The sequence below is a fragment of the Nicotiana tabacum genome, chromosome 23 (genome assembly GCF_000715075.1).
Source record: "Nicotiana tabacum cultivar K326 chromosome 23, ASM71507v2, whole genome shotgun sequence".
NCBI classification, from domain to species: Eukaryota; Viridiplantae; Streptophyta; class Magnoliopsida; order Solanales; family Solanaceae; genus Nicotiana; species Nicotiana tabacum.
The window spans coordinates 82,981,386-83,053,474 of NC_134102.1; the positions used below are offsets into that span (position 1 = coordinate 82,981,386).

The window sequence follows — 72,089 nt, forward strand, 5'->3', positions numbered from 1 at the left end:
AAATACAACGATAAATTGCGGCAGTACAGGAGAAACTAAAAGAGACGGAAGAAGAAAAAAATAGGTTGAAAGAGAAATTTATGTGGTTGAAGGAGAGAATAATGGGCGATAGTGACTAAACAAACACATGTATGTGTTGAGTGTAATATTTTATCTTTATGTTTTTCGTGTCATGTATTTTCATTAGTTGTACCGAATTTAAATTATGTTACGTTGCTATGTTTGTATTTTTGTTGTAGTATTAAAATAACAAAGAACCCGAGAAATAAAAATATAATGCGCATATAATGTAAACAATAAAAATTGTTGCTATTATTTACTGAATGTCATATGTACATAAAATCAAAAAAAGTCAATGTGTCCCATATCTTGTATGCTTTAAAGCAGTCGTTGGCCTGAGGCGTATCCCATCCCGCCCGGCTACACTATCAGGATCATCCTCATCACGTCGCCTCTTTATCGGAGGATGCGCTGCAGCATGATCATCAATAGGGCTGGCAGGCTCGGTAGAAGGGGTCGTCGGTCCAGCAGTAACCTACAGAATAATAAGATATTTTAGTATATGAAATATATATTAGTAATGTACGTTTTAAGTCACAAAAATTTAAATTGTCTTACCATTGTCTCGGCGGGATCCTGAATATAATCATTCGTCTTAGCCATGTTAGTATCGCACAAAGTGGCCTCCGTGACGGGCGAGGATGATGCCTTAAAAAAAGCTTTAGAATTTATGACTAATCAATGAGATAAAAATAAATATAAATAATAGTAATACAAACAAACTTGCAACTTTGAAAGATCCTCAGCATCCCTCGATGATGAGCCATAACTCAGTCGGCGCCCACTATCCACATCTCATGTCGGACGATCATCAGCAACCGTCGATGGCTCTGGAGGACCAGGAAAATACTGATCTCACTCATGTCGCGTAATGGCCTTGCCCGCGATCAACAATGGAGCTGACAGGGTCACCTACGAAGTCCCTAGAGTAAGGTGAAGGCTGAATGGCGGCATATCACTAGGAGCATGGTCTGGCTCATGGTGGTCACCCGGCTGATCAACTCCAACATCCTCAACAGGTGCCTCAACGCCCCTTGCTGGGGACCACCTCCTTGCCGACTCCCACGACCTCGTGGGACACCCCTACCTCTCTGGGCACGCCTGCCACATCGACCACGTTCCGGCTCCACTGCTGGCCCACAATGGTACTGCTCTGGCACAACATAATCAGCCTCGTATCCTAAGCGCTCATCATCTCGGGCTCGCCTCAATGTCCGAGAAGCCAGATCTGTAACTTGTCGGCCATACTCGTGCAAAGCGGCTGCTCCCTCGCCGGTATGCTGCTGCATCTGCAGTCCCAACTGGTGGAACAGATGTAGGCCAATAGCCTGCACAACATGTAAAATATAAATTACGGAATGCTAGGTTAACGTTATAAGTAAGTATATCAAATAACATACCAGTGCCTCATGCCTCCAGGCATATGGAACGTACCTACCGCCAGCGCGATGAACGGGATTCCTGACGAAGAGTCGGGTAACGCTGCAGTACCAGCCCATATACTCATGCCCACCATCCATCCGGTCAGGTGAAGAGGGGGCGGAATCAGGTCATGTCGTTGGTCCCAAGTATTGATCTGCGCCTCTAGCCATGCCACATATGTCTGGTCCACCCTAGAACGATCATCCCACTAGTAATGTGTTATATGCCCAGCGGGCGGTAGAGGTATAAGCTGCAGTCGACCAAACTAGCGAAGGACTCGCTCGGTGGCATGATGCTCGACAATATCGAGACACATAAATATGACGGAAGAGCTCCACATAATTTGGTCGGTCGAGCAATAATCGGGCGAACCAGCTATTAGCTCGTCGTTGTATGGCCTCCAAATGAACTATTAAGTAAAAGCAGGAACCGTGAGTATACACAACACATTTAAAGCCAGGCCAAGTAAAATTAAGTATATATTTATCTGTGCGCCCTCCAGCAAATCCAACAAATCCCTGCAATAGGGGAGATTATGTCGAGCCTCGTACTCGCGTCCATATCCTCGCCTTTCAACCCACCTCCTAGGTAAAGGGAGAAACAGAGGTGGTGCATCCGGAGCGAAGGGTGGTAGAGGTGGCTGCAATTGCAGGAACCGCTCCCAGGCCGTGATAGTGGCCTCACCAATGGGAAAATAGAATGTGTGTGTCTCCGGTCGCCACCGCTCTATCAAAGTCGTGATCAACGACCAATCCAGCTGCAGCTGGGGATGGAGATGGTGGCCCCTAAAAAAGTCCCACATATCGTCTACTCTTCTGGCGCGGAACGTCTGGGCCAATAATTTTCCCTCCCATATATAGGAAGACCTATGCTCGGCCTGTAGCAACAGTAGCTCTAGCGAGGCAGGTCCGGGATGCAAGGGCGGAACCTACATGACGACTACTGTAAATTGAACAATATTAATTATATTTTTTTTTTCATTGCTTAAATATATTGCAATACCTTTAATATTAAATTTTATTCGATATTTTTACTATATTGTTAATTAAGTTGATACATTTTCAATATTAAAATTTTATATTTTATATGTTAGTTTTATTATTTTATATGTTTGTTTGTTACTCACCTATTTTTGACTATAACAAAATTAAATAATTAATTTTCATAACTATACAGGATTTAATTATTAAATATTCACATTTTGGTTCCGGACTCAATATTTGAGGCCCAGTAGCACCAAAGTATCCTAAATTCTTGTGTTCACGATGAGAAAATTTCCCGAATTTATCACTCAACGGGTCTATTATTTTATATGTTAGTTTATTATTTTATATGCTAGTTTTATTATTTTATATGTTTGTTTGTTACTCGCTTATTTTTGACAATAATAAAATTAAATAATTAATTTTCAAAACTATACAGGATTTAATTATTAAATATTCATATAACAATACTTAGTTTGACAAATATTGTTGTTTTCTCATGTTATTTTCTTACATTTGTTGACTAGAATTGGAGAGAGTTTGTATTTGAACTATCAGCTTTTTTGACGTATTTTTGGGTTTAAGAGATACTTAAATGATTAATTTCAATAACTACAAGGATACTACGCTAAAGGGCACTACATTTTACTATGCTAAAAGGGTACTACATTACAAATACGAGCACTACATTAGGCCACAAGATACCACTACAGAGAACTAAAGTAACAATTTATCTATTTTACTAGTCTTTTAGAAAATAAATAATCTAAACCGGATAAAAATAACAAATAAATTTAATCACAAAACAATCACGTAAATACATATACTATAGTAAAAAGTGACTAATTAATATTTTTTTAACAACTAATAATAATTTCTCTATTTTACTAATTTTTTTAGCACACTAATACTATAGTCCGGATAAAAAATAACAAATTAGTTAAATCACAAAACAATCACAAAATAACATAGAGCACATTAAAAACAACTAATATGCATTTTTTATACGAGTTTTAACAAAAACTAAGTCGAAATACCTCGATTTAAAGTTTTTGGAAAGTTGAAGATTTGGTGATTTGGAGCCGAAACGAGCAACTCACTACGAGATAACGCCTTAGCTAGGACGTGGGACCGAGAATCTATACTTTTTGTGAGACCGGTGGGCTACACTCGAGCTTTTTTTCGTAAACAATGGGGGGACCGTTGTTTGTATTTGTTTAATGCGGGGGGGAGGGGGACGAGACTGGTTTGGTGTGGAAGGGGACTGGACGGCTTTTTATGTGGGTATAGCGCCTTATATTAAGACACTATAGTGTGAAAGGGGACTGGACGGCTTTTTATGTGGGTATAGCGCCTTATATTAAGACGCTATACTATAGTGTCTTAATATAAGGCGCTATACCTTCCCGCTCTTTTAAGGTTCAAATATAGTGCCTTTTAAAAGGGCGCTATACTTAACTGGCCAAACGACCGTCAAAGTATAGCGCCCTTTAAAAGGGCATTATATATATTATGATCACCAGTTATTTTTTCTATACATTTTGGTTCTTTGAGTTCAAAAGAACCATATTTTGGTTCTGGACTCGCTTTTTGCCTGAGAGGACTTCAAATGCATCGGATTTAAGTTCTTCTGTCGAGACAATATTAATAGTCTGTTTGGCCAAGCTTCTCCAAAGGCCAAAAGTACTTTTTTTCTCAAAAGCATTTTTTTTTCTTAACTTAAGGTGTTTGGCCAAGCTTGTTTTGGGAAAAAAAATATTTTTGGGAAGAAGCAGAAGCAGTTTCTGAGAAGCAGAAAAAAGTACCTTCTTCCCAAAAGCAGAAGTAGAAGCAGTTTTGCCTTTTTTTCTTACCAAAAATACCCTTAACAAAATATAGTATATACCAAAATAACCGTTAAATCTAATACTTAGGATATTAATGTATAAATATTTCTTCTTATTTTTAGGATAGTTTTCTAATATATAATGACTTTAGGGGTGAATGTTTTTGTATTTGTTAAATAATTTTTAATATATTTGAATAATATTAAAAGAATTAAAGTACTTTTTAATTTTATTTTCATATTTTACTTAAATAAAATAAAAAGATTTAATTATTGCATGTAATAACAAATTTTTGAGATTATTTATTTACTTATAATATTAACTATTAAGTAAATCTATTCATTTCCTTATTCATAATTTGATACTTAAAAGCACTTTTTGAAAAGTTTGGTCAAACACAAATTATTGCTCAAAAGTATTTTTTCAAGTGATTAATCAAACACAAACTGCTTATCTCTAAAAGTATTTTTTTCAGAAGCACTTTTTTAAAAAGCAATTCTCAAAATAAGTTGATTTTTCCGTCTTGGCCAAACAGGCTATAAGTCAAAGTACAATAATAATTGGATCAACCAATAAGTATTGGTTTTCGATAATATTTATTTGATTTATTATTAAAAACATTTACCTAAATAGCTGAATATTATTAAAACTAGGGATTAGATATTAGTCATATATAATATTTCAATAACTTAACCAAAAAACCTTTACGGCAAGCGGAACAAATTAAAAAAGGCATTAGATCGATATGTACAAAAATCAAGATTTTCAACGTGCAAACGACGTACCTTACCAGTTGTATTAGAGATTGGAGAATGTGGTGTGAAGCTGACGAGTCTCGAGTTGAAAGAAGACGAATACTTTATGTATATATACAAGGAGCAAGGAATAAAACTTTTATATATGCACTAACAAGGGAAAGGAATCCACACGAGGCACTAGTAGTATTAGATGCCATACCAGTATAATTTGGTGTAAACATTTTATATGAGTAAGTTTTGACCGAGCATGAATTTGTTCGAGTACTTGCCAATTAAGGTGCCAAGGAGACATTTCTTTAAATGATGTAACGAGGAAATAATGTAACTTCACCGACAAGGGTTGTGGTGGAGTGGTTCCTTCATCTTTAACCAGAGGTTTCGTGTTCGAGCCATGGGTATGGAGTCGCCTTTGTTAGGGAGCGCTATATGGGACTTCCCGGCGCGAATCCGAATTTAGTCGGGCCCCAATGCAGGTACCGGATACCGGGTGGGAAACCAAATAATAATAATAATAATAATAATAATGTAACTTCAAGTAATGTAACTTCAAGTAATGTAATAATGTAACTTCCTTTTTGAGTTATTGTTATTTGTGTAATTATAATTATAATTTTCTAGATTATCTAGTCAAATTTGTCTAAGATTTTCTTTTTATGAGATTTTCATGTCTTTCCCCTATATTTAGTCTAATTATTCAAATATATTCCAATCAATATTTACTACTATATACTTTGAAAGTTAAAAGATAAGCGTGGTAAATTTTGCTCTAGCTTTTGCCTTTTAAATAGGGGTGGCAAATGGATTGTTTGGGTTGTATTTGGGTTGGTCAAGATGGGCTGACTCATTAAATGGGTAATTGTCCAACTCTGCCTACAGTTCACTTGGGATATAAGATGGGCTGGGTCAAGATGGGCGAAATAATGGGTTGTAACTCAACCCGCCCAAATTGACCCAAATCTTTGCAATATTCTCAACTTTTAAACAAGCATATATAAAAATTATCTTATGTTTTGGAATAAATATCAATTCATGTCAAATGATTTCTTTCCTCAATTTAGATTTAGAATTTTATTTGATAGTTCCTCATCTTATGGTGAAAAACGAATTCATAAAGAAAATGTTTTTCAAATATGCAAATCAACCAAACATGAAAAAATTAGAAAATATTTTCCAACACATGGGTAGGTAGAACTCTAAAATTGAACAATTTCATTCGTCAAGGTTGGGGATCATCGTGAGTCCATTTGGGCTGATGGCTTTTTAAGGGGTTAACTTGGGCTAGCCCAAAACAGCCTATTTTCAAAATCATTATAGCCAAAACCTATTAAAACTTCGGCGGGTTGGGCGGATCAAATAGGTTTGGGTTAGCTTTGCCACTTTTATGACTTTACATTACTCTAAAATGCAGGGATGGCCCGACGAGTTTTGTGGCATAAAACCAAACTTTATGACGGGCCTTAACTTCTTTTTTTTAAAAAAATTATTTATTTATTTGAAGTCTATTTTTCTAGTGTTTCTTAGATACAAAGTTATTAATAATTTTCTTATAATCAATAAGTCCTAATAAGTCTTTCTTAATTGGCAATATAGTTAATCCATTTAATCTTTATTAAAACATTATTTATCTTAGGTGAGATTTTATCAATTTTAATTTTGAAAATTTCTTTCCGCTAGAACGGAAACAAGAGTTATTACCATTATTCCATAAGTAATATCGGCATTGGAAAAAAGGATCAAATTTTTTTATTTGACCAAGTGTATCAATTAAACTGTTATCTTCTAATTATACTATTTTTCTTAATATTTTTAATTTCAAAAATAAATCTAAACCATCAATATCGAATTGATTATTATGCTTCAAGGAACATTCAAGATTAAGGCAATAGTTTTTCAAAATTTCATCATCTAGTGATCTTAATCTTTACCGCTAAATAGAAAATCAAATATATTTTCGTATGCTTCGAATTGTTCAAATATATTTTGAAGTGAAAAAAATAATTTTGTCTACTATGTATACAGTAATCAATTTCCAAAGGACTCTTCGAAAGATTTTGAGATTTTATTATCACATTCTTATCAAATTTGTACTTCCTATATATCATAGGTTTTGCAAATCATTCTTCTCTATACTTGTTAAAGAAAAAAATCAAACTTTTTCACTTCATAGGACATTTAAACTTATACATAGCCTATTAGGTGTAACAAAAAATAGGACAGCCAAAAATATGGGGCCTAAAGCAGTTGCTTTAATTGCTTGCTAAACTGTTTCAAAAAGTGAAAGGGTTCTTGTTTGTCCAACTGGGAAACGGTTAAGGAGATCGAATGGAGTTTATTCTTTATTATCAACACGAACAGAAGTAACAAATTGGAAACATCAGTTAGTATACTATTGCAAATCCTGGTGGGGTAAATATATATGTATTTGAAAGAGCTTATAAGTAATATACACTGTCAGTGTAACGATACAATTGATGCTCGTAGTTTATTCCCTCTTCAATGGAATTCATAAAAAACCTTTCCATTTTTGTTGAAGTCCACATCATCAGTTTCAGATGGCCGCTATGAGGACTAGTAGAGGAACAAAAGGCCGACTATTAATGTACATTGATCATTCTGAACAAGATAACTAGTTGCATAGCAACTTGATACACTGATTACAAAATTTCCTAACACATTCATTTTTTTCTTTTTTCTTCTTCTTTTCCTGTACAGTTTGCATACATTTACAAGGAAAGATGTCATGGCAGATACTGTTGAAGACACTCTTTTAACTTTTGGAATGTAACTGGCTTTGATACAAAAGAGTCCATACCATTTGCATAACACTCTTCTGCACTTTCTGATAATGCATTGGCTGTCATCTGCAATAACGTAAACGAGTTTCATCAGTAAGCAGCAGCAGCAGAGAATTAACCGGAAAAGAAAAGCAATGCATGAAACGATGAAAAAACAAGCTAGGAGGCTAGCCACATAAATGTCCTAGTATTTGGAAGCTTCAATATGTTAGGAATAGCCTGATATTTTTATTTTTTTCATTTGCATAAACAGCTATGCATTTAGTGTTTAGACTCTTACTGCAATGATAGGAATCCGCTTCCCACTTCCTTGTGAAGGAGACACCTCTTCATCAATGCCAGCATCCTTTGCTGCGTCCCAGTTACCAGATTCCTCAAATGATCGTATCAATCTTGTAGCTTGAAGACCATCCATAACTGGCATGCACACATCCTGCACAAAATAAAAAATAGCATTATTCGAGTCCCTGGATAATGTTTGTTACCAAATTTAAGCTGTTAATGCATGTAAAGAACAAGAAAGTTTCTGTTTATAGGTACGTCATCTGCTGCAAACATTGGACAAGACAGCACATTGTCATCTGGTGCTACATTTCTTATCTGGATACTTATGGACTGAGAATGTGGAAGTCCCAAATCTGAAGCTTTTCTTATTTAGATGTTCAAGGACCCTCATTTTAACTGTGCAATAGATGGGATACTAACATGACCAAGAAACATGCATGTGTAGGAGTATAAGCCATCATGCTACATGCTAAAGCTTCGCCAAATGAAATTAAATCAAACATACCATTAGAATGAGGTCATAACTGTCGCGTTGAACAGCACGCACAGCTTCTATTCCATTATTCACTATATCTATGTCATGACCCAACTGCTTCATCATCGACCGTGTTACCATCACAAGTATTTTGTTGTCTTCTACAAGGAGGATATTGGGTTTTGTTGAGGTTTTTAAAGTCTTTGCAGCATTGCTAGAAGAGCACTCAGAACTTCTATCAGGTTGTTCCTGCAGCTGACTTTTTTCTATTTTCTCTGTAATTTCACCTTGATCTCTTTTTGCATCAGTGGACGTTAAACAAGGGGTATGGAAGTGATGATCTACAACACCATTACTCGTTTGCTCTCTACCGGACGTGCTTGGGTTGCCAGAATTTCGGGAGTGTCTCAACGAAGACTCAGGCTCAGAAGATGTATCAACAGCATCAGCTACTGAACATGCATCTTCTACTGAACCTGTCTCTTTTGATGTATTGCTATGGGAAGGGAAAGAATAGGAGTTCACTGGCAACCCGTTACTCTTATTCGAAGTGTTAAACCCAAAACCGTTTGCTGATAGTTTTGTGCCTCTTCCAGAACTGTGTGAAGAAAACAACGAGCCTAAAGTGCGCGGTTGGAATTGGAAAAAGCCAGAATTTATATCATCATCATTTTCTTCGGAAGCAGTATCATGATTATCTATTTCGGAGAGTTCTTCATTGTCATCCGAATTATCACACAAAGGCGAAACCGTGTAAGGTAGAATAAATGTAAAGGTAGATCCATGGTGCTCTTTGCTGGATACAGTCATATGACCTCCCATAAGCTCAGCCTGTTCAATTAAAACATGAGGGGTCAAGGTAAGTACTAATATCATAGACACTTCTGCTAAAGTCATGTCACCATAAGTGAAAATTGTTATGCCCTTTAGTGAATGTAGCCATATTTACGGGATCATAAAATGATGCTTGCTAAGAAAAAGCAACTTTATTAATCCAGATGAACCAAGAAAACATAAAAGGTTAGGCATTGTAATATAAAAGGCCCTATGACTCCATGTGAGGGATGTAACTTCACAATTTGCCACTATATCGGGAAGTTTAAGGATATTACAACATACCCAGTGGGATCCCACAAGCGGGATCTGGGGAGGGTACTATGTACGCAAACCTTACTCCTACCTTGTACAGGTAGAGAGGCTGTCTACGATAGACCCCACGCTCAAGACAAGCAAAATCACAGTATTAAAGAAGAAATATAGTAGTGAAAGGAAAGTTTAAGGATATTATCATAGATAATGTTATGACTCAAAATACAAGAAAGCTAAATAGGCTCTTTCTTTAGTAATTTTTTCATATTATTGAGTAAACACTTCAATTACCAGTTGTTTGCAGATTGCCAATCCTAGTCCTGTCCCACCATACTTCCGAGCAGTATCTGCTCCAACTTGCATATATTTCTTGAATAGAGTGGGTATTGCATTTTCTGTTAATCAAGGTAAAACTGGATTAGCAACAATAGAACCATAATTTTTAAAATAAAATAAAATAAAGAGCCAAGTTATGGCATCATGAATATGCCAACAGACTTAAATAAGAAATGCAGAGTTTGTAAGTACCTGGTATTCCAATCCCAGTGTCGTAAACATCACAACGTATCCACACAGTTGTTTCCTGCTGGTTAGAATCATCCAGTTCATCTTCTATTGAAGCCCCATTTTGTTCTGAATAATTGCACCCCCCATTGTGCATCCGACTTTCATTTGCACCATCAGCATCTTTGCATCCACCAGAGCCTTTTCGAACAAGGGCGTTGTGAGATGGTGATGTACAGTTATCCTCCTTCCATATCTTTGCTGAAACCTTTGAATTATCAGAAGCCATCCTCTTGTGGGATCCTTGTTTCACAAGAGGAGATGGCTCGGCAACCACATATAGCTTTATACCAACCTTTCCCTCATGAGTAAATTTTATAGCATTGCTGGATAACATAAAAAAACTACTTTAGTGCACCTAAGATAAATGAAAGGACTACACATAATGCAGTGATAAGCACATATCAACATTTCAGTAGTTGTGTCGCGTTACATGAAAAGGAGATCCAAGATGATGAACTGGATGAATGAAGCAAAGGTGGCATTATAGTTGTAAGTATCTTATTGATTCATGAAAAGACAAATATTAAGTGTTTCTCAACAAACAGAAAGAGAATCTTTTCTGGTACTTTACTATGAAATAACAGGATGCCAAAATTTGGGATGCTCAAGTAACAGAAGGATGTCCACATTTCATTTCTTTCCACTGTAGAGATATCTTTGATTTGCAGAGAACGAGAACAAGACTAAAAAAGAAATAAGAACATGCAGGAGATGTTTCAACTAATGAGCACTATAGCATGAATGATCTAGCACCACGGAAGCGTTCAGCAACCAACATACCTGATCAAGTTCGTGAGAATCTGGCGAATTCTTAGTACATCCCCAATAACCTGATTTAAGGAGAACTCTTCAGTAGGAAGACCATAAAAATAAACTGGATAGATAATGAATTTGGGGGGGAACAAGCTGTTAGACATGCTTTTATTAGGTCAAATTTCTAAATCATAACTGTGAGGAGTCCAGGTCAAATGGTCAACAGACATGTACACTGTTTTCCAAAGCTTTCAACCGCTCCTATAGCACTCATCTCACTCAAATAGTTGCAAGAATAATACAAACAGAAAAGCTATTCCTTCAATTGGATGCTCATCAGTGAATGACAGTAAGGTTGGTCTGGTATGTGCAAAAAGAACACAGATGATGCCTGCTAGAATTTTGGCTTGGAATATCAAACACGGCTGCTAGTCATAATCTTCTACATATTGCTAAAAAGTTGAATGCTCATATTCATGTTTGTTACATACTAAATTGCAGGTGAAGGTATCTCCAACATTTTGCCAAACTAGGAATAAAAATTGAAAATATAATCCTTCCAAGAAATCTGGATTGAGGAGTTCCTGGGCAGTCAATAAGTTAGTGCAATCACTAAGTCCATTTCATGATGCTTCTTGTTTTTAACTTTGAATCAATTCATAATCTCCTTGAGTTGCATTCAATTATAATCGAATAGCTCCTGATTTGGTACTAGTGCAGTTCTGATCTAAAAAAAATAACTCTACGCCCAGAAACAGCAACAAAACTATTGCTTTGACTTACTTACAAGCCAGAATAACAAGATGCCGAGGTGCTCAATCGGGTTCAGTAGCAGAGACCAAATAGTAATTTATAGTTAATAAAATGTAAAGCAATAAATAATATGAAACTAATATCTTTCTGAGCTTTTTTTGGTGTCATGTTCTTATAAATGGGGTCGAACAATGGGACGAAGTTAACATCAACGTGAATAATTCATGGTAGAGTTCTTACCTCAATAGGAACATCTTCAGAAACGTGTCCTTCCAAAGTTAACATTTTCTGTAGTGATGCTGCTGCAGTTTGCAAGACATGCTTTACAACCTCCCTTGGTCGGAATTTTGTGGCTTCCAACTTCATTACTCCTGAAGAAGAATTATACAATTTCTTTCTTTCAGTACGATCAAGTTACTCAAGTATATATAACCATTTAATGATAAGAGAAGAAACGAAATCACTCAGACACTGACAAATGTTGTTCATGTAAAATACCATAGAGTTAATTAGCATATCACTGAGACACTTGTGTTATCCAAAAAGAAATCTAAACAGAATAATTGTTTTCTCAAATTTGCAAACTACCTCTTGTCCAAATAATTATCATATCCTTTTCTTTATTCTTATTTCTTAAGCTCTTCATGTATTGAACAATGTCCTTCAACTTTCCAGCTAAGTTTGTAAATCAAAAACTCATGAAATTCATTCCTACAATAGACAGAGTGAAAACTGGATCTACACCATTCATAGCAACATCCACATGCTAATTAACATCTAGGAGATAGCGTCAAATTCTTTAGCAAATACTGCAACATAAGAGAGAAGAGGAAATGAAGTTGAACCTGATTCAACTTTGGAAAGATCAAGGATATCATTTATTAGTTGAAGAACCAAGTCTCCTGAAGATAACATTACATTCACAAGCTGACGTTGTTCCTTGTCCAGTTTTGTGTTAGAAAGAATCTCGGTCATGCTGACTACTCCTGACAAAGGAGATCTAATCTCATGAGACATGGTTGCAAGCATTTGTTTTGCTCGCATTGTCTCCTTTGCAACAAATAAAAGAAGATAACATTAGTGATGATTATTCTTCTAGCAGCTGACTCCACATATATATACATAAAAGCATATAATGTGCAAATGAACCTGTTATGTGAATAGTTTTGTTAAGTTCTGTCTCCTTGGCCTTCTGTACAGCTATCTCTTCTCGTAGCTTTGCCATTCTTTCTCTTTTCCTTACCTGCAATTTGATCATTAACATTGCTACTGAGCTTTCATAAATCATTCACCATAAATACGTTGATGATAAAGCTCAAAGAGTTAGCAAAGAGATGCAGAGAGTCTTATATGGAACAGACTTGGATTTTGATAGAAAGGCAGAATTACCAACAAGAGTTACTAGTAAGAAATGCAGACCATTGGATTTTGATGATAAAGCTGAAGTTTTGAACAAAATAATTCAAAATTTCCTCGGAAACATTATAGCGGATACCAACAAGAGCTACTGGTAAAGAATTTAACTCACCTGATCAGTTATCTCCATTCCCATATAATTTACACCAATGGTCTCTCCTGCCTTACTGAACACAGGTTCGACATATATTAGAAAGGTCTTTGACCCAAATAGTCCCGTATCGAATGTAATTTCCCTCTTTGCCGGTATTCCTCGCTCCAAAACCTCTTTTTTGAAGTCTTGAGATTCCTTTACACCAGCACCAGTAAAGATTTCTACATCTGTTTTCCCTATGATATCCTGAAAGATAAGTATGATTGAGGAAAGCATATACCAGATTCTAAAAGACCTTTATAAATGCCAAAGAAGTTCCTCAAAGTGAACGAATGAGTAATAAGAAGATACTAACTCCCCTCCAGAGAGAATGAGCAACCTCACATTTTCTAAGGAGAAGTTCTATAGCATATTATGTTAAAATACCTCTTCACGCAAACTTGGGAAATGATTGTAGATAAAACGATAGCGCAACTCTTTATCCTGCACCAAAGAATATTGGAACACTTAGTTTCTTCCAAACATATGATGTCAATAATGAATATGCCTTCTAAATAGAAGGAAAATGATAAAGAGGTTAAAGAAGATTTGGAAGTGGTCCAACTACTGGTGACAAATGAGGACAATTATATTTAGGAAGAGGGAATCGGGGGAATGAGTAGAAGGAAAAAATTCATCACCCCAATTACTTCTAATATCTAGCAGAAAAACTGATCAGATCATTGAAGTATGCAGAGATATCCAATTAAACTTTGTTTCTTACAACAATTGAGGAAAGGGAGATAGACTGTTTCGATGCTAACTACGTGTAGCTTGCATTTTCAAGTACGACCAATTGGACTATGCTGGAAGCCAGGACTTTCTCACACTTGCGACTGATGCAAACAAACACTAAAAGACATTTTGAGTAGGCATTTAAAATATATATGCAGAAGTGATTCCTCCATTATCTGGCTTAAGTTTAATCAGAAAGGCCATTTTGAAGAAGTCTACCACACAAGCATCAATAGTTAAAACTTCTTTTCCTATTTATGATAGTAGGAAATGCATGGTTTTAGTAAATAAGGTAACTGGTATTTAAATCATTAGGACAATGTGAGAGCTTCTTATGTCCCCGGGATGACAGATGGTAGTTGTTAGTAGTGTAGCATATGTGTTTGCAGTCTGCAGCTCCTATACTTGACTTATCCATTGTTCGAGTAGTATCTAAGGCTCAGGCACAGCTTTAGAAATGACAGTTCTAAAAAGTATGTTGCTAGACTTTCGCAAATGATTTGCGCAACTCATTTACTCTCCAGCCTGTATTCTGTCAACTGTTTACCTAGGCTTGTAGATTAATTAATTGAGTTGCTTATAATGATGGGGAAGAAAATATCAAATTTATTCACAGAGCATGACTTAGTTTGATGGTAAAAAACATCATATCATGATTTGATTTTGAAAATCATTGAGGAAGATACAACATATGTGAAGCTAATACTAGGCAAGAGCAAATGAAGCTGATGTCCCATTAACTCAGAGAACTGTAATAACATACATGATAATGTTGGAGCAGCCAAATTTAAGACATAGCTGTCTATTCTCTTCATCTGAAAAAGAATTCCATTTTGCTCGGTAGCTTTAACTACTACAAGTAGGAAAGGTACAGAAATTTACATACAAAAAAATGGAAAGAACTAGAATGGAGAAACAAAATTAAGAAGAGAAAATAAGTCTGGTTAGAAGTTTGTAAAGCAAAAGGATACAACAAGGTAATATCTACAGAACTATATAACATGATTTTGGGAGAAACGTTAGGCAAGGTCAGCTAATCATTCTTAGAGAAAACTGACCTGGTGGCCTATGACAACCGGTGCATTCTGGAGGACAAAGTGTAAGAAATTATCTGCTCTTTTCAGAACCTGAGATAATTCTTCCACTGGAGAGGACTGCCTTTCAAGTTTTTCTATGCTTTCCTGCAATTTCTCAAGTAGTGTCTGCTCCCTTTGAACGCTCGCTTCCAACAACTTCCCCAAATGTTCAGCTCTCTGCTTCCAGTACTTTATGCTGTCATACTCGGCATCTATTTCTAGTTTGTCTTGAACTCTCACATCATTCCTTTTCCTAGGAACCTCATGGAATATGTATCTCTTCAATTCTTCATCCAATATAGAGATTGGACGCTTATCACCCCCATATCTTTCCTCCTCGAATTGATACTTCTCCAATATCTCCAATTTCTTGAGCTCTGATTCTTGTTGTTGCTTGCTAAGACTGTCAAGCTCTTCTCTGAGTAGCCTTACAGCATTTTCCTGCTTATATTCCCAGTTCTTTACCAAGTAGGCCAACTGAGATGACCCTTTTTCGCTATAATTAGTAAGTTCGGAGAGGCGCATGAAATCAACTATTGTGGAATCCTCATTGATTGTAACCTCCTCCAACATATCTTGATCTAGTCCTGGATTATCTATATTGAATTGTTTTCCAGCTTCATTCATATCTTCAGGCCACATCGACGAAAGCATTTCCATTTCCATGTCCATGTCATCTGCTTGACCACTTTCCATCTCGCAAACCATTTTAGACTTATTCTATGTTACAATCAGAAAGTCAAACTATTGCTGAACTTTACTCTCAGGATACAATTCTCGCATCTGAGCTTAACTTAACTGAATTTTCAATTAAGATCCTCAACACGGAGAGCTATAAGGAGAATGAGAAATTGTTCTAGGCGCATGTGACCATTCGAGATCCTTTTGCTGAACTGCTTAAAAAGGCTGCATACAAAATGGATAAGAAAGATGAGTGTATTCATTCATAATTGGAAAAACCAATGTGAGACTCATGTATCAGTTGAGAGGCAAGTGCAACAAAGAGCAAATAGATGAATATACACATAATCAATAGGATATATACAACAGATAATACCAAATTGCTGGCCAAAAGCCACTACACCTTTCTTCAATAGAACAACTAAAAGCTGAATCTCTCTGAGAAATTTCCACAAGCATTAAGAAGGCTTCATCTTTTAAGATCCAAATATAGGAAGTGAAAAGTGACAGAATCATCAGCAAGAATTTATTCCAGTTTGCTTCATCACAAGTCACCAATGAAAAACTTCAACTTGTCAAATTTTCTCTTTTTACAGCAGAAGCTAGTAAAATTGTTGGTATATCATTGATTTGAAGCAAAAAAATCTTCTGCAATCAAAAGCTAATGTTAATTGTTAAAGAAACTATCAACAAACTTAAGTTATGCATCAACATGAGCAAATGATTCATATGGGGTAGCAAAAGAAAAAAAAATCAACCCTTTATTGCAACCTCCAACAAGAATATAAAGAATACTACAATTCAAGAACATAATTGAGGTGGGACATATACTTAATGCCTCAAAGATTAATAATTCAGATGAGAAAAAAATTGAAAAATTAGCCAACTTGGATTCATCAACTAACTGATAATACAATGAGCAACTCAAATTGCCTATTCCAATGAAAAATGGGCTAATAAGCAATGCAAACTGAGATCAAATTTCACGTAACACAGATACCAAAGTCAACTAAATGACTTAAAAGTTGTCACCTTTCTTTGTTTTCAAGAATTCTTGAAACTTTCTATTGAATCAGAACAAGAAGAAGAAGAAGAAGAAGAAGAAAGTTGGTTGAAAAATTTCTGAGTCACACCTTCTCTCCTTTTCACTGTAGATCTGAAAGAATCTCTTGAAAGTGCTCAGTCAAAGATAAAAATAATACCCCAAGCCTTTGGACCTTTATGAAGAATGTTAAAGGAGACCATGTGAATGCAAAGAGAAAAAAACCACCAAAAACCCAAAAAATAAAAATTTTAAAACAAAAAATATGTGGAGACCAAAAGAAACAAACTCAAGAAGCCATGTGCGTTTTGTAAGTCTACTTATTTTCTTATGTTTGTTCCTTTCAATATTTTATAAACAACCCCTCATCACATTTCTCCAAATCCTTCCTTTTATAAATATGTCTAATTTTTCGAGTTAGATTCATAGTACTCTTTTTTTCATCTCAAATATGAAAATCGAACAACATTCAGTTTTATGTGCAATTTCAAGAAAACTCTCTTAATTTTTCTTTCTCTCTCTTGTTGTACTATTGTTTAAACAAGAAATGAATCAGCTGCTAGTAACTATAATATAGTTGTAGGAGTCGTTAGTCGTATTTTTTTTTTGTGGTGGCAACTAACTAGACAAAGAGGGGTCTGTGTATTCTGTTTCTTGGTTTTTAAATTTGGAGAAGACGGAGGTTGTTCCCCGCCTTTTACGAGGTGACCTACTTTTAAGGCGCGTGTATCTCACTATCCATCTCTTTGGATGAGTCAGTTTCTCTCTGTTGTTGACTTGTTGTACTTGTACGTAAATGTATTGTATATATGCGTTGTCCAATGATTAATATGTATTTACACCAAACACCTTATAGTTTAGGTCTTTGGACACTTCACCCCTCTCTTTTACTTTTTGCCATTTACATTTCTTTTTGTCAAATATTAATAAAATATGGAGTATTACAATATCAAAACATGAAAGATTCTCTTCTAAATATTGAAAATTACTTTAAGAATTAGTCTATATTTATTGTACTCTCGTCATTCCAATTTATGTGGCACCATTTGACATGGCATGAATTTTAAGAAAGAAACGAAGACTTCCGTAACTTTTGATCTAAAACAAACCTTCGACATTTTTGTAGGTATAAATTATCTCATTACGGATAAATAAAAATTTTAAAATTAAATTATTTCTAAATATAGAAAGATGACAACTTTTTTTTAGAACAAATTAAAAGAAAAAAAGTATGTCACATAAATTCCAACAACTAAAGTTATTAATTTTCTCATCATTGCATATCACCGTTCTTAGTTTCGCTATTGTTATTGTACTCTTTTGCATATGCACACATGATAAAGAGGAATTATGTTAAAACTCCCCTTAATGTTGTTAATATAACCCTTTGACACCCTTCATTCCTAATTTTATACTATATTACACTTCAAACCCTTTGGTTAATATTGATATTTAAAAATATTGTTGAAAAGATTGATCCAGCATTATTTTTGAAACTTTATGACTTGTTGAACCTATTTCACTTTTTGTAGAATAAGTAGGATATTAAACGTTTCTTGTCTTACCAGTAGTTATAAGATGTGCGTGACATAAAATTAGAGAATTTACTTTTTACATATTGTGCTTGAAGAAAAAATTGAATGTTAGGAGTTTACTGTGTGTTTGTTTGTGAGTACGTACTTAAAATTAGAGAAATTACTTTATTACATACGTAAGGGCATAATAAATATATATGCACGTGTTGAAATACATATTAACATCTGGCCCTTTAATTTATGGCTTGTCTTTAAATAGGGATAAAGTGTGTGTAAATTACTTTCAAAATCTGGGATATACAAAATAAAACTTTTTTGGTAATTTACTTAAGTAGTTATCCTCTTTACGAAATGAAGTCTTTAATTTCCTGTGCGACCACTGGAAACTTTTCTACTACGCCTTTTAATTTCTATATATTTTTCCTACTTGTAATGTTAATATTCAAGAGTAGAATTTAATGTGAAATTCATTAATTCTTTTTTTTTTCTTCTCTACAGATGGAGAATTCGTGCAAACTATGAATGAGTTTCAAATTACTAGCGACTAAGAGTTATGTGATGCAAACAATTTAAATCCTTCAATTATTTCTTTAGTTCTTTCAAATTAAATCTTAGTAGCTTTCTATCATTTTCATGTGTTTATAAAAAAAAAAGCTTTCTATCATTTTCATTTTTATTTCAAAAGTATTTTGAACTTTAGCTTCTATCAGTCTTACTTTTATTCCAAAAGTATTTTGAACTTTACATATTGATCCCTATTTCTTATAATGATGAAAGAGTCCAAATTGTCGAGTAAATTTCATAGGTGGTCATTCAGCTTTGTGTCCATTACCCAAAAGTTATTTTTTTTGTTAGTAAAAGTCATTCAATTTTGTGTTCAATAACCAAAAGTTACTTTGTTACACAAAAATTATTTTACTTTGCTCTAGCTATTACAATAGTCACCTTGACCAGATTTTATAATATTTTTATTAAAAAGTTTATTATGACATTGGCATTATAAATCCTCTCATTTATCCAATACCTTCTATATTATATACTATATAATATATTTTTACCTAGGTATTTTATTTATAATTACAATAACTTTATATTATTTTATAATATATTCGTACATTTAATTTTTTCCATGACACTCAATTTGTTGAATCTTATTCAAACATGAACATATTTTAAAATTTTAAAAAGACAGAAAGTATTTATTTTTTAATATTTATTTGAAAAAATAAAAACAAATTTGTCTAACAAATGAGTGTTTTATAGTCAGCAAAACTCTAAGAAACATTTAACGATATTTATGATTAATATTAAAATTTTAAAGCTTTATCTGTTAATATTATTAATTTGAAAGTGTCAATCTGGTGTGTCGGTGTTCAAATATGAATATTTTATATATTGCATTAACGAATATATATGGCTTAGGTGATAAATTTGAGAGCTTTGATTTTATAATTTTTATTAAAAATATTTCATTAGACATGATTATATGTTAATTTGAGATTTTTTCACAGTAATGTTATTGACAAATTTAAAAATGCTATCTATATATCTTAAAAATTACGTTAAGAGAAAACAAAATGTACGAATATATTATAAAGTAAAAATATAAAAATTATTTTTAATTTTAAGTAATATACTTATGTAAAAATATATTATATAGTATATAATATACAAGATATAACATAAATAGGAGGATTTAATATATCAAGGTCATAATAGACTTTTCAGGTAAAGGTTTTATAAAATCTGGCCAAAGTAATTATTGTAATAACTAGAGCATGGTAAAATAATTTTTGCGTAACAAAAGAAAGAAAAATGACTTTTGAGTAATAAACACAAAGTTGAATGACTTTAATTCCACGTAACAAAAAAAAAATAACTTTTGGATAATGAGCACAAAGTTAAATGACCACCAATGAAATTTACTCTCAAATGGACGAATATAATTGTCAAAAGGGATATATGTATTTTTAAATATTAGTTACTTAAAAAAAAGCATTTGGAGAAGTTTTCTGGAGATTTTCTTTTAATGAAAAAAATGTTTGAATAGCTGTTGTTTATTAGAACTTTTGTCCTGTCCGGAAAAGGATTTTTCAGAAAATTCCCTCTAAGAAACTTTTCAGAGAAGTGTTCTAAGCTAACACATAGAGAAAAGTTTGCAGTTTTCTGAAACAATTTTCACGACCTTTAGCACCAAAGGTGAAACAAAAGGAATTGGGACAAATAAATAAAATATTAAATTTAACTAATACCTGACACGTCGCTCTCACGTAACCTTTAGATGCTAATTAGCAAATAATTTTTCTTACAGACGGAGACAAACCTTATAATAATCATCTTTAAGATTTTGAATTTAAATTCCCTTCGCATATGCTAACACAATAAGTCAGAATATATAATCCATGCTGGTTTCATAAATTGCTTTTATTACTTAATTATGTTTTTACTAATGGTAGAGTTTTCAATTCTTCAAAGTTTACGTTGTCGGAGCATATACTATTAACCATGAGTTTGGTTTGGATATTGTATTTTATGAATAATTATTTATTTAATTTTAATAAAAAATTTAAATAGATCATATATAGTCTGTGCCCTTTACTTATATAGTAGATGATTTAGTGTACAATGTTTAGCTTATAAGATTAAATCATCGGTTCTTATAAGTATAAAGTTTGAGTTCACAATCTAATAATGGAATTGGACAAACCATCACGAATGATTGTAGCACAGGATTAAATATAATTTATCTTGATTATGAAAATTGTTTAATTTCGACTTCTTGTGCTAGTACATTTTGTATGCATTGAACGGATCAAGTAGGGATAAATATTTTATTTGACGTAATAAAATAAATTATCTAGCCATTAAATATACTTATACTCTTAATCTTGATATAATTATTATTCGATGTGCATATAATTATTATTATTTTAATTTATTAAAAGGAGAGATTCTTTTGTGGGTCAATATGCCTAGTAAATTGGATAATAATAATAATAATGTATCTTGGTGAAGTAATAGTTAGTTGATTCAGCCCATATCTCGGTTTAGAGATTGATGATACACCTTTATTGCCACGACTCAATTTCCACTAAAGGTCGTGATAGCGCCCAACGTCGCCCTTAGACAAGCCAACATTGATCTATCTATTTAATTGCTTATTTTATTACTTTTGAAATTATGAATTTTATTTATTTAATAGAGAAACTAAGAATAGAAGCCATGGTGATGCAAAGCATAAATGACACATGAAAGAAAAATGGTGATAATATTAGGCAAAAAGAAAATCATAAACATCTACTAAAACTTTTCAAAACTCGGTGTCACACATGCACGACCAATCTAGTAGAATATACAAACCACTACAACTATTGAGTGAAATGAAATAGACAGAAATATAAAATGCAACAGAAAGGAGACTCCGGGTGCTGCAGATCGGAGAATGGGAGAGCAGCTCACCACTAAGTCTCCGGGTAATGTGGATACGCGCCTGAACGGACACCGGATGGATACCTACACAATTTGTGCAGAAGTGTAGCATGATCATGTAGAACAACGTGTACCCGGTAAGTATCTAGTCTAACCACGAAGAAGTAGTGACGAAAAGTCGACATCAACACTTACTAGTGGTCAATAAATATAAAGTGTATGAATTATAAATAGGCACAGAATACAACAGTAATGGAATAAGAAATAATAAATAAGTGGTTCTTTAAGTAAATATCAATTTAAAATCTCCAAATATCACATGTCAATTTCAACAAATAAGAGCCATCAAGAAATTATCAATTCTCAAGTCACGAAGGAAATATCAAGTATAATCAAACTCCTAGAGATATTAAGCACGAGTTATGCCGAGGTCATACAGCCCGATCCATAATAACCGTGTACATACAATGCCGAATATATACTATACTATATATACATCTTATATATATATATATATATATATATATATATATATATATCTGATCCACATGAATAAGGAAACTCTTCGGATTACGGGACATACGTTTACAACACCATGATGGGGACATAAAGGAGCATAAATTTTCTATCAACAATCGAATACCCCGCCAAAACTTAAAGTAACGAAACTCGGTCTAACATAATCACTAATCAAATTTTAATTATAAATTCAAGTAATTAAACTAACATGTTGGGTTCAAATAATACAAGTATTGCATGATAAAGTCTTAAGTCTACCCTGACATAAACATGATTTTAACTACGTACGGACTCTCGTCACTTCGTGCGTACGTAGCACCCACATTAACAGATAATAATTTAAATACTTACGGGGTTAATTTCCTCTCACAAGGTTAGACAATAGACTTACCTCGCTTCCAAGTTCACTACTCGGCTATTCAACCATACTAATTGCCTCAAATCGATGCCAAACAATCCAAAACCAGCCAAAGGTCGTACAAACTAATCAATATATGCTCAAACGTTCATAATCTAACTATTAGAGTAATTACCCAACCCAATTTGAAATATTTTAAGAAGTCACTCTCGGGCCCACGTGCCCCGATTCCGAAACTTTTCATAGAATAATGTTACCCATAACCTTATGAACTTAAATATATAATTTTTACTCAATTCCATAATTATTTTCGTGGTATAATCCCATTTTTACCAAACCCTAGGTTTTTCAACAAAATCCAAAAATTTCAACAATTTTTATGTTAAAATCTACTAATAATCTATATATTAAACTCACATTAGGTAGAAATTACTTACCTTTAATTGCTAGGTAAAATTTCCCTCTACAAAAGCTCCAAAATCGACCAAGCAAAGTGTAAGAATGAGAAAAATAAGCCTAATCCTGACTTTAAAAAGTTTCTGCCTAGGGATCACTTCTTCGCCATCGCGAAAAGTGCCTCACGATCATGAAGGCAAAATTGCCCAGGCCTAGAAAAACCTCTTCGTGAATGCGAACAGGTCCTCGCGCTCACAAAGGCTAGCCCAGCCAAAGCATTGCGAACGCGACCTGCCCTTCGCGAACGTGAAGGGCAACGACCTGCTGACCCGAAGACCCAGCCCCTTCTACGTGAACACGTGACACTTATCGCGAACGCGAAGATCACAGGTCTTAAGCCTTCGCAAACGCGACCCCTTGATTGTGAACGCAAAGAGAAAAAGCACTTCAGCCTTAAATTCTTCATCGCAAATGCGTTAAACCCTCTACGTTCGCAAAGAAGGAAACCAGTAGTAGAAAATCTGCTATTTTGGACTTCACTCCGGTTGGTCTGAAACACACCCAAGCCACCTGGGACCCTATCCAAATACACCAATAAGTCCATAAATATAATAAGGGCCTTCTTAATTTTCCGTAAAATATAAAACAACATCGAAACCAAGAATCTCACCCTAAAACGAAATTAATAAACTTATGAACTTCAAACTTCTTCAACTAGCTCCGCGAATCATACTTAGACAACTCGGAATGACGCCAAATTTTACGCACAAGTCACAAATTACCATACGAACCTATACCTAGGCTCGAAATCTCAAACGGACATTAATATCACCAAAGTCTACTTCAAACCAAATTTAAGAAACTTTAAACCTTCAAGGCGCCAAGTTTCAATATCAAGCACCGAAACGCTCCTGGATCATCCGAAACTCGATCCGAACACACGCTCAAGTCCAAAATCATCATACGAACCTGTTGGAACCATCAAAATCCGGTTTCAAGGTCGTTTAATCAAAATGTCGACTCAAGTCAAACTTGACCACCTTAGGCCACTATTAAGGAACTAAGTGTTCTGAATTCAACCCGAACCCTTCCAAAAACAAACCAATCATTCCCGCAAGTCATAAAACAGTAGAAGAACATATGGGAAGTCTTAAATAGGAGAACAGGGATCTAGAAGCAAAACGAGTGATCGGATCATTACATTCTCCACCTCTTAAATAAACGTTCGCCCTCGAACAGGTCTAGAATCATACCCGGAGTGCTGAATAAGTGTGGATATCTGCTCCGCATGTTCTCTTCGGTCCCCCAAGTAGCCTCCTCGACTGGTTGACCCCTCCACTAGACTTTCCGCTGAAATCTTCTTAGATCTCAACTGGCGGACCTGCCTGGCAACAATGGCAAATAGCTCCTCCTCATAACCCAAGCTCTCATCTAGTTGAACAGTGTTGTAATCTAACACATATGACCTGTCGGCATGGTATTTCTGGAGCATAGACATGTGAAAAATTGGATGAACTCTTGATAGACTGGGAGGCAAATAAAGTCTATAAGAAACCTCTCCAACTTGCTCCAACACCTCAAATGGACCGATAAATCTCAGACTCAACTTGCCCTTCTTTCCGAACCTCATGATACCCTTTATTGGCTAGACTTTCAAGAGAACCCTCACGCCCACCGTAAATGATAAATCACGTGTCTTCTAATTCGGGTAACTCTTCTGTCTGGACTGAGCTATGCGAAGTTGCTCTGGTATCAAATTTACCTTATCCAAGTCATCCTTTACTAGATCAGTACCATATAACCTAGCCTCACCGGACTCAAACCATCCGTTAGAGGAACGACATCGCCGTCCATACAAGGCCTCAAATAGAGCCATCTCTATGTTGGACTGATAACTGTTGTTATAAGCAAACTCGGCCAAAGGTAAGAATTGATCCCACTTCCCTCCAAAGTCAATTTCACATGCTCAGAGCATATCCTCCAAATTCTGAACTGTCGGCTCCGACTGCCTATTGGTCTGTGGATGAAAAGTCGTGTTGCGCTCTACCCGGATACCAATCTCACTCCGTACTGCTCTCTAGAAATGTAAAGTGAACTGAGGGCCTCCATCTGAAATGATGGAAATAGGTACAACATGCAATCGGACAATCCTGAATATAAATCTAGGCCAACCTCTCTGAAGAGTATGTAGTCACTACCAAAATAAAGTGTGCCAACTTGATCAGTCGTCAACAATGACCCAAACAACATCAAATTTCCTCAATATCCACGACAACCCAACTACGAAGTCCATAGTGATGCTCTCCCACTTCTACTTTGGTATAACCATTTTCTGAAGCAAGACAACCGACCTCTGGTGCTCATATTTACCCTGCTAGCAATTTAGACATCTCGCCACATACTAAACTATGTCCTTATTCATCTGCCTCCATAAAAAATGTTGCCTCACGTCACGATACATCTTCGTAGTTGCTGGATGAATAAAATATCGCGAATTGTGTGCCTCCTCTAGAATCGTCTCCCTTAGGACATCAACATTAGGAACATACATGCGACCCTGGAGTTGCAGAATACTATCATCATTGATAGTAACCTCCTTGGCATCACCCCGTAGCACCTTCTCTCTAAGAACCAGCAAGTGCGGATCATCATATCGACGAGCCTTGATCCACTCAAATATAGAAGACTGGGCCACAATACATGCAAGAACTCGACTAGGCTTTGAAATATCCAACCTCACAAGTCTAATTATCTAAGGACTGAATGTCTAAAGCCAATGGCCTCTCTTCTGCTAAAATGAATGCCAAACTCCCCATACTCTCGACCTTCTTGCTTAGGGCAGCGGCAACCACATTCTCCTTGCCCGAATGATAGAAAATAATAATATCATAAATCCTTGAATAACTCAAGCCACATGCACTGCCTCATATTAGGGTCCCTTTGCTTAAACAAATGCTGCAAACTGCGATGATCAGTGTAAACTTCGCACAACACCCCATAAAGATAATGCCTCCAGATTTTGAGGGCATGAACTATCGCGGCCAACTACAAATCATGTACGGGGTAATTCTTCTCGTTGGGATTCAGCTGACGTGAAGCATATACAATAACTTGCCCCTCCTACATCAATATACAACCAAAGCCAACACGTGAAGCTTCGCAATACACAATATATATCCCTGTACCGGAGTGTAATACTAACACAGGTGTTGTAATCAATGCGGTCCTGAGCTTTTGGAAGCTTGCCTCACAATTATTGGACCATCTAAACGGCACCCATTCTGGGTCAATCTAGTCAAAGGAGCTACAATGGACGAGAAGCCCTCTACAAACCGACAATAATAACCTGCTAGACCCAAGAAACTCCTGATCTCGGTCGATGTGGCAGGATGAGGCCAACTCTGAACTACCATGATCTTCCTGGGATCCATTTTGATACCCTCACCTGATACACATACCCCAAGAAAACCACAGAAATCTAACCAGAACACGCACTTAGAGAACTTAGCATATAGCTTTTGTTCCCACAAGGTCTGATGCAAAATCCTCAAATGCTGCTTGTGCTCCTCCATACTAAGCGAGTAGATTAATATGTCATCAATGAAGATGATGACAAATGTCTCAAGATATGTCCTGAACACGCGATTCATTAAATCTATAAATGTCGCCGGGGCATTAGTCAAGTCGAAGGAAATCACTAGAAGCTCATAGTGTCCATATCTAATCCGAAAAGCCGTCTTCAGAACATCCGAAGCACGAATCCTCAGTTGATGATACCCAGACCTGAAGTCAATCTTAAAGAACACTCTAGCACCTTGTGACTAATTAAGCAAATCATCAATGCACGGCAACATGTACTTATTCTTGATAGTGACTTTGTTCAGTTGGTGGTAATCAATGCACGTCCATATACTCCTATATTTCTTCTTCACAAACAATACTGGTGCACCCCAAGGCAACACACTCAGCCTGATAAAACCCCTATTGAGAAACTCCTAAAGTTGTTCCTTCAACTCCTTCAGATCCATGCAGTACGGTGGAATAGAGATAGGTTGGATGCCTGGTGCCAAATCAATACTGAAATTGATATCATGATCTGGTGACATGCCTGATAGATCAGAAGGAAATACACCGAAGAACTACCGCACCACGGGCACTGAATCAATCGTGGGAGTCTCCACAGCAGTATCCCGAACATAGGCCAGATAGGCCAAACAACCTTTCTCGACGTATGTCGAGCCTTCAAGAAAGAGATAACCCGACTAGATGTACTGATAGATGAACCCCTCCACTCCAATATAGGAAACTTTGGCATCGCCAAGGTAACAGTATTGGCAGGGAAATCAAGAAAGGTATAGTACGGAGACAACCAGTCCATGCCCAAGATGACCTTAAAGTCAGTCATATCAAGTAACAGAAGATCCACTCTGGTCTCATAACCACAAAAAGTCACTATACAGGACCGGTAAACCCGATCCACAATAACAGAATCACCCAATGGCATGGACACATATACAGGAACATCCAAGGACTCACGAAAGACATCCAGATAAGGAGAAAATAGAGAAGATACATATGAATAAGTAGACTCTGCATCGAATAGTACCAAAGCATCCCTACCGTGAACAAAAATAATACCTGTGATCATGGCGTCTGAGGCTATTGCATCTGGTCTGGATGGAATGGCATAGAACCTAGCTGAAGCGCTACCTGGATGGCCTCCACCTCTAAGGGGACCCTTACCTAGCTTCCTTCCACCTTTGGCCAGTCGCACGGGCAATATGATAGTTGGTACAGTGATCATAAACTAATGGCCCTGTTGTAGTGCCTTTCCCCGATGCCTGGGGCAAAACCTCCTCATGTGACCAAGATCCTCGCACTCATAGCAACCCCTCGGTGCGAAAGACTGCAAACTCCAAGTCTGAATCTGGTGACCAGAATACCCACTGTAGGAACCCTGAATAGCCGATGGACGGTAGGTACTCTCTAGGATGGCGCTAAAGTAGGGCCGCGTCGGAGCACTCTGAGCAGGCAGTGGTGCTGAATACATAAGTATGCTAGACTGTCCCCTTATGAATTAACCTCTGCACTCAGACGGGGCACCACTGAATCTTCTAGAATGGCGAGGCCGCTTCTCCCTTGTTGTTTACAATCGACCCTGGCTGCGGATACCTTAGATCCTCCGAGCTATCTCCATAACCTTCTCGTAAGAAGTCTCCATCTCAACCTCTTGTGCTATAGTAACCTGGATACCATAATTCAATCCTGCAATAATCATATGCACTCTCTTTGCATCCATGGGGAGTATCATAGCTGCATGACGAGATAACTCAGAGAATCTCGCCTCATAATTGGTCGCTAACATCTGACCATGATGGAGCCGCTCGAACTGACCCCTTAACTCTTTCCTCTGAGAGGGTGGGATATACCGCTCCAAAACGCGACGTGTGAACTGGTCCCAAGTCAAGGGAGGTGAACCTGCTGGCCTACTACAGAGATAAGACTACCACCATCTACGGGCCTTGCCCTCCAACTAAAATATGGTGTGAAGTCCACCCCGTTGGACTCCAATACTCCCATATTATGCAGCATGTCCCTATAGTGATCAATGATGTCTTGTGGGTTCCAATGCCGCTCACCATCAAAGACAAGAGGATGTAGCCTAGTCCATTTATCCAACCGTTTTTGCTGCTTAATGGTCGTGACTGGTCTGGGCTCTGGAATAATCGCTGCAACTGGCTAGGCCCTGCCAGTAGGTAGTGCACTCAGGGTTTGATAAACAACAGTAGCGTGCCTTGGGGCCGAGCGGTAGGGGTCTGTGCTCCCACGCCCGCCTAATATGTGGCCGAATTTACCGGAAATAGCCTGGCATGAGTCATAGAATCCATGACTGCAGCATACAACCCATGACCTCCTGAAATCACGGTGCAGTCATATAATCCGTCGGGGCCGGCTCAGCTATAGGTGCCTCATCCTGCTCCTCAATAACATGGATCCACTGGCGGTACAATAAGAGCAACTCTAGGACTCTCTCGTCCTCTAGCAGGAGTTGCATCCCTCGCTCGGCCTCTAACAATAGGGGACAACTCCTCTGCCGCTTGGTACAGCCGTAGCGCGCGTTCTCACCATCTTTGAAAGAATAAGAGAAAAGAGAATAAGAGAAAGATTATGAAGCAGAACATCAACTGCATGATGGAAGATGAAGAAAAGGAAGTATCCTAACACCCTATAGCCTCTCGAAGATAAATATGGACGTCTCTGTACTAATCCGCAAGACTCTACTAGGCCTGCTCATGACTCGTGAGACCTATGAGAACCTAGTGTTCTGATACAAAGCTGTCACGGCCCAATTTCCACCGAAGGCCGTAATGGCGCCCAACATCACTGTTAGGCAAGCCAATGGTGATATATCTATTTAATTTCTCATTTTATTACTTTTGAAATCATGAATTTTATTTATTTAATAAAGAAACTAAGAATAGAAGCCATGATGATGCAAAGCATAAAGAAAACATGAAAATAAAATGGAGATAATATTAGACAAAAAGAAAACCATAAGAATCTACTAGAACTTCCCAAAACCCGGTGTCACAAGTGCACGAGCAATATAGTAGAATATACAAACCACTATAGTTATTGTCTGAAATGAAATAGAAAGAAATATAAAATGCAACATGAAGGTGACTCCGGGTGCTGCAGATCGGAGAATGGGAGAGAAGCTCACCACTAAGTCTCCCAGTAATGTGGATGCACACCTGAATAGACACCAGATGTACTTGCCTCAGTATCTGCACAATTTGTGCAGAAGTGTAGCATGAGTACATAGAATAACGTGTACCCAGTAAGTACCTATTCTAACCTCGAAGAAGTAGTGACGAGAGATCGATATCGACACTTACTAATGGTCAATAAATAAAGTGCATGAATTATAAATAGGCATGGAATACAATAGTAATAATGGAATAAGAAACAATAAATACGTGATTCTTTAACTAAATATCAATTTAATATCTCCAAATATCACATGCCAATTTCAACAAATAAAAGCCATCAAGTAATTATTAATTCTCAAGTCATGAAGGAAATATCAAGTATAATCGGACTCCTAGCGATATTACGCACGAGTTATGCCGAGGTCGTACGGCCCGATCCATAATAATCGTATGCATACACTACCGAGGTCGTACTCTCTCTCTCTCTCTCTCTCTCTCTCTCTCTCTCTCTCTCTATATATATATATATATATATATATATATATATATATATATATATATATATATATATATATATATATATATATATATAGAGAGAGAGAGAGATCCACATGAATAAGAAAACTCTTCGGACTCGGGACATATGTTTACAACACCATGATGGGCACATAAAGGAGCATAATTATTTTATTAACAATCGAATATTCCGCCAAAACCAAAAGTAATGAAACTCGATCTAACATAATCCTAATCAAATTTTAATTATAAATTCAAGTTATTAAACTAACATGTTGGGTTCAAATAATACAAGTATTGCATGATAAAGTTCTACGTCTACCCGGACATAAATATGATTTTAACTACGTACAAACTCTCGTCACTTAATACGTACGAAGCACCCACAATTATTAACAAATAATAATTTAAACACCTACGGGCTTAATTCACTCATACAAGGTTAGGCAAGAGACTTACCTTGCTTCTAAGTTCACTACTCGGCTCTTCAACCACACTAATTGCCTCAAATCAATGTCGAGCAATCCGAAACCAGCCAAAGGTCGTACAAACTAATCAATATATGCTCAAAAGTTTATAATCTAACTATTAGAGTAATTACCCAACCCAATTTAGAAATTTTTTAAAAGTCACCCCCGGGTCCACGTGCCCGGATTTCAGAAATTTTCTTAGAATTATATTACCCATGACCTTATGAACTCAAATATAATTTTTACTCAATTCCATAATTATTTTCGTGGTCTAATCCCATTTTTACCAAACCCTAGGTTTTTCAACAAAATTCCACAATTTCTACAATTTCTTTGTTAAAATCTACCTAGAATTTATGTATTAAACTCACATTAGGTAGAAATCGCATACCTTCAATTGATAAGTGAATATTCCCTCTTTAAAATCTCCAAAATCGGCCAAGCAAAGTGTAAGAATGAGAAAAATAAGCCTAATCCCGACTTTTAAAAGTTTATGCCCAGAGATCCCTTCTTCGCGATCGCGAAGACAAAATTTCCCAGGCCCAGAAAAGCCTATTCGCGAATGCGATCAGGTCCTCGCGATCGTGAAGACTAGCCCTGCCCTTCGCGAATGCGAAAGGCAAAGACCTACTTCCCCCAGACCTAGCCCCTTCTACCTGAATACATGACATTCATCGCGAACGCGAACGTAACAGGTTCTAAGCCCTCACGAATGCAACACCTTGATCGCGAACGCGAAGAGCAAATGCTCTTCATCCCCAAATCCTTCATCGTGAACGCGTGAAACTCTCCCCGTTCGCGAAGAAGGAAACCAGTAGCAGAAAATCTGCTATTTTGGACTTAACTCTGAAGGGTTTGAAACACACCCGAGCCACCCGGGACCCCATCCAAATGTACCAACAAGTCCATAAATATAATACGGACCTGCTCGAAGCCTTGGAACACATAAAACAATATCGAAATCAAGAATCACACCCTAAAAGGAAATTAATCAACTTATGAACTTCAAACTTCTTCAACTAGCTCCGAATGCGACGAATCATACTTAGACAACTCGGAATGACGTCAAATTTTAAGCACAAGTTACAAATCACCTTATGAACCTATCTCCAAATATCAAATAGTAAAAACACATATGAGAAGTCTTAATAGGGGAACAAGGACATAGAAGCAAAACAAGTGATCGGGTCATTAAATTTATGAAAGCGTATAAGTTTTCATATGTAAACCCGACCAGTAGATTTTGTATCCGACACATGAAATAAGTTAAGCAAAAGTCTAAAGGAATAATTAATAAATTAAATTATTAGTAATTTATTTTAATTGAGTAGTATCTGAATCTTAACATAAGGAGCTAAATAAGATTTAATGGATGGATTTTGAAATTGAATAAGGAGTGCAATTACGAATGTTTAGTAGAATAATTCGTAATTTATTATGGTGGATATTAATTTTAAAAATTAAAAGTTAATTTCATAATTGGAAGTCTTGTTAATTAAATTATGTGGTTCTTGTTGTGCATGAATAATAGAAAATAAAGGAAATTATTTTCTTGGTAGAAAACAAATTCCAACATGTTTTGGAAAACGTTTTAACCCATAAAACATATGCTATAAATACATGAGGTTTTCCTCCTAGAGAGAGGAGATGATGGTGGCCGAATTTTAGGCTCTTTATCTAGAAACTTTTGCCCACACAAAATTATTATTTTCAGGTATTATTTGGGTAATACAGTCGTAGAACATTCGGGGATTGCCATTGCGGATGGTAGAGACTTCATCAAGTTACTGTGAAGAGGAGGCTCATGTGATAGAAGTGATTTGTTCATGCTTCAAGTTGTAACGCGTAAAAACCCTATATGTGCTTGTTGTTGAATTTACATATGAGTAGATACCGGGAATACTTCCGCTACATAAAATAATCTATCACCGGTGTCCAAATCTACAATGCTAAAGCCATGTTGGATTATTCAATTTTTTATTTTAAGGAAAAAAGAACAAGATTGCTACCAACATCCTGAAATTTCAAATGAATACTCGGTAGTTTATTTGCAGTCATGTTAGCTTTAGCAATCAACCCAATTTCGGGATCTTTTATTGTTACAATTCAATCGCTGATAATCAACTCACTCCTTTGCCTTGAGTTTCTCCCACCACAATGAGTAAATTTATCTTCCGACCTGGAACAAATAACACAATAGAATAATATGCACATTGTATTGGTGGAAACTTACCTCACTACGTGGACTAATATTGTGATGACATGTGGCATGAGAGTTAATGCAATAACGAAGAATGAAGAACAGAGAAGGTGAGAGTAATACCCACGGGATGTCTACAAGGATACCGTGCCTATTAGCTGAAAAAGAGAAAATAGGTACAGGGTTAATAATTAAGGACATTAAAGAGATGGAAGGGTCATTAATAGCCACGAATATGAAAAGCAAAATCAGCATAATCCTTGATTATTGCGATTGGTCGTTATTACCTTAACAGTTTTGAATCACCCATGTAACGGGCAATCAATGTAATAAATATTAGTAATGGACAAGAATTAAATAAGGTGAGCAGTTACAAATTGTACCTTATATAAATCACTTACTATATCTTGTATCCCCATAAAAAATATCACGAAGCAATATTACCAATTGTCAATATTCTTATTCTCTACCATTGGAAGACCTTGTTCTTTTCTATTGGAAGGAAGCTGCGATCATCAATAAGATTTCTATTTCCCTATTTTCAGTCTTATTTTTCATTATTTAATTACTTTGTTAAATTAGGAAAAGTAAAGTAAAATTGATTATTGAAAATATGAATTATTCTTTTATTTTCTTTGATCATAAAAACTATTTTTTGGTTAAACAAATTGGTTCTGTTACCGAAAAATCTAATAATCTTTTCACTTTCTATTTACAAACATTATTTTGAGCAACAAATTATGTCTGGATCTGAGAGAATTATTCAGCAGGAGGATGGTCTAGGAGGGACTCCTCCACACAATTCACCCACATATTCTCCACAACGTTTACGAGAAAATTCAGCAGTTAGATCTGCTGACGGTGCGCAATAAAATAAAGAGAAATCAAGTTTACAAGATGACTTAAAATAATTTATTGCACAACAGATTGGTGAAGCTTTACGTGCTTTTATAGGTGGACTGCCAAGTGTTCTTCAGGTTCTGCCCCCAGTTAATACAACTGCCAAAAATCCTAATTCAACACTCGAAAACTCTGAAAGCGGAGAAATTCCAAATAGTTCTAGAGCCGGAGGTTCAGGAATGCCATACAATTCTAATTTAAAAAATCTAGTTCTTACCTTGTAAAAATAACTCAAAGAATAAAATGAGCGGATAGAGCAGATACCAGGACTGTCACCCATAATTAAAGGGGTGGATATAGACACATATTCACAACAGTCATGAAAATCAAGTTAAGCACCATTGCCGATACCAAAAAAGTTTAAGATTCCCGACATTCCTAACTACGATGGGACTACTGACCCACGAGATTATGTTACTGCATTTAGCACTGGAGTCAAAGGCAACGACTTGACCTAGAAGGAAATTGAATCAGTGTTGGTGAAATTTTTTGGTGAAACACTTACAAAAGGTGCACTAATATGGTATTCTCTTTTATCTGAAAACTCAATTGAGTCTTTTGATGAGCTTGCAGATTCATTTATAAAAGCATATTCGGGAGCTCAAAAAGTAAAAAGAAGAATGAAAGACATCTTCAAGGTAAGACAAGGAAGTACAATGTTGCTTAAAAAATTCATGGATCGCTTTCAGTAAGAAAGGATGATGTTACCTCGCGTACCTGAAAATTGAGCAGCGATGGCATTCGCAAGCAACCTGAATGAGAGAAGCTCAGAAGCAATGAGAAGGTTGAAGGAGAGTTTGTGGGAGTTCCCCGCAACTACTTGAAATAATGTTTACAACAAGTACAATATAAAACTTCAAATAGAAGAAGACACGGTATCCCAACCAAAAATGGAAGATAGGTTTGGATCTAGATTATCATAACCGGAGTGAAGGATCGAGAAAATTAAGTATGAACCTTATATGGGACCTCCAGGGCGAGATCTAGGAAGAAATTGGAGCAGGCATGGTTTGATTAAAGATCACGGCAGAAAGAAGCAGTTTCCTCATCTCGATTTGGAAAGGAACGATATATGACAAGAAATAACGATCAAAATTCTCGATAAAAATAGGTGATTACTACTTCAACGTGAGTACCTCCGAGTTAGTAGCAGTGTTAAGAGGCATGGGTGATAAGATACAGTGGCCCAAAGAAATGAGATCAGATCCTAGCAAAAGAAGTTAGGAATTTTGTTATGAATTTCATAATGATCACGGTTATAGAACGACAGATTGTCGGCTCCTACAACCGGAGGTCAATCATTTATTGAAAAAGGCTATCTCGCTGATTTGTTTAGTGATAAAGGTAAGCAGTCTTATATGAAGAATAGAGAAGAGCCATCGAAGCCCCCTTCACCAAAGAGATGGTAAACGTAATAACCAGGGGTGAGGAGGTTAACAGAGTAACATTTACTGCAATAAAAAAATAGCTAAAATCTCAGTTACCCACGAGAAGCTGATTCGACAAGTTTTAGAAGGAAAGAGCATAACATTCAACGATGAAGATACAAACGGATTGTTTAGCCCTCATAACGATGCACTAGTAATCTCTTTACTTGTTCATGATACTAATATCAAACGAGTTTTGTGTGATGACTCAAAATGTCATCTTTAAATTTAATAAGTAATTCTGTGTTCTAAGACCTCGAAAAGTACCATTTATCATTTTTCGACTTGCGTGCGCAGTCTGTATAATTTTTCGGAAAGTTTTTATGTGAAAAATAGATTAAAATGAAAAATAGAGCTTTAAAACTCAACTAAATTGACTTTGGTCAATATTTTAAACAAACGGATCCGGATCAGTATTTTGACAATTCTGATAGGTCTGTATCGTGATTTGGGACTTGGGCGTATGCCCGAAATCAAATTTCGAGGTCCCTAGCCCGAGATATAGAATTTTGATGAAAAGTTAATGATTTCTAAGAAATTGCTGATGTTGGATTTATTGACCTCGGGTTCGTATTTTGGTTCCGAAGCCCGATATAGGTTCACTATAATATTTATGACTTGTCTGCCGAATTTGGTGAGAAACAGAATTGATTTGACGTGATTCGGACATCCGGTTGTAAAAATAAAAGTTTTAAAGTTTTCTTGAAAATTTTCTTTGATTTGGTGTCCGATGCGTAGTTCTAGGTGTTAGTTTGGCGATTTGACCGTGCGAGCAAATTCGTATGATGTTTTAAAACTTGGGTGCATGTTTGGTTTGGAGCCTTGAGGGCTCGGGTGAGTTTCGGATGGGCTACGGGATGATTTTAGACTTCGAAAATCTGGCTTTCTGCAGACTTCAGGCTTCTGGTGTGTTCTTCTTCACGTTCGCGAAGGTACTCTCGCGAACGCGAAGAGCAAATTGGGGCTGGTACGTTTTGTGCTTCGCGTTCGCGACAGAGTGACCGCGTTCGCGAAGGCTTGAGGTTCAAAGCTTCGCGTTCGCGATCGAAACCTCGCGTTCGTGAAGGGAAAGAGGCTGGCCAGGATAATTGCCTTCACGTTCGCGAAGCGCATCTCGCGTTCGCGAAGGCCAAGCTTGGAAAGCTTCGCGTTTGTGAAGTAGCCCTCGCGTTCGCGAAGTGTAAAATGGGACATCAAAAATTTGTGCTTCGCGAACGCGAAGCACTGACCGTGTTCGCGAAGGGTAAAAGTCCGAGAAACGGAACTTAAGTTCTGGAAAATGGGATTCGTCCCATTTTCAACCCTTTTTCATTTTTGAGCTCGGGTAAGGCGATTTATGGGCGCTTTTTACGGGAAAACATTGGGGTAAGTGTTCCTTATCCTATATTTATTATGTTTCATGATTTCATACTCATTTATATCATGGTGAATTTATGGAAGAAAAATCAGATTTTTATAAAATCTTCCAAAATCAAAAATTAAATATTTGAAGGTCCATTTGACATTGGAATTGGATAATTTTTGTATGGTTGGACTCGCCTTAGAATGGGTGTTCGGATTTCGTAAATTTTTCTGGGATTTGAGACGTGGGTTCCACTACCGAATATTTTAATGAATTTCAGATTTTTATCCGGAAAATTTGTAAATTCATATGTAATTAATTCCTATGATTCGTATAGAGTATATCGAATTGTTTGTGAATAGATTTGAAGCTTTTGGAGGCAAAATTTAAAAGGAAAAGTTGTGGTTGAGTAATTGATTGGAATTTGCTAAGCGAGATAAGCGTCATGGTTAACCTTGGCTTGAGGGAATAGAACCCTTAAATTATTTGTTATGTGAAATACATGTGAACGACGTATAGGCGAGGTGATGAGTGTCTATACGTCGTCAAATTAATTGTTTGCGTATTTACTTGAAAAATCATAAATTATTTTAAATTATGAATTAATTGTTATAATAATTATTTCTCTCCTATTCTTTGCCAAATATTAATTCTTGAATTTCTGCATTAATTGTTACATGCTATTTGAATTATGTGCCTTAATTGTTATTTGACATTTAGCATATTAAATATTAAACTGCATATTTTCCCTCTGATTTCTATAATAATTTTTTGTTTGCCTTTGTTTCTTTCGTAATTAAATCATAATTATTGTATGCTTGTTGTCTTATAATTTTTATTATTTGTTGCATTTATTGGGGAAATTCTTCTATAAGAATTGGTAAATAAATATGTTGGAGGAGCGGGTTGCACGCCGCAACAAGATTGATTATAATGAATATATTGGAGGATCGGGTTGCACGCCGCAACATAATTAATTATAATGAATATATTGGAGGATCGGGTTGCACGCCGCAACAGACTTATGAAAAGTCCATATTGGAGGATCGGACTGCACGCCGCAACAGACTTATTAAAAGTCCATATTGGAGAATCGGGTTACACGCGGCAACAGACTTGTTAAAAGACCATATTGGAGGATCGGGTTGCACGCCGCAACAGACTTATTTAAAAGTCGACATACATATATATATATATATATATATATATATATATATATATATATATATATATATATATATATATATATATATATATATATATATATATATATGAGGTTGCACTCCGCAACAGACTTGATTAAAATGTGAATATATTGTGAGGGCGGGTTGCACGCCGCAACAGACTTATTAAAAATTCTATATTGGAGGATCGGGTTGCACGCTGCAACAGAATTGAATGTGAATATATTGTGAGAGCGGGTTGCACGCTGTAACAGAATTGATGGAAATGATAATTACTTTTGACTGCTGAGTTGACTTCAATTATTATAAACGAGTTACCCGATTTATTTCTATTATTGCTGTTGATACTAATATTGCATACAGGAAATATAAGTGACCCGCCTTAGCCTTGTCACTACTTCGTCGAGGTTAGGCTCAGCACTTACCAGTACATGGGGTCGGTTGTACTAATACTATACTCTGCACTTCTTGTGCAGATTTCAGAGTTGGTCTCAGCGGCGTGCCATTGACTTGCTCGGATTTCAGCTACTCGGAGGAGACTTGAGGTATAACTGAATGGCGTCCGTAGTTCTAAAGTCCCCGTCTATTTTACTTTAGCTGTGTATTTATTTCCAGACAACTTTATTTTATTCACACCTTTATTTATATTATTCTAGAAGCTCGTGCACTTGTGACACCAATTCTGGGATGGTATTTAGACACCGTTGTTTTTATGGATTATTCACTATATTTCAAACTTTGCTTCCGCATTTGTTTCTTTGATTATTTATTATTTAAAAATTATTTTAAAAAAAAATTAGTTAATATTATTCTAACGTTTGCTTGCCTAGCAAGTGAAATGTTAGGCGCCATCACGGTCCGAAGGTAAAAATTTCGGGTCGTGACATTTTGATTGATCCATGTAGCTTAGTAAATATTATAATAAGAGTGGTCAACGAGATACAAGTAGTTGATCATATAATATTCAAGACTCAGTCTTTGTCTTGGTTTGACAATTCAAGTGTCATAACAAAGGGAGAAATTACATTATCCACGCTTGCCGAGGGTGTAGTGAAAGACACCAAATTTCAAGTGATGGGTGTAGACATGGATTACAACATGATTTTAGGGAAGCCATGAATTCATGATATGGATGCAGTATCATCAATTTTGCATCAGGTTATCAAATTTTCATCACAATAAGGAATCTATCAGATCAAGGGACACAAGAAACCAATACATTTGTTGTGGCAAGTGGAGCAACCAAAGACGGGGATGAAAAATAGCAATTACAATGTCCAACTGAGGAGAACATATTTTCTACCTCAACTAAAGGTGCGACGAACGAAGCAAATATGGATGTAAGACATGATGTGATCCAAGATCTAGAAGAGAATGAAACTATTAAAACAACTACAGAAGAGCTCGAAGCTATTATATTATTCATTCATTGGCCCAAAAAAAAGTTTATGTTGGGACGAACCTAAGTCTGGAGTTGAAAAGTAAGTTAATTGAATTTTTACGCTCTAATGCTTATTGTTTTTCCCGGATGCATTCAGACATGATAGGTATTCCACCAGAGGTAATGACTCATAAGTTAAATGAAGATCCATTACACCCATCGGTGAAAAAAAAGAAGAGAAAGCATAGAGCATTCAAAAATCAGGTAATTCAAAATGAGGTAAGTAAACTCTTGAAAATTGGTTCAATTCGTGAGGTACAATACCTTGACTGGTTAGCCAATACTGTTTTAGTACCTAAGAAAAATGCCAAATACCGAGTATGCGCAGATTATACTAATTTAAATAAAGAATATCCCAAAGATTCATTTTCTTTACTACATATAGGTCAATTAATCTATTCTACCGTTGTCCATGAACTATTAAGCCTTTTAGATGCTTATTTTGGATATAATCAAATTAAAAGATCCCCAGAACGAGAAAAAAACTTCTTTTATTACAGGAAGGAGGACTTGTTATTACAAAGTCATGTCTTTTGGTTTAAAGAATGTTGGAATTATGTACCAAAGGCTGGTTACTAAAATGTTTCATGAACATTTGGGGAAAACCATGGAAGTCTACATTAATGACATTCTAGTTAAATCAGCACAAGCGGAAGATCATCCCAAGCATTTGAACGGAACATTTATCATACTTTGCAAATATAACATGAAGTTGAACCTAGAGAAATGTGCCTTTGGTGTGTCATCAGGTAAGTTTTTGGATTTTCTTGTCTCTAATAGGGGGATTGAAGTAAATCCGGCTCAGATCAAAGCAGTCAAAAAAATACCGGGTGTCCTTACAAGTTAAAAGGAAGTACCAAGGCTAACTGTGAGAGTAGCAGCTTTAGTGAGATTCATATCTAAGTCCTCAAAGAAATGTTTCAAATTTTTGTCTTTATTAAAAAAGCAAAATCAGTTTGAATAGACAAATGACTGCCCACAAACTTTGAAAGATTTGAAAGCTATATGTCAAAATCACCTTTACTCTCAAAGCCTGGGATGGAGAGAGATTATTCATTTACTTAGTTGTATCGGAAGTTGCAGTAAGTGTATAATTGGTACGAGAAGACAAACGTACGTAATCTCCTATCTATTATGTTAGTAAGTCATTACTTGAAGTCGAGACATGATATCCTCATCGAGAAAAACTAGCGTTGGTATTAATAATGACATCAAGAAAATTACGACCTTATTTTCAATGCCATCTTATATATATCGTAACTACTTTTCCACTATGAAATATGTTGCATAAACATGAGTTATTAGGGATATTAGCTAAAGGGGCTATAGAGCTTAGTGAATATGATATTCTTTATCAGCCATGAACTGCCAGAAAATCACAGGTACTAACAGATTTTGTAGCAGATTTTAGTTCAAGTCTACTTCCTAAAGCTGAAAATGAGGTACGAGCATCCTCCAAATCTAATTTGGGGACTTGGACTACATATACTGATGGATCCTCAAATGTAAAGGGAGCAGATTTGGGTATTGTCTTAATATCACCTTCAGGAAAAAGTAATAGGCAAGCGATAAGTTGTTATCCCATTATTAATAATGAAGCCGAATATGAGGCAATGATTGCATATATAGAGCTTGCAAAAGAGATGGGAATTGACCAAATTGAGATAAAAAAACGATTCCAACTTGTGGTTAATTAAATGCAAGGGGATAACATGGCTAGAGAGATATGAATGCAGCAATACTTGGAAAGGTATGAAACTTATTACATTAGGTTCGGGTGTGAAAAGCCATTCAAATTCCAAGAGAAGAAAATGCAGAAGCAGACACGTTGGCAAACCTAGGATCAATAGCTGATGTGACAAATTCTGAAAATACTATCGTGATGAATTTATTCTATTCAGCACTCGATCAAACTAAGAATGAGAAAAATTTTAATAATTTGACGTGGGATTGGAGAAATGAATTCATGAATTATTTGCAGTATGGAATACTACCCGAGGACAAAAGCAATCCCAACAGTTACGAATGCAAGCAATTTGATACTGTTTGATAGAAGGAAATTTATTTCGAAACATGTTTGGTGGACCTTTAGCTAGATGCCTTGGGCCTTCATAAACTGAGTATGTGATCACGCCGGAGGAAGATCATTGGTAAAAATATTGTAAGATGGTGCGATAAATATCAACGGTATGCAAATAATATGCATCAACCGGAAGAATTGCTCCATTCAGTTATCGCCCCTTGGCCACTCATGAAGTGGGGAATGGATATCGTAGGTTCTTTACCACAAGCACTAGGAAATGTATGGTTTTTATTAATTTTGATTGATTATTTCTCTAAGTGGGTGGAAGCAGGTGCCTTCGAATAGGTGCGAGAAAAGAAGTCATAGACTTCATTTGGAGGAATATAATATGTAGATTTGGGATTCCATAGGAGATTGTATGTGATAATGGACCACAAATCGTGGGAAAAAAGGTCACTGAATTTCTCAAAGGTTAGAAAATCAAGAGAATAATGTCAATGCCATATCATCCGGTAGCTAATGGGCAAACAAAGTCAACAAATAAAATAATCGTCAACAATATGAAGATAATGTTTGGAAGTCGCAAAAGGCAGGTAGCCTGAGGTGCTACCAGGGGTGTTATGGTCCTACACAACAACATCTAAAACAAATACCAGAGAAACTTTATTTTCTCTTGTCTATGGTACTAAAGCCCTAATTCCAGTGGAGATAGGAGAACCGGGCCTGAGGTTTGAACATACAAATGAATTATCTAACGAGGAGGAACTTCGTATAAATTTGGATTTGGCTTATGAACGAAAAGATTCAGCTTTAATACGGATGGCAGCTCAAAAGCAAAGGATAGAATGATATAATAACAGAAAAGCATTCGATATTTCAAGATTGGGGACTTTGTCTTTAGAAATGTGTTTCAGTCAACACAAGAAGTAAATGGAGGTAAATTAGGTCCGAGTTGGAAAGGACCATATCGAGTTCGAAGTATCGCTGAAAAAAGAGCATACGGGTTGGAAACCATGGATGGAAAATCGTTACATTCCAACTGGAATGTGGTACACTTGAAGAAGTATTACTTTTGAGCAAGTACCCACAGTCAAATATCTTAAAATTCATTATTTATTTGTTCATTTAAATTTTACTAACATTTTTAGATGATAGGCAAAAAGCTAACCCAAACCAGATGATGACATTAGATCCAAAAAGACACGTGGAATATTTAATTATTCTCAGTCAAGGTTACAACAATTTTGATGGGAAGGGATAAGTAGTCTTTATCTTAAAAGTGACCCCCGAGTTTCGTATGTAATTCCTTTTCAGGAAAAGGACCAAAGAGGGAAGTTGATCCAGTGTTTAAGTTCTCATACTTCAAAGCTCAAACATTGGGGGGTTATACATATGGAAGAAACATATCTCAAGACTTTGAAAAAGAAACTTTGAAGAAGAAAATTTTCAAGCTCGAAAATCGAATGGGAAGTGAAGAATTGACGATTCAATAAAAACTCCCAAGATCTATTAAATTAAAACTACAAAAATAGTCACGGGATGAGTATGCCCGAAAATTTACTTGTAAGCAGTTGTAAGAATAATGTATAAGAGTATTTGTCTTGAAAGTTCAAATAAAACTTCTCAAATTACTTCATATTTTTATACCAACATGAAAATGAGACGACATCTTCATTAGTGTCGAATTCATGAAAGAGCCGTCTTTTATAATGAAGATTGAGTATTTTTAGTCACGTCATGTTAAAGCATTCATTCTACTAAGATAATAAAATAAAAGGCTCGAGAAATTAAAGAGCAAAGACAAAGCATGTATAGAATATGCTAAAAAATTGATATTGATCATTTGTCAAAAGTCTTCAAAAGGCAAACAAAACCTTCAATAAAAAAAAAGAAAACTAAAGAGCATCTTGGAGAGAAAGGTTTTCAGTAGAAGATGGATCAATTGAGGGACTTGAAGTTGAAGGTTGAGGATCTACCTCCGCATCTTCCTTGTTGAAATCACCCTTGGAACTTTCTTCCTCGAGTGTGGAAAAACTTTGACTTTGCTGAGTAGTTTCAACAACGTTTTAGCCTTAGCAAGTTCATCTTCGAGATTAAAGCCTTCTTGACTAGCATCAGTCAAAGTTTCAAGGCGAGTACGGAGGTAAGCCCATCTAACATCCAAAGTTAGCTTATCCTCTAAAGCCTCATAATCCCTTTCCAGTTGTTCAACTTCAGCCCTTAGGTTTTCTTTCTCGGTCTCAATAACATCATACAAAATCTTCAAAGGTTCCAATGTAGACTCAAGGAACTTAATCTTGCTGGAAGAGGCACGGAGGTTGTCACGACCACAAATTTCTATCCGTAGGATATCGTGATAACACTTAATCTCTAAGACTAGGTAAGCCTATCAATGCGGAATAACAATAGAAATATGAAACAAATAAATTTGCAACTCACATAATTATAACTCCCAAAACCCGGTAGAAATAAGTCACAAGCTTCTAAGAATTTATTCTCTATGTCTCTATACATCAGTGCCACGACCCAATTCTCCCTCCGTAAGACGTCGTGGCGACACCGAGTCTCTACGACTAGGTAAGCCTAACAAAATGCGGAAATAACAAAAATGAAAGTAAAACTTAAAAACTATCTGCAACAGGTAACTAAATGAATGGTAACAATGTCGCTCGACATGTACAATAGCCATCACTCGAGTAATACACAATATTCCCAAAATCCGAAACATCATAAGTCACAAGTTACAGAAGAAAACTAGTATCTCTATACACCAGAGTCTAATAACATAGTAAGGAAGGTAGATGACATAGGAGGGAATAGAGGGGGACTCTGAGGTTTGCGGACGCAGCAGATATACCTTGAAGTCTCCGTACAGCAGCAAGCACTCTCAGCTAGTAGCGGGGCTGGTAAGAAGTACCTGAATCTGCACACAAAACATGTGCAGAAGAGTAGCATGAGTACACCACAATGGTACCCAGTAAGTGCCAAGCCTAACCTCGGTTGAGTAGTGATGAGATCAGGTCAGGGCCCTACTGGTATATATATAATAACTAAGACAGGATGAAATATTGCAGTAAAGATAAGTACTGAAATTTAACAAGAATGAAATCATAGCAAGTCAACAGCTCAGTACACAAAAAATAACAACAGGGGATCTTCCAGGATACCGTCCTGTAGTCCCAAACGTAAATGTACAAAACAGGAAGGATCTACCGGAATACCGTTCCGTGGTCCCAAAGTAAATATCCAAAATAGGGGGGATCTACTGGAATACCGTTCCGTACTCCCAAAGTAAATATGCAGAACAAGGGGGATCTACGGGAATACAGTTCCGTAGTCCCAAAGTAAATATGCAGAGTAGGGGGATCTACCGAAATACTGTTCTGTAGTCCCAAAGTAAATATACAAAATAGGGGAGATCTACCGGAATACCGTTCCGTAGTCCCAAAGTAAATATACAGAGCAGGGGGATCTTCCGGAATACCGTTCCTTAGTCCCAAAGTAAATATGCATTGCAAACCATAGAAATATAACTACATCACGAAATCATACAATTTAGACTAAGTATCAGTCAAGGAAGAAGCAGGAAATTCACTAAGCATGTTGTACAGAGTTCATATAAGCAATTAAGACACGTAGACATGTTGTTCTAGACTAAATAGGATAAATTCATATGCTAGTGTAGCTCAGTTAAAGGAAGACAGGTATTTTACTTAATGAAACTGGAGTTTTGCAACAATAGCTCGTGTACGCACTCGTCACCTCACGTACACGGTGCTCATATATCAAAAATAGTACCAAATCCTAAGGGGAGTTCCCCCACATAAGGTTAGGCAAGCCACTTACCTCGAACCAAGTTCAATCAATCGGTAAGAATGCCTTTTCCACGAATATCCGACTCCGAATGGCCCAAATCTAGCAAAAAATAATTACATATCATAAATACAACTATAATAGACTAATCTAATTAATGAAATCAAGATTTTAATAAAAATTCCGAAATCCTTCCTAAAAAGTCGACCCGAGCCCTCGTCTCGGAATCGGGTAAAAGTCACAGAATACAAACACTCATTCACTCACGAGTTCACTCGTACCAAAATTATCCAAATCCGATGTCTAAATCCCAATCAAAACTCAGAAATTTGGTTAGGGAACTCTTCCCCCATTTTCCCAACTTTTGAGTCCAAATCTGAAATTAAATGGAAGAAACAACTATAGATTAATAAAATACAGCCAAAAATGAGTTAGGAATCGTTACCCCAAAGCTCTCTCTGAAAATACCTCAAAAAATCACCAATTCCCGAGCTCCTAAGTCCAAAAATGAAGAAATAAATCAAACCCTCGATTTTTCCTCTTTTCTGCCCAGAAATCTCGCTTCTGCGAGCCTTCAATCGCGCCTGCAGAAATTCCATTGCAGGTGCGAAATCACTTAAAGGGGACTCAGTCCGCATCTGCGCTCCACTTCCGCTTCTGCGGATCTATGGACGCACAAGCGGTCCCAGCTGGACAGGGTCAAAACCGCTTCTGCGGCCCAAAGTGCGCAATTGCGATTACACTAGGTGCAACAGCTCCAACAATTGCATAAGTCCCAAACTCAATCCGTTAAGCACCCGAAACTCACCCGAGGCCCCCGGGACCTCAACCAAACATACCAACCAATCCTTGAACAACATACGAACTTAGTCGAGCCCTCAAACTATATCAAATAATGCTAAAATCACAAATCATCCTCCGATTCAAACTTAAGAACTTGAAACTTCCAAATTCGACAACCGATGCCGAAACCAACCAAACCACGTCCGATTAACCCTAAATTTTGTACACAAGTCATATTCAACATTACGGACCTACCCCAACTTTCGGAATTGGAATCCGACCCCGGTATCAAAAAGTCCACTACTGGTCAAAATCTTCAAAAATTTGACTTTCGCCATTTCAAGCCTGAATGAGCTGCAGACCTCCAAAACACAATCCGGACACGCCCTTAATTCCAAAATTACCTAACAGAGCTAACAGAACAAACGAAAATCCATTCTCGAGTCGTCTTCATACAGTTTTGAGTACGGTCGAAATCCTTAGACTTAAGCTCCCATTTTAGGGACTAAGTGTCCCAAAACACTCCAAACACCAAAATGAAACCTCCCGGTAAGTCACAATAGCAGAAATAGATATGGGAGAAGTAGTAAATAGGGGATCAGGGCTATTACTTTCAAAATGACCGGCCGGGTCGTTACATCCTCCCCCTCTTAAAACAATCGTCCGTCCTCGAACGAGCATAGAGACATACTTGAAATGGTGAAAAGATGAGGATAACGGCTGCGCATATCCTGCTCGTCTCCCGAGTCGCCTCCTCGACCGGCTGTCCCTCCACTGAACCTTCACAGAAGCAATGTTCTTTGACCTTAGCTTTCTGACATGCCTGTCTAAAATAGCCACTGGCTCCTTAACATAAGATAGATCCTTGTCCAACAGGACTGAGCTAAAATCCAATACGTGAGCCGGATCACCGTGATACTTGCGGAACATCAAAACATGAAATATCGGATGAACTTCTGCTAGGCTGGGAGGTTAGGCAAGCTCATAAGCAACCTCCCCAATACGCCGCAACACCTCAAAAGGACCAATAAACCTTGGGCTCAGCTTGCCCTTCTTTTCGAATCTCCTAACGCCCTTCATAGGTGAATCCCGAAGCAAGACCCGCTCTCCAACCATTAATGCAACATCGCGAACCTTTCGGTCCGCGTAACTCTTCTATCTGGACTGGGCTATGCGAAGTCTATCCTGAATCACCTTAACCTTTACCAAGGCATCCTGAACCAAGTCCATACCTAATAATCTGGCCTCTCCCGACTCGAACCAACTCACTGGGGACCGACACCGCCTACCATACAGAGCCTCATACTATGCCATCTGAATGCTGGAATGATAACTGTTATTGTAGGCAATCTCCGCAAGTGGCAAAAACTGGTCCCAAGCACCCCCAAAATCTATCACACAAGCACGGAGAATATCTTCCAGTATATGAATAGTGCGCTCGGACTGTCCATCCGTCTGAGGGTGAAAAGTTATGCTCAACTCAACCCGAGTACCCAACTCATGCTGTACAGCTCTCCAGAACCGTGATGTAAACTGTGTACCCCTGTCAGAGATAATAGATACGGATACGCCATGAAGCCTGACAATCTCGCGGATATAAATTCGAGCCAATTGCTCGGAAGAATAGGTAGTCATCACATGAATGAAATGAGCTAACTTGGTCAGCTTATCTACAATCACCCAAACTGCATCAAACTTTCGCTGAGTCCGTGGGAGTCCAACAACAAAGTCCATAGTGATCCGCTCCCTTTTCCACTTCGGAATCTCTATCTTCTGAAGCAACCCACCCGGTTGTTGATGCTCATACTTCACCCGCTGGCAATTCAGACATCTAGCCGCATACTCTACTACGTCCTTCTTCATCCTCCTCCACCAATAATGATGCCTCAGGTCCTGATACATCTTCGCGGCACCCCGATGAATGGAGGACCGTGAGCTGTGAGCCTCCTGGAGAATCAACTCACGCAAACCGTCTACATTAGGCACACATAGCCTGCCTTGCATCCTCAATGAACCATCCTTCCCAATACTGACCTCATTCGCATCACTGTGCTGGTCCGTGTCCTTAAGGACAAGCAGATGGGGGTTATCATACTGACGCTCCTTGATACGATCATAAAGAGAATATCCAATCTTACAAACTGGCTAGCTAAGGCCTGAACATCCAATGCCATTGGCCTCTCTACTACTGGTAGATATGCTAAACTCCCCAAACTCTTTGCCCTACAACTCAAAGCATCGACCACCACATTGGCCTTCCCAGGATGGTACAAAATGGTGATGTCATAATACTTAAGCAGCTCTAACCACCTCCTCTGACGCACATTAAGATCCTTCTGCTTGAACAGATGCTGCAAACTCCGGTGATAAGTATAAATCTCACAAGGGACACCGTGCAAATAGTGCCTCCAAATCTTCAAGGCATGAACAATAGCTGCTAGCTCAAGTTCGTGGACAAGATAGTTCTTTTCATGCACCATGAGCTGCCTGGACATGTAGGCAATCACCCTACGGTCCTGCATCAACACCGCGCCTAGGCCAACTAGCAATGCATCACAATAAACTGTATAAGACCCCGAACCTGAAGGAAATACCAATACTGGGGTTGCAGTCAAAGCTGCCTTGAGCTTCTGAAAGCTCTCCTCGCACTCTTCTATCCACTTGAATGGATTACCCTTCTGGGTCAGCCTGGTCATAGGCGCCGCAATAGATGAAAATTCCTCAACAAACCGACGGTAATACCCCGCCAAACCAAGGAAGCTCCGGATCTCTATAGCTGAGGACGGTCTGGGCCAACTCTGTACTGCTTCCACCTTCTTCGGATCCACCTGAATCCCCTCACTTGATACTATATGACCTAAGAATGCCACTGAGTCTAGCCAAAAGTCACACTTTGAAAATTTTGCATATAACTTCTTTTCTCTCAAGGTTTGAAGCGGAGACCTCAGGTGCTGCTCATGATCCTCTCGACTCCGGGAGTATACCAGAATGTCGTCAATAAACACAATGATGAATGAGTCAAGATAGGGCCGGAACACACTGTGCATCAAGTGCATAAATGTTGTTGGGGCATTGGTCAACCCAAAAGACTTCACAAGGAACTCGTAATGACCATACTGAGTCCTGAAAGAAGTCTTCGGGATATCTGGCCCCCAAATCTTCAACTAATGATAACCTGAACGCAAGTCAATCTTGGAAAACACTCTGCCACCCTGTAACTCATCAAATAAGTCATCAATACGAGGCAAAAGATACCGGTTCTTCACTGTGACTTTGTTGAACTGGCGATAATCAATGCACATACGCATAGAACCATCTTTTTTCTTCACAAACAAGACAGGAGCACCCCAGGGTGATACATTAAGCCGAATGAAGCCCTTATCAAGCAACTCCTGTAACTGCTCCTTCAACTCAGGAGGAGCCATAAGGTACGGAGGAATAGAGATGGGCTGAGTGCCCAGAAACAGATCAATGCCAAAATTAATATCTCTACCGGGCGGCATGCCCAGAAGATCAGCTGGAAACACATATGGAAAGTCCTCACTACTGGAACTAACTCAACTGTAGGGGTATCAATACTGACATCTCTCACATAAGCTAGATATGCATCACACCCCTTCTCAACCATTCGTTGAGCTTTAAGAAATAAAATAACTCTGTTAGGAGTATACTCTAAGATACCTCTCCACTCTAATCACGGTAATCCTGGCATAGCCAGCGAAAGGTCTTGGCGTGACAGTCAAGAATAGCATAATGGGGCGACAATTAGTCCATGCCCAAAATAATATCAAAGTCCACCACGCTGAGCAATAATAAATCGGCTTTGGTCTTAAACCCACTAAGAGCAATCAAACACGACTGATACACGTGGTCCACAATAAGAGAATCTCCTACAGGAGTAGACACATAAACAGGGAAACTCAAAGAATCCCGAGATATGCCCAAATACGGGGAAAAATAAGAGGACACATAAGAATATGTAGAGCCTGGGTCAAATAATACCGGCACATCTCTATGACAGATCGGAACAATACTTGTAATGATAGAATCAAAAGAAATTTCCTCTATACGAGCAGGAATGGCATAATATCTGGCCTGGCCTCCCCCTCTAGGGTGACCTCTACCTCCCCGACCTCCACCTCGAGCTGGCTGAGCAGGTGGGGTGGTAGCTGGTGCTGTAATCATGGCATGAGGACCCGGTGGGGCATGCGGTGCCTGAGAAGTCTATGGAGGTGCACCCCTCCTAAGTTTAGGGGCAAATCCTCACCATATGGCAAGTATTGCCACACTCAAAACAACCTCGTTGCTGACGTGGTTGTGGGAACTATGCGGTACGGGTACCTTGAGACCCATGAACACCTAAAATATAAACTGAACTGGCTGAACCACAAAACCTCTACCATGTCGTACCCTACCTCCAAATTAAGGACCAGTGGATCTCCCCGGTTTACGAGGTCTCCTCGCCTTCCCTGTACTCTCTCTCTCCTGACCTTGTATGTCCTCTCTCTCCTGGACCCACATGTCCTCTACCCGGCGAGCGATCCCTACCACCTGCTAAAATAGGACCACATGTTGTGTCGCCATGACACCTGGAACCTGACCAACATGAACTCGCTACTCTAGAGTGCCGGCGACGGGAGTCTGTGCTTCTTACCTAGCCTGAGATGTGGCAAGAGCAAGTGAAATCAATCCAGCATGAGCTAAGGTGCTGAACATGCTCAAAAATTAGGCTAGAGTCTCGTGGAGGGCTAGTGCAGAAATAAGTACCTCAGGTGTCTGCCCTCCAGCTGGAACTACTGGGGGCACCTCGGTAGCAGCTCGTGCGGATGCCCTGGCTGCACCACGTGGACGTCCTCGGACTCTACACCTGCCCCGACCTCTCGCGGATCTAGCAGCGGGTGCGGGTGCCTGGTCATCAGATCCGCTTGTACGTGTCCTCACCATCTGTGAGAGAAAAGAATACAGAAGTTTAGAATTTTTGAAGTCAACAATTTCCGCACGACAAGGAATAAAAGTAGTGATATTTTCCTAACAATTCCATAACCACCCGAAGATAAGTACAGACGTCTCTGTACCGATCCGCGAGACTCTAATAAACCTGCTTGTGACTCATAACACCTATGAACCCAGAGCTTTGATACCAACTTGTCACGACCCCAAATTTTCCTCCGTAGGATGTCATGATGGCACATAGTCTCTAAGACTAGGTAAGCCTATCAATGCGGAATAACAATAGAAATATGAAATAACTAAATTTGCAACTCACATAATTATAACTCCCAAAACCCGATAGAAATAAGTCACAAGCTTCTAAGAATTTATTCTCTATGTCTCTATACATCAGTGTCACAGCCCAATTCTCCCTCCATAAGACGTCGTGATGGCACCTAGTCTCTACGACTAGGTAAGCCTAACGAAATGCGAAAATAACAATAATGGAAGTAAAACTTAACAACTATCTGCAACAGGTAACTAAATGACTGGTAACAATGCCGCTTGGCATGTACAATAGCCATCACTCCAGTAATACACAATATTCCCAAAACTCGGAACATCATAAGTCACAAGCTACAGAAGGAAACTAGTATCTCTATACACCAGAGTCTAATAACAGAAGTAAGGAAGGGAATAGACATATGAGGGAATAGAGGGGGACTCTGAGGTCTGCAGACGCGGCAGATATACCTTGAAGGCTCCGTATAGCGTCAAGCACTCTCAGCTAGTAGCGGGGCTGATAAGAAGCACCTGGATTTGCACACAAAAACATGCTCAGAAGAGTAGCATGAGTATACCATAACGGTACCCAGTAAGTACCAAGCCTAACCTCGGTTGAGTAGTGACGAGATCAGGTCAGGGCCCTACTGGTATATATATAATAACTATGACAGAATGAAATATTGCAGTAAAATAAGTACTGAAATTTAACAAGAATGAAATCATAGCAAGTCAATAGCTCAGTACACAAAATAACAACAGGAGATCTTCCAGGATACCGTCCCGTAGTCCCAAGCGTAAATGTGCAGAACAAGGGGGATCTACTGGAATACCGTTCCGTAGTCCCAAAGTAAATATGCAAAACAAGGGGGATCTACCGGAATACCGTTCCATAGTCCCAAAGTAAATATGCAAAATAGGGGGGGAGGGGATCTACGGGAATACCGTTCCGTAGTTCCAAAGTAAATATGCAGAGCAGGGGGATCTTCCGGAATACCGTTACTTAGTCCCAAAGTAAATATGTATTACAAACCATAGAAATACAACTATATCACGAAATCATGCGATTTAGACTAAGTACCAGTCAAGGAAGAAGCAGGAAATTCACTAACCATGTTGTATAGAGTTCATATAAGCAATTAAGACACATAGACATGCTGTTCTAGACTAAATAGGATAAATTCATATGCTAGTGTAGCTCAGTTAAAGGAAGACAGGTATTTTACTTAATGAAAATGGAGTTTTGCAACAATAGCTTGTGTACACACTCGTCACCTCACGTACACGACACTCATATATAAAAAACAGTACCAAATCCTAAGGGGAGTTCCCTCACATAAGGTTAGGCAAGTCACTTACCTCTAACCAAGCTCAATCAATCGGTAAGAATGCCTTTTCCACGAATATCCGACTCTGAATGGCCCAAATCTAGCCAAAAATAATTACATATCATAAATACACCTATAATAGACTAATCTAATTAATGAAATCAAGACTTTAATAAAAATTTTGAAATCCGTCCTAAAAAGTCAACTCGGGCCCACGTCTCAGAATCGGGTAAAAGTCGCAGAATACGGACACTCATTCACTCACGAGTTCACTCGTTCCAAAATTATCCAAATCCGATGTCTAAATCCCAATCAAAACTCAGAAATTCGGTTAGGGAACGCTTCCCCCATTTTCCCAACTTTTCAATCCAAATCCGAAATTAAATAGAGGAAACAACTATAGATTAATGATATACAACCAAAAAACGAGTTAGGAATCGTTACCCCAAAGCTCTCTCTGAAAATCCCTCAAAAAATTGTCAATTCCCGAGCTTCCAAGTCCAAAAATGAAGAAATGAATCAAACCCTCGATTTTTCCTCTTTTCTGCCTAGAAATCTCGCTTCTGCGAGCTTTCAACCGCACCTGCGGAAATTCCATCGCAGGTGCGGAATCACTTAAGGGGGACTGAGTCTGCATCTGCGAACAAGGGTCGCTTCTGCGAGCACGCATCTGAGCTCCACTTCCGCTTCTGTGCGTCCGCTTCTGCGGATCTATGGCCACACCTGCGGTCCCAGCTGGACAGGGTCAAAATTGCTTATGCGGCTCCATGGCAGCTTCTGTGGTGCCGCACCTGCGGCCCAAAGTGCGCAGGTGCGATTACACCAGGTGCAGCAGCTCCAACAATTGCATAAGTCCCAAACTCAACCCGTTAAGCACCCGAAACTCACCTGAGGCCCACAGGACCTAGACCAAACATACCAACCAATCCTAAAACACCATACGAACTTAGTCGAGCCCTCAAACCATATTAAATAACACTAAAATCACAAATCATCCTCCGATTCAAACTTAAGAACTTGAAACTTCCAAATTCGACAACCGATATCGAAACCAACCAAATCACATCCGATTAACCCCAAATTTTGCACACAAGTCGTATTCAACATTACTGACCTACTCCAACTTCGGGAATCAGAATCCGACCTCGGTATAAAAAAAACACTACCGGTCAAAATCTCTAAAAAATCGACTTTCACCATTTCAAGCCTAAATGAGCTACAGACCTCCAAAACACAATTCAGATACGACCCTAAGTCCAAAATCACCCAACAGAGCTAGTGAACCGACAAAACTCCATTCTGTAGTTGTTTTCACACAGTTTCGACTACGGTCAAAATCCTAAGACTTAAGCTCCCGTTTTAGGGACTAAGTGTCCCAAAACACTCCAAAAACCAAAACGAAACCTCCCGGCAAGTCACAATAGCAGAATAGATATGGGAGAAGTAGTAAATAGGGGATTGGTGATATTACTCTCAAAATGACCGACCGTGTCGTTACAAAGGTCTTCCTAAGCTTGGGTAAACTCTCGAATTAGTTCACCCGCATACACTTCTTTCTGGTTTAGAAGTTTTTTCAAACTTCGAATCTCTTCAGTCGCCTTCGAATGCTGCTCAACAAAGGTGGACGCCATCTTGGATTTTTCTTTCTCAGCTTGATCTGCAAAAGCATTCATAATTGCTAACTTAACAATGGCTAACTTAAGTTGTTGCTCTAAAGCTTCTTTATCATCAGTCAAGACTTCCTTCTCCAACGGAAGTTTCTCAAATTGTTCCTTCCAGTTATTAGCCTATGTGCCTAACTCCACAACCTGATACTCAGTCCAAGCTAATATTCTCATTAGCTCCATGCCTGTTAAGTTGACATACAAAAAAGGAGGGAATAACAAAGAAGTCAAGAACCTGAGGAAGGTAGAAACAAAATGGTTAAAGGTAGAGAGATATACCTTGATAGCATAGTGAATTACATCATTCATGAGGGTGATAGAACAATAGGAATCAAGCTTTTCCCTTTCAATAGGGCCAATAAAAGGCTTCAACCAAACCGCAGCCCGGTTAGGTTTCTTCATCAGACTAAAACCCTCGGGGACTTCAATGGTAGCTTATTTCATTCCACCCTTATTGGAAAGGCCAACTTCGTCTCGAAGGGCAGAAACAGGAGCAACGGGGCTCATGGGAAGTGTGGTGAGAGGTGGCTCTTCATAAACGAAACCAAAGTCCTCATCACCTTCAAATTCTTGAGCAAAAAGCTTCTCAACAGGAACTGAAGGAGGGTCCAAAGTTGGTTCAACAGTTTTGTCACGACCCAAATTCTATAATAGGTTGTGATGGCACCCAACGATGCTGCTAGGCAAGTCAACAGTAAACCTCCAATTTGATTATCCATTTTTAACTTTTAAAATTAAATATTTCATTAGATAAATAGAATTAAATCTAGAACTCATGAAAACATACATACTACTTTACCATAATAACGAGTACGAATAGTACATAAAGCAAAGTGATAATGATATATAATAAATACAATTGTGTAAGTCTACTAGAAGCCCCCAAAATCTGGTGTTACGGGTTCATGAGCATCTACTAGAATATACAATACTACTACAACAACTATCTAGAATAAATGTAGACAGAATACAGTAAATAGAATAGATGGGACTCTGTGTTCTGCGGATCGTAACATAAAAGAGCAGCTCACCACAAAGTCTCCTCGGTAATTGTGCCTACGCGCCCAAATGACCACCAAAAGTACATGTCTCAGTACTTGCACAATCAACGCATGATTGTAATATGAGTACGTAAATCAACGCTTACCTAGTAAGTGTCGATAAGAGATCGACATCGACACTTACTAGTGGTCCAATAAATCAAGTATAATAAAAGTAAACAGGTACGAAGTATAGCAAGTAAAGCAAAGAAAACAGACATATGTACATAACACGATCCTCAACAGAAGAGTAAACACAAGTCCTCGGATACTAAATATTACCACAAATAGAATGTGTATCAGGTCAATAACCACTAAAATATCACATCTCAAGTCAGATAAAATCATAGATACGTTGACTTCTTATAGAATATTATGCATGATTCTGTCGAGGCGAGCGGCCCGATCCCATAAGAGTGATGGTATAATATCTCGTCATTGCGTATGACCCGATCCCATAAGAATAGTGTACACTGATATTGCCGAGGCGAATGGCCCGATCCCATAAAAATATGATACTGCCGAGGCGAACGGCCCGATCCCATTAAAATATGATACTGCCGAGGTGAACGGCTCGATCCCATAAGAGTGTATTACATAATACTGCCAAGGCGAATGACCCGATCCCATAAGAATATTGTTGAGGCATTCAACCAGATCCCATTAGAATATGAAACTTTGACGGCTCACTGGCCCCACTCACAAATATACGTGTGAGTTCTGGAATTCGAGTAAACTTTTGGATGAATATGAACAACACGGGATAAATCCGTAAGGGAAGTACAATTTTCACGGCTAATCGAGTAGCTCATCAAGTATCTAAAATAGCAAGTCTGATACTTTATGCAAGTCTAAAATGTAAATCAGAGCATCTAAACATACAAGGATAACTCAAGTAATACAGTTAAAATATGGTGTGAATCTAAGTCTACCCGGACATGATCAATAATCTAGCATACGGACGGACACTTGTAGCATCATACATGCGTAGCTCCCATAACGTGTAGCACATAGCAAATATAGTATCTACAGGGTAAATTCCCTATCATAAGGTTAGACAAGAGACTTAACTTGCTCTGAAATCCGATAACCATCTCCAACGCATATCTAAATCCTCAAACCAATGCAAAATGATCTGATACTAGTCAAATAACGTGCCAACCAATCAAAATATACTCAAAAACTCATAATTTAAAATTTTTAACTCCACTCAAAAAGTCAACAAAGTCAACCATCGGGCCCACATGCCTGGATTCCAAATTTCCTTTTGGATATAAACATTGTCCATAGCACCACAAACTCAAATATATAATTTATTTCCAATTCCATATTCAATTTTGTGGTAAAAATACAATTTCTAGGTTTTCTTTCAAAATCCAATAAAATTACAAATTTTTATGTTCAAATCCATATATAATTCATGCATTTAACTCACAATAAATGAGAATCACTTACTTTGCAATAGGTGATGAAAATCTCCACTCAAAGAGCTCCAAAAGTCGTTCAACCAAGAGAAAATGTGAGAGAAATGGGCTAAGTCCCGAAATAAAAGGTAATATGCCCACGCCTTTCCTCTTCGCGATTGTGGAAGATGCCTCGTAATTGCATTCGCGAAGGCCCCGTAACCGCATTCGTGAAGTCCAATAGCCTTCCAGCCTCCAACGCCTCACCTTCTTCGCATTTGCGAGGCTGGCTCCGCGTTCGCGAAGCAGAGCTAGGTTCTCTATCGTGTTCGCGTGGACATCCTCGCAATCGCGAAGAGCAACCTCAGGTCCACCTCACCAGTCTTCTTCGCGATCGTGGGGCTACCTTCATAATCGCGAAGCACACGAGCACACCAGCAGGAGCAAAACACTCAAACTTGTTCCGAAACAACCCCGAATTACATCTGATGCCCCCAGAACCCCATCCAATCACACCAACAAGTTCTCATACCTTATCCAAACTTATCCAAAGGCTCAAAGCACCACAAACAATATTAAAACTACGAATCGACGATTGAATCCTTCTTTTAACTTTCAAACTTTGTTGAACGCGTTCGAATCACACTTAGACACTCTGGATCACGACCAAACTTCACGCATAAGTTCCAATCAATAATATGAACCTATCAAAGGTCCCAGAACACCGTCCAGAGTCCGATAACACCAAAAGCACATTCCAAGTTAAACTTAGAAAATTTCAAAACTTTCAATATGAAAACTGCCGATAATAAGCACCAAATCGCTCTCGGACCTTCTGATACTCAACCCGAACATGCGCCCAAGTCTGAAATCACCTTATGAACCTATAGAAACCTTCAAATCCCATTCTAAAGTTGTTAACTTAAAAGTCAAACCTTGATTAATTCTTCTAACTTAAGTCTTCTGAATTAAAAATTATTCCTACAAATCAACTCTGAACTTCTCAAAAATCAAAACTAACTACACCTGCAAGTCATAACACATAAAGGGAAGCTACTCAATGTCTCAAACCACCGAACGATATTTTAAACCTTAAAACGACCGATCATATCATTACAAGTTTCTTCCTCTGAAATAACCAGCGGGGTATCTTCTGGCTCATCAACCAAATGAAAATGTATGGATCCTGAAGGATGGATTTAAGGAACATTGGGTTCATCTTCCAACATAACTTGCCTCCTGGCTCGACGCTTCTTCACTAACGAACCTTCTTCTTCTTCTTCGGAGGCAAGAGGTTCTTTAGTCTTCCTCTTCGAAGAGGACAAATTCATGATCCTCTCCTAAGCAGTGTTGACATCAAGTCTAACTGTAGGAGCGGGAGAGGGACGAACTCCACGGATTCCAAATCCTGAAAACCAAAAGGAAAGGATATCAAAAGAAAAAATGATAAAAAGTACACACGGTAAAATAAAATAGCATACCGTGGGTTTTAACTTTCCACCCAAATTTTTGGGGAAGAAACTTTCAAGTTATGTGCTCCATAGGGGCAGCAGACAACATCTGTTCAACTCAACCACAAAAATTAGGACGTTCACCAAAGACTTCCACAATTGCTAAGGAAGGAATACATAGGAGAAAAGTAGTATTCTAAGAGAGAAGGGAAAGAAGATAACAGACAAGCAAAAGTGAAAGAAAATACTTGGGGGTTAAATTTTACTTTTCGGAAAAAAATATGTTTTCTTCCCCACCAACTTACTAGTTGGGACAACCACGAATTGATTGTACCAACCCTTATCACCATCATCTTCGGGGCCAACCAAAACATGTTTACTCCTTGCTACGAGTGCAAAAATACCACCACAAAAGAGTTTCGGGGAGTATAAGTGAAGAAGATGTTGAAAATTGAAAGGGGCAGAAACTAAGCCCGACAAGTAGCGAAGGCATGTTACTGTCCTCCATCTTATCGGGCTTATTTGCTCGAGGAAAACATTGAAGTAGCGGCAAAATTCCAGAATCAATGGATCTATTGGGGTTGAAATCAGAGGGTAAAAGGATAGGTGTAGATGAAATAATTACCTTCATGGTAAGTGATTATACGGTCATCAACCCCAGAAGCATTGATTGGAAAATTAGGTTTCCAAAAGCATTATCTATGTACAAGAGGAAGACAACCAGATATTATGAGGGAACGATAGCATTCAACATGTTCATTACGACCTACTATCGAAGTAACTTCTTTGTTCCACTCCTCACAATCAGAAACAAACGAGAAATCATATGGAACAATTTAAAAAACTAGGGGTTTGGGAAGAGGTTTATTAGAATCTCGAGTTTTAGAAGAGGATCTTGGAGTAGCAGAGATTTTATCTTTGGAAGAGGAGGCATGTTTTGAATAACTATTCTTAAAAGAAGTGTTTCTACTCGATATTGAGCCTAGACTACAAAGCTTACCACCCATGTTTCTACTCCTAACCGGAGCTATTGTAGCAGGGAGATCATTTACTATAATAGTATGACGAGAATCAGAAGGTGTATAAGGATTTGAAGATTTAGAGTCCATTGTTAAAGAGGAAAGATGCACGTAGAGAGAAATTCTCTAAGAGAGAGTTTGAGGAAGAAGGAATAGGTTTCAAAAAGTAGAAGAAGTTTTGAAAGGCGTCAGACTCAATATATATATATATATATATATATATATATATATATATATATATATATATATATATATATATATATATATATATATATATATATATATATATATGGAAAAAGGTTACGGCGTGCACATCACACACTTAGATATCAGATTGACACTCACAAAGTTGTACAAGCCATCTTAGCTCAGTGTAGAACCAATCATAGTAGGATACATGTCTTGAGCATTAAATAGAAGAGACATAGGTTTCTTCACTTCTCATTCACGTCATAATGACACCAGGAAGAGTCGACAAAATATTTCTTCCATAAATAAACTCTCCACTTCCGAATATTCATTTGAGAATAGTCATAAAGTGGGAAAACTATCTGTATTGGTGAAAAATAAACTCATCACGTGGACCAATATTATCATGACAAGTGGCATGAGAGTTAATGAAATCCAGCATAATCTCTTTATGCGTGATTGGGCTTCGTTACCTTAACTGCTACGAATCACCCAGGCAACGGGCAATCAATATAATAAATATTAGTAATGGACAAAAATTAAGTAAGGTGAGTGGTTACAAATTGTAAACTTATATATACTCCCTTACCATATTTGTATCCCCATCGAAAAAAATCACGAAGCAATATTATCAATTGTCAATATTCTTATTCTCTGCCATTGGAAGATCTTGTTCTTTCCTATTGGAAGGAAGCTGCGATCATCAATAAGATTTCTATTTCCCTAATCTCCCAATCTTATTTTTCATTATTTTATTACTTTAGGATAAGTAAAATAAAACTAGTTATTAAAAAATCGAATTATTCTTTTATTTGCTTTGACCATTAAAACTATTTTTTGGTTAAACACGCCTAATTACCTATCGACTTCGTTTGTAATTTTTTACCTCGTCCCAAATTATAACCAAACTTTACTATGAAGTTAAATGTCTCATCCTTGCAAATAATTGTTTCTAAGATTGATTGATCAATGACCTGGAAAGATAATTCTTTTGCATTCAAGTCTTTCAACTTTTGTACGCTCAACATTTTGGGTATTTGTCAACTTATAAATTGCAGTAACTGGTTATATGTTTTGATTGCGATGTGAAATATTTAATCTAAAAACTTAAACTGCAAGAAAGATTTGTACCAAGGAATTTTGCATGCTCTAATATCATTGTTGAAATGTGTGATTATCACGTCTAAAATTCAAATTTTTAGATAGAGCACATGATGTGTGGCTATAATTTCATAGTTTTGTACATTATGTGCCTTGCATTTTACATGCTTTAATGATAAATTATACTTTATTTGTGCATAGTGGAGTCTATTTTATGTGTAGGTGAATTGGAGATGAAAGTAGAGCAAAAGGGATACATAAACGTTGAAAGTGTGCTCGAGAACAGTGAAAAGGAGAGACCTGGCGAGGCCAGCCTAAGGCCAGGCTGGACCAGGCTTTAGCCTAACGCGGCCATCCAAATTCCAGGCGTTAGGCTGGTGACGCCAGGCCTGAGGCCAGATCCAATTCGAGTTTTGAATACTTAATTCGTTCCGGGTTTGACTAGGACTCGGCCCACACGTTTAGGGTTTCTTCTACACATATAAATAGACCTAAAATACCACTTGGAGAGAACGTTTTTCAGCAGCCAGAGGCAAGGAAAGCTGGTGGAATCACCTCTTGGGAGTTAGAATCATCTATTTCTACATCTTTTCATCTTTACTCTGTATTTTAATTATGCAAAATATTTGGGATATTGTTACTATGAGTATGAGTATCTAACTTCCTAATCTAGAGTTTTGATGGAACATATTGGAAGATGATTTTCTTGTTACATTAATATAGATTTGCCGTAGTATTTTCTCTATTTGTTCAACTATATTATTCTTGTGGTTGATTGAAGGGCCATCAATTAGCCGTGCCTATTTAGTATGTATTACTCGGGAGAGAGTGCATATTTAGGTAGTTGTTGAATAACATCACTCCTAAACGTATATGAGGGATCAATACGGAAGTTTAAAGGTGGGATTAGGGATAACGAAACCTTGGTGCGATCTGAGTGAGCTGTACTTAATGCCAGCTAGCGTAATTCGGGAGAATATGTCTAGTAAATTGTGCTAATTACTCGGGAGAGAGTTACGACAGTCAGAGTGCTCATGATCGGTAGAGAGGACTTAGGCAAATTTATAGGAAACGTAGCGGAAAGGATTCCGACAATTGGGGAAATCATAACTCTAGACTTCCTTAGTCTTGTCTATAATTTCATCCATGTTAGTTGATAATTTTACTGCTTTATAATATTTGCTAGTTAATTAGTAGAAATAAAAATCAAATCTTTATAACTAGAAAATTATTTGAACTTGTATTTCTTTGCAATATTGAACAGCTGTAGCTAAGCCTTAGTTCTCTGTGAAATTCGACTTCGGACTTGTAAACCGGATTATATTTGCAACGACCGCTTAATCCTTTTTTATAAGGTATAGTTGGGCGTGATCAGCACACTTCAACAATAGGGAACTACTATCGTTTAGCCACTTAAACAACTTCTTATTTGACTAGATTTTCTCATTTATGTTTTTAATTCTTCAAACATTATCTGGCTATATTTTCTCAAATATTTTTTATGTTTTTAATTCTTCAAAAATAAATATATGGAGATTTTAAATATATCTTTAAATATTCATGTAGTTTCTAAATATGGAGATTTTATTTGCAATAAAACATCAGATTAATATCAAAGGTACATTTTACAATGTTAAGGATTTGATCTCGTATTCCAGATTTCGACATTCGTTTTACCAGAGACATAGTATTACTTTTTTATTTAAAATATAATTAGCACTTTGCAGCGATTGCTAGTTGAATCACAATCTATGCATAAATTTATAAGTTCATTTTTATTTGTAGTTCAACAATGAATTATGAATGGATTTTTTTTCTCCATTATAGAAAATGCGTGAAAGCATATCCGTTCCTCTTAATTTTTTATTTTTATTTTTATCTAAAAAAATGTATTTCCTCGATAAATAAGTTAGATATTCAAGAATAAGTAGATAAATACTTACCCGTAGTTCAACATGGATTCCGTTTTTTTTTCCCCATCTTTTTGGGGAAACAATTGTTCATTTAAGTAGGGAAAACCATAACAAGAAGTTAATTGTCGTCCGCGTCATTTGACATCTAATTAAGAATTTTAGTCAATACTTCTCAACTCATTAAGAATGTTTAAAGCGTCTCTCCCTTAATTTATCTTTAAGCTAAGTTAACCTTAGCATTAACTAAAATTAAAAGGAACTGATAGACATAAGCGGTTTTTTTTTTTGGAATTATATTTTGTAACGAATGTACCAAAATTTTGAATTAAGCTTCAGCTTATGCTTAACAATGCTATTCTTGATTCAAAAATAATTAATGTTTTCAAATATAGAGAATTATTAGACATATTGTTTTTCTAAGATACAAATTACTAGGATATATTATAGAGATGTTTGACTGTAGTACATTTTGTATGTATTGAACGGATCAAATAGAGATAAGTATTTTATACTGACTTAATAAAATAATTTCTCTAGTCCATTCAATGTACTTATACTCTTAATCTTGATATAATTATTACTAGTTGTGTGTGTCATTTATTGTTTTGATTTATTAAAAGACGAGATTCTTTCATGGGTCAATAAGCCAGGTAAGTTGGACAGTAAGGATATACATTGGCGAAATAACAATTAGTTGATAGAATCCATATCTCGATTTTGAGATTGATGATACTCCTTTATGAAAGTTTATAAGTTTTCGTGTGTAAATCCGACCGATATATTTTGTATCCGATACATGAAATAAGTTAAGCGAAAGTCTAAAGGAAGTAATCAATAAATTAAATTATCAATAATTTAATTTGATTGATTAGTATCTGAATCTTAACATGGGGAGTTAAATAAGGTTTTATGGAAGAATTTCAAAATTGAACTAAGGACTGAAATTACGAACTTTTAGTGAAATAATTCGTAACTTATTATGGGAGGATATTAATTTTAAAAATTAAAAATTAATTACCTAATTGGAGGCATTGTTAATTAAATTATGTGTCTTTGTTGTGCCTAAATAATAAGAAATAAAGGAATCCTTTTCTTGGTGGAAAAGAAAATTCAACAGATTTTGGAAAAGACTTTTAACCCTTAAAACTTGTGCTATAAATAAATAAATTTTTCCACCTAGAGAGGCAATACATGGTGGCTAAAATATTCAGCCATATTTTCTCTCTTTCCGGATATTATTTGGGTAACATAATAGAAGACTGTGGAATATTTCTGGAGGTCGTGATCTTGCTACTCCGGTAGTGGAGACCGAGATTGATCTACTTTGTTCACGCTTCAAGAGATAACTCGTATAATTCCCATAAGTGCTAATTGTTTAATTTACACGTGAATATGATACTGGAATTGCTTCCACTGTGATATATAATCAAACAAATGGCATCAGAGCCTACTCACGTCTAATTGGATAATTAGGATGATCATGAAAAAGGAACATCACGTTGGTATGCAAGTTTTGAATTACATGCAAAGATTATTTTTCTGCAAAACTGCACTGCTCTATGCATGAATATTTGTTCCGAAAATTTTGATTATTTTGTAGATCATGTAACATCTGTTTATTATTGATGATATCTCATAAGAATAATCTGAAAATTAAGTTAATCCGAGAAAAATGCAAAAACTCGTTTTTGGCCGAATTGGTCAGAAAATCAGAGGTCAGTATGTTGACGGACTCTGATTGACCTGAAATTTGGTGGGTACATCAGAAACGACCCAGAGGTCAATACACATGAGCTTTGCTCATGGGTTAAGTCGGTTTTCGAGCATTCAGAGTTGTTTAGATGGTGTTTTGGGCGTTTTCTAATTTTCTGGAATTGTTTTTAAAAGAAAAATGTAAGAGCCCGTTTGGACATAAGAAAATTTTTTCTTTTTTCCAAAATAATTTTACTTTTTTTCGAAATCAGCGTTTGTTTATAAAATTTCCAATTTTCACTTGAAGATGCATTTTGAAAATTTTCGAAAATTTGAAAAACTCCAAAAAACTATTTTTCAAAATTTTCACTCACAAAACTAAAAAAATAACCCAAAATTATATTCATGTCCAAACACAACTCTAAATTTAAAATTATATTTTCACTTGAAAAATATTTTCCCCTATTTTAGAATTTTACAATTCTTATGTCCAAACGCCCACTAAGTTGTTTTAAATCCAGTGGTGTTAAGGATCATTCCCTATGATCTCTGTGGTTAAATTCTGGTGATATAAATAAATTTACACGTTGACGTAGGTATTCTTTCATATCGGATAAACTTATTATAGGTAATCATTAGGTAATACTAGTTGTTGATTACTTGTATTTACTCTCCATCTGAGTATGCATGTTGATTCAATGGGACTAGTATCTTGAATGTTGATATTTTCTTGACTTAAATTAATAGTTTACTCTCCATCTGAGTAAGGCCTATTTAAATTCATTGAGTAAATAATCTGTCATTACATATGTATATTGCAAGAATAGCTCTTCTCTCATCAAAAGTTGTTATTCAAGGTGCATTGATTATATGTATGTAGTGTGTTATGAATTTTAAAATTCAAAGAAACATGACTGATTTTGATCTATTTATTTAATTGTCTCTCAGATTAACCATGACTGCTTTCAATCCTCTTAATGCTATTCTTACTCAAATAAACTTGAGGGTCCGAATTATGTTGATTGGAAACAAAACTTGGATATTGTCCTAATTGCTTAAGAGTTCAAATTTGTGCTTGATGAGGTGTGTCCATAAAAACCCGGAGAAGATGCTACGGATGATGAACAGAAAGCTTACCAGAAATGGGTTAAGGTTGATGAGATGGTACAGTGTTATATTTTGGCATCTATGTCGAATGTTTTGCAACATCAGCATCAGTCTATGGAGTCTGTTTATGACACTCTGGAAAATCTCAAAGAGATGTTTGGAGATCAAAATCGCGCGGCTAAGCAGACTGCCATGAAAGCTCTTCTGAATACCAAAATGGTTGAAGGTTCATCTGTTAGGGACTATGTTCTGAAGATGATGAGTCTTCTAAATTAACTGGAGGTCCTTAGAGCTAATATTGATAAGGATACACAGGTTGAGATGATTCCGCAGACTCTGCCTGACAGTTTTTAGGAGTTTCCTCTGAATTATAACATGAACAAAATGGATTTGTCACTTGCAAAATTGTTGAATGAATTGCAGTAGGCAGAGACTATTATCAAGCAACAAGCTCCTCCTGTGGCACTGAATTTTGAGACAGGTTCTTCTTCTAAGCCGAGGAGCGGGTAGAAGAAGAAAAAGGCTCAAAAACCCTCTGTAGGAGGCGCAACTACTGGTGTGAAAAAGCCTAAGGGCAAGTGTTATCACTGCAAGAAGTCTGGGCATCATATGAAATAATGACTGGCTTATCTAGCCAAGCTGAATAATAAACCATGTGATTTACATCTACATGTCGTTGAAACCTTTTTAGCGGATGTTTCTATCATGTCATAGTATGTAGATTCGGGAGCCACTAATCATGTCTGCACTTTTTAGCAGGGGTTTCGGGTAACGCGGTAGTTAAGTAGAGGAGAAGTCAATGTTAATCAGGCTGATGGTTCAGGAGCTCCAGCTTCAACATTAGGAAATATTAGTATTTTGTTTGGTAGTAATAGAGTATTAACTTTAAAGGACACATTATATGTACCTTCCGTTAGAAGAAATTTAATTTCGGTTTCTAGCGCTATGAGATATGGTTATGACATTAATTTTTATGATATTGATAAATGTATTATTAGTCATAATAATGTTATCTCGCTTCGGCTACATTGATTGATGGTCTTTTTATTGTTGATTCTATCCCTAAACTGTTACAGCCTAAAGAACTGAATTATATTGATTTACCAAATAAGAGAAATAGTTCTTCTCAATTGAGTGAAACTTATTTATAGCACATGCATTTGGGTCATATAAATCTGAACATGATTTCAAGGTTGGTTAAGGATGGACCTTTAAGTTCATTAAAAGTGGAGGCACTACCAACTTGTGAATCTTATTTAGAGAAAAATAATGACAAAACAAAATTTTTCCTCAAAAGAAAATCGAGCAAGTGATAAATTAAAGTTAATTCATTCTCATTTGTATGGTCCAATGAATGTCCAAGCAAGAGGTGATTTTGGGTATTTTGTGACTTTCACCGATGATACTCAAAGTATGGATATATTTATTTGATGCGTTGAAAGTCTGAATGTTTTAAAAAGTTTAAAGAATTTAAGACAGAGACTAAAAAGAAACATAATAAATATATCAAGACATTATGATCTGATCGTGGTGGGGAGTACCTCTCTGCAAAATATATTAGTTACATACATCTCAATTATTTACACCTGGAACACCACAACAAAATGGTGCAGCTGAAAGAAGAAATTGGACTCTTATAGAAATGGTTAGATCAAAAATGAGTTATTCTAGTTTTCCTTTGTCTTTTTGGGAAAATGCCTTAGAAAGAACAAATTACATTCTGAATTTAGTTCCTTCAAAGTCAGTACCTTTGACCCCTATAGAATTGTGGACTGGGCGCAAGCCTAGTCTGCGGCATATTTGAGTTTGGGGTTGTCCGGCACATGTGCTAAAAGGGAAAACATATAAATCGGAGGAGAGAACGGATGTATGTGTATTTGTGGGTTATCTAAAAGGGACGAAAGGTGGTTTATTCTATTGTCCTAAAGAAAAGAATGTAATTGTAAGCACAAATGCCAGGTTTATTGAACAGGACTATTTGATGAACCATGTTCCTAGAAGTAAACTTGTTTTATAGGAACTAAGCAAAAGAATAGAAACTCAGTCATTTGAAAAACAAAACGACCAAGTGCAAACCCCGAAAATCGAATTTGACATACTATTGTATTTTAGTAGTGGGAGAAATATTAATAGACTTGATATCCCGCAAGAACAAGTGTCCGAAGTCATACTCCCACAAAGTAGTAAGAGTTATGTTGAGCAAACTGCAAAACAGGATGAAGTCGTTGATATACATGTGGATAGCATGGAGACTCAGGTTTCCGATAATGATGTGGTTCAACCATAAGATCATAATGATGTAGTTGCAATTGATGTAATGCGTAGTCGTAATGGGAGAGAAATAAGACAGCCAATTCGTTATACGCTCTTGGTAGAATTATGTGATAGGATCCATGAGGAGCCCACTACCGAACCTGTCAATTACGACCAAGTACTACATGATAAAGATGCTAATAAGTGGGTTGCTGCTATGAAATAGAACCAATTGATGGGGTTAAACCCATTGGATGCAAGTGGATCTATAAGAAAAAGAGAGGTGTAGACGGAAAAGTACAAACTTTTAAAGCAAGGCTTGTAGCGAAAGGGTTTACTCAGAAAGAAGGGATCGATTATAAGGAAACCTTCTCGCCGGTAGCTATGCTTAAGTCTATAAGGATTCTCTTATCCATTGCTGCTCATTATGATTATGAGATTTGGCAAATGGATGTCAAGACAGCTTTCCTTAATGGAAATTCTTGATGAGTGCATCTATATGATGCAACCAGACGGTTTCGTGAAAAGTGGCAAGGAACATATGTTATGTAAGCTTAAAAAATCCATTTATGGACTGAAACAGGCATCTAGGGCATGGAACACTTATTTTGACAAGACAATTAAAACTTTTGGTTTTGATCAATGTCTTAACGAGTCTTGTGTATACAAGAAGTGGGATGGGGATAAATTGACCTTTTTATCTTATATGTAGATGATATATTGCTCATAGGAAATAATTTATGCATATTGGGTTCAGTCAAGGAATGGTTGTCCATGCACTTTGATATGAAAGATTTGGGAGAAGCGGCTCAAAACCTTGGGATCAAGCTCATGCGAAATCTCAAGAAAAAGGATATTAGGATTATCTTAGACTCTTTATATTGATACAATACTCTTCCGTGTTTAGCATGCAAGATTCCAAGAAAGGATTTCTTCCTTTCAGGCATGGAATTGCTCTATCTAAAGATCAGTCTCCTAAAATTGATGAAGAGATAGAAAAGATGAAAATTGTCCCTTATGCATCTCCCGTGGGGAGTCTGATGTCTGTTATGTTATGCATTAGACCTGATATTTACTTTGACATAGGCATTGTTAGCAGGTTTCAGTCTAATCCTGGGCGAGAGCATTGGACTGCATTTAAGCATATAATCAAGTACCTGAAAATGACTAGGGATTATATACCAGTCTACCATTCAGATGACCTCGTACCTATTGGGTACACTGATTCGGATTTCCAATCAGATAGAGATCCTAGAAAGTCTACATTAGGAAATATGTTTACTCTGGGAGGTGGAGCCATAAGTAGGAGGAGCATCAAGCAAGCTTGCGTTGCTGATTCCACCATGAAAGCCGATGAGGCAGCCAAAGAGGCGATTTGGCTCAAGAACTTCCTAAGAGAGTTGGGTATGGTTCCCTCGATTCAAGCACCAATTACACTTTACTGTGACAATAGTGGTGCGGTTGCAAATTCGAAAGAACCACGAAGCCATAAAAAAGCAAAGTGCATTAAGCGTAAATATCATTTAATTCATGACATAGTGCAAAGAGGGGATGCAATAGTCACCACGATTGCGTCAGAGAACAACTTGGCGTACCCGTTTACTAAGAGCTTGCCACAGAAGATTTTTAATAAGCATGTAGATGGAATGGGTGTTAAAATTTGGACGCACGGTTATGAGTCTAAGTGGGAGATTGTTAGGATATACTATAAACCATGCATATTGTTATAGTATTTTTTATGGAACAATTATTTATTTATTTATTCAATTTAATAAAATTTTATTTTAAACAGGTCATGTATTTATTTGTGCGTCCTTTGCTTATATAGTAGATGATTTAGTGTATAGAGTTTAACTTATACACGAAAGATTAAATCATCGGTTCTTATAAGTCATAAAGTTTATGTTCACAATCATTGATGGAATTGGACAAACCATCGGAATGGTTGTAGCACAAGATTAAATATAATTTATCTTGATTATGGGAATGGTTTAATTTTGACTTCTTATACTAGTATATTTTGTATGTGTTGAACGGATCAAGTAGAGATAAGTATTTTATACTGACTTAATAAAATAATTTCTCGAGTCCATTCAATATACTTATACTCTTAATCTTGATATAATTATTACTAGTTGTGTGTGTCATTTATTATTTTAATTTATTAAAAGGTGAGATTCTTCCGTGGGTCAATAAGCTTGGTAATTTGGACAATAAGGATATACATTGGCGAAATAATAATTAGTTGATAGAATCCATGTCTCGATTTTGAGATTGTTGATACTTCTTTATGAAAGCTTAAAAGTTTTCATGTGTAAAACCGACCCGGTAAATTTTGTATCCGACACATGAAATAAGTTAAGTGAAAGTCTAAAGAAAGTTATCAATAAATTAAATTGTCAGTAATTTAATTTGATTGATTAGTATCTGAATCTTAACATGGGGAGTTATATAAGGTTTTATGGAAGAATTTCGAAATTTCTTAGAATTTTGAAATTCCTTAGAATTTCGCCCACCCGAAATTCTCTCTTACGGATATTATTTAGGTAATACAATAGAAGACTGTGGAACGTTTCTGGAGGTCGTGATCTTGCTACTATGGAACTGGAGATCGAGATTGATCTACTTTGTTCACGCTTCAAGTGGTAACTCATATAATCTCCATATGTGCTAATTGTTTAATTAACACGTGAATATGATGCTGGAATTGCTTCCGTTATGATATATAATCCAACACAAATATCCTCTAATACATAAGTAAAATAATTTAATTAAGCTTATATTATATATAATATACACGATTAGCTAGTTGACCAAGCAAATGTTGAATACAAAGAAGTCAAAACGAGGAAGTGTCAAAAGGAAAATTATCTTCGTTTATAAAGAAATAATTATGAAAAAGACAAATAAATTTATTATGTACATGTTGTCTATGGTATTTGATTTTACAAAAATTGAAAGTTCAACTAAAACTGGTGCTCGGAGGACGTGAGAGCCAATATAGTCCTTTGTTCTTCTTTTATTATTTAATTTTTTTCCTTATATATTCTTTATAATTTGTGCTTTAAGTCTTAAGTTTTTTTTTTTTTTTTTTTGATGAGAGGTATTAGACGTAGAGAAACAAAAAAACAAAAAAAGCAAGAAAGGAAGTAACATCCTTGTGAGGACCACATAATAAATAATTATCTTAAATAAAGTTATCAGAATTAGGCGATTTAATAAGATAAAATACATAACTAATTATGACTAAGTGAAAAAACTATTTGTGCAAACACCTATCATGCTTCTTTTGATTTGATAAAAAGTAAAAATATTCTATTCAAATAGGTTTTTATCAAGTAACAGTTCTACTAGAAAAACACCACTCAAAATTATAATGATGTTATTTTGAAATAATAAATCTGAAAAAAAGATATATAGCTTTCTAAGATCCCACAAGATGAGAAATTAATTAATCTTCAAAGAAAAAAGAAAAAAAAAAGACATTGTGTCTGGAAATGGATCAATTTCCTAAGAAATGATTGCGGGGCTACCTTTTAGAGTTCCAAAGCTGATAATTTATTTCCCAAGTAATATTTGTTGCGGCACCTACCTGGCATTCAACTTTTCACCCTAGTATTTATTTGTTCTTATTAAAAAGAAAAGAAAAGAATAGCATATATTGGTATTCTAAGAACAAAGTCTAATCATATCTTACTATATCTCTATTATTCTTAAGGACATGGAAGACCATGGTTCATTTTTATTGAGAGCTTCCTATTTTTTCATTGTAAATGCCTAGAAAAACCCCTCATAAAGCTTAACATATAACTTTTTTAAGGCAGGTTTGGAGTGACTCACTATGTTATTTAATGTCATTTTTAGAACGAAAAAGATGCCCGAATAGTGGAGGTGGAGCACGATGGTTCCTGTATACAAGAACAAGGGTGATATCCAAAACTGCAATAACTATCGGGGTATCAAGCTGCTTAGCCATACTATGAAAGTCTGGGAGAGAGTGGTAGAGCTAATGGTGAGGAGGAATGTGTGTATTGTCGAGAACCAGCTTGGGTTTGTGCCAGGACGTTCGACTACAGAAGCCATCCGCCTTGTTAGGAGATTGATGGAGGAGTATAGGGAGAGTAAGAAGGACTTGCATATGGTGTTTATCGACTTAGAAAAGGCGTACGATAAAGTTCCGACGGAGGTTTTGTGGAGATGTTTGGAGGCTACAGGTGTACCTGTTGCCTACGTTAGGTTGACTAAGGACATGTATGATGGAGTAAAGACCCGAGTGAGGATGGTGGGTGAGGATTCGGACCATTTTCCAGTTATGATGGGATTGCATCAAGGGTCGGCACTTAGCCCTTTTTTGTTTGCTCTGGTGATGGACATACTGACGCGCCACATCCAAGGAGAGGTGTCGTGGTGTATGCTATTTGCAGATGATATTGTATTGATTGACGAGATACGAGACAGTATGAACGCGCAACTAGAGGTATGGAGGCAAACCTTGGAATCTAAAGGTTTCAAGTTAAGCAGGACCAAGACAAAATACTTGGAGTGTAAGTTTAGTGGCGAGACTCAAGGATGGGAAGTGGAGGTGAGGCTGGACTCGCGGGTTATCCCTAGGAGAGGGAGTTTTAAGTACCTTGGGTCTATTATTCGGGGGGTAAGGGGATTGATGAAGACGTCACACATCATATTGGGGCGTGATGGATGAAATGGAGACTCGCTTCCTGTGTTTTGTGTGACAAGAAGGTACCACCGAAACTTAAGGTTAAGTTCTACAGAGTGGTGGTCAGACCAACGATATTGTATGGAGTTTTTTGGCCATT

At 37.0% G+C, this 72,089-nt stretch overlaps 1 protein-coding gene across 1 annotated transcript; it reads right to left on the reverse strand.

Annotated features, from left to right (window-relative positions):
• Positions 1–7,456: 7,456 nt before the first annotated feature.
• Positions 7,457–17,416, reverse strand: LOC107767345 (histidine kinase 5-like). The gene is made up of 13 exons (XM_016586316.2): positions 16,840–17,416; positions 15,109–16,032; positions 13,703–13,759; positions 13,295–13,522; positions 12,916–13,009; positions 12,612–12,818; positions 12,007–12,137; positions 11,041–11,090; positions 10,222–10,583; positions 9,985–10,088; positions 8,635–9,435; positions 8,125–8,277; positions 7,457–7,910 (listed from the first exon to the last, which is right to left on the reverse strand). The coding sequence occupies exons 2-13, from the start codon at positions 15,832–15,834 to the stop codon at positions 7,788–7,790; spliced, it is 3,036 nt and encodes a 1,011-aa protein (XP_016441802.2). The 5' UTR covers positions 15,835–16,032; positions 16,840–17,416; the 3' UTR covers positions 7,457–7,787.
• Between the last annotated feature and the right edge of the window lie 54,673 nt (positions 17,417–72,089).

Coding starts and splice junctions, on each gene's coding strand:
- LOC107767345 (XM_016586316.2), bottom strand. CDS start 15,834: ATGGTTTGCGAGATGGAAAGTGGTCAAGCAGATGACATGGACATGGAA. Junction 13,010..13,294: donor GAATGGAGATAACTGATCAG/GTGAGTTAAATT, acceptor ATCAAATTGCAG/GTAAGGAAAAGAGAAAGAAT. Junction 8,278..8,634: donor GTTATGACCTCATTCTAATG/GTATGTTTGATT, acceptor TATTTTGTGCAG/GATGTGTGCATGCCAGTTAT.